General features: G+C 39.3%; 1 protein-coding gene across 1 annotated transcript; it reads left to right on the forward strand.

Moving 5' to 3' along the window:
* Positions 1 to 3452: 3452 nt before the first annotated feature.
* On the forward strand, positions 3453 to 59612 carry LOC126176748 (very long-chain specific acyl-CoA dehydrogenase, mitochondrial). The gene is made up of 11 exons (XM_049923920.1): positions 3453 to 3759; positions 20699 to 20909; positions 21997 to 22215; positions 26691 to 26815; positions 30079 to 30209; positions 33303 to 33478; positions 41814 to 42077; positions 46773 to 46941; positions 51938 to 52125; positions 53833 to 54045; positions 58741 to 59612. Exons 1-11 carry the CDS (start codon positions 3692 to 3694, stop codon positions 58876 to 58878), a joined length of 1902 nt encoding a protein of 633 aa, XP_049779877.1. The 5' UTR covers positions 3453 to 3691; the 3' UTR covers positions 58879 to 59612.
* Positions 59613 to 60948: the final 1336 nt, after the last annotated feature.

Consider the following 60948-nt stretch of genomic DNA (forward strand, 5'->3'; position numbering starts at 1 on the left):
GATGTAAAGAGGAGTGAAAGGAGGACCAGTTACTTTTTGTAGGTATTTTCAACAAATGTATTGTAAATGTCATATCGATATGAGACACTTTACGTGTTGAAAATTATATAGACACGGCATGGAAGACATAATTTGTATTTTATGACCAAGTGTTTACCAGACAAGTGCTAGATACATGTGCAAGTGTATTAGAGTAATTTGCCAGTTAATATATACATACTGGTGCTACGTTCATATGCAAATAAAACTTATATATGACAGTCTGATTAATATACTCAAATTTACGCAGGTTTTCAAACCCTACTGTATATATACGTATTTCTGGATGAGACAATTGTTTATTCGGTGTCACTGTAATGTAATTAATTAGAAGAGGTTCGACAATATGAATCAGTGTAATAAAAAACCTAAAAAAATATCTGTGACTGTCAAGTCTTTTATTACTCTAAAACTCAGGCATTGATCTTGCATATTTTATTTTTTTGTGCATAATGTACTGTTTTACTTTTCTGATGAGATGGCCAGAAAGTGTTATAGTCATTTTACTTGTCTATAAAAAGCAGACGGATAAATAAAGAAAAATTGAAAATAATTATGAACTAGAAGGTGGTGCAAATCTCTTACCATATTTACTGCAACAATTTCATAGTTCCTAATATGTCGTTTTCCTTGACACTTCGGCGCTATCTACAGTGTCATTGTAATGTAACTAATTAGAACAGAGATTTGGTAGTGTGAATAAGTGGATAGAAAATGTAAAAAAAAGTTAGCTGTCACTTCTTTTCCCGTTACCGGAAAAACGTAAAAAGTGGAAATTGTGCTGTGATACTGTGAGGGAAAAGCACAATACCCTTGTTTTTCACATCTTTAAGCCAACTTCAGTTCCTGGCGTAAAACTGTTAAGATGTCTGTAAAACACGTATACAAAGTCTCATGGTACTTCTGAAGGTGATCAATTCTAGTGTCCGATTCCACTCGTCGGCTTTGAGCAATGACGTCATACCTATACTCCGTTCATCATAAGAATAAACCTCATGTAAACATTATGTGTAAACATAAGTGTAATTGTATTGTGATGACGTGTGTAAGTTGTCGTTTAGTGATTGTAGGTTGCGGTAGCCTCAACGGACGAACTAGAAAGAGTCACAACAACCGACAAGGCAAGGGAAAATAAAGGAAGGCTTCGAACGTCTTAAGGTAGCTGTTCGTATTTCAGATGCTGCCACACTACAAAAGGAAAGGTAGCCCGTAATTAGTAGTAACATAAGGGAATAGAAACTGCAAAAAAAGGTGAATTGTATATAAGGTGCATCCACACGATGCCTTTTTTTCTTTTAAGCGTTACACATGCACGTAAATTTACTTCCTGGAAACGGAGGCTGTGCATAAAGCCGATTGCTTCCCGCTTTCGGTCGGAATCTTAACGCATTTTAGCAGACGCGGGCACCTGCGGCCTCTGTGTGTTTCATTGTGTAGTGTGTTTATGTCATACTGTAAAGCGATTTTGGAGACAAGAGACATTATTGCGATTTATGTGTGGTAATTTACTGAAGAATTACAAAGAAAAATCGTATTGATTGCCGTTTGTAAAGATTATCTGAACAAAAATGTGTCAAGTACTAGACAAACAGTCTTCGATAGTATTACTGTAAAGAATGAGATACCGTAAGATACCGAAGAATAAGTCAGAAATTTATGAAAAGTGTATATGAAAATTTCGGACGGGTATTCATGATATGGCGACTTAATAGCACAATTAAGGAGCCTGAATTCTGATCAAAAGAAATGAGCAGAATAGAATAGACTCTCGGCATGTTTTCCATACAAATGGCTTGATACAATATGTGTAGCTCCTCAACAAATTACTAGAAAAAGAAATGAAGGACACTGATGATGCAAAAAACACAAAATTGGTAAACATAATCTTCGTTCTAGTGGATTCTGGCGTCTATGAAGTTCCCGTATTTGTAGAGTGGGAGGATGTTAACCAACACATAATCTTCGGTGCTTAAAATTGGTTATTTTTTTTTTAAATAAAATAAAAATTCAATAGATGCCGGTGCCGTAAGTTGCCTAAAAAATGGCATCTGTTACAGTGGCGTGCTCCACGCAGAGAGCTGTCACTGAGTTGCTTTTGGCAGAAAACCAGAGCATGAGACATATTCATGGGTGCATGCAGAACGTCTTTAGAGACCGTACAGTGAACAAAAGCACAATGAGTCATTGGACGATGCACCTGTCATCATCATAACAAGGTCACGCGAACCTTTCCGATCTCTCGCATGCCGATCGGCCGCACACAGCTGTGACTCCTGCACCATTAAAACGTGCGGACACTCATTCGAGGTGACCGACGGATCACAATCAAACACCTCGCAGCTCTACTGGACGTCTTGTCGGTAATGCTGACACACTCTTCCACCAGTTGGGGTACTCAAAGGTTCCTCGCTTTCCGACTTCCAAGTCTTTGTCCCCATGAAGGATGAACTCAGCGGAAAGGAGTACGTGGATGAAGGGGAGGCTTATTGACGCAGCAAGACACTGATTGGCTCTGACGTCGACCAGCAGAGTGGTGCCATGCAGAATATGGGCCCTGCCAGTAAGGAGGCGTATGATGAAAAATAGGGCATCGTAGCCAAAAAAGTGGGGAATAACATGGTGTATTGGAATCCTGAATAAAACCAAGCTCATTCCAAAAAAAAAAAAAAGTGTTGCATTACTTATTGAACGCCCTTCATAGACTGTCACTGTGAGCTTTCCAAACAAAATGTTGTCGGCAATTTATATTTCTCGTACCTCAGGTACCTAAATAACAGAGGTACCTATACCTATTTAACTACATCAGCTTTTGCGTTTTCTTCTTCTAAAGTCTTTTAATCGCGATAAACAAAGCATAAGTTCCCAAGCAAAGAAAGAGAACGCCCATGCGTTCTTCCCACAAATTTTTATGCGTGCATTTCATTGCCATGTGTCTGCTATTGCGATTTATAAAAATAACCACTGTAGCGTTATCCTTTCATAATACATGTGATATAATTCGTATTGAATTATGTAGACGGTTCTGCATCAAAAATAATTATTCGTAGCTTTGAATATCTCGTCTTTAGCGTATGTTTACATTTTGTGGGACTTTTCCATGTAAAATGGTTTAGTAAAAATAGCATATAGCATACTGCGTTCTACACATCTTACTTTTCATTGTAATAAAAATAGTACATAGAATATTGCATTCTACACATATTACTTTTGATTGTACAATATCGTCTTTTCCTCATTTTCAGGATTTCGTCACTTCGTTTTAGTTTGATTTCTGATAAGTTGCAGAAAAATTATTTTCTTGTCGGTCTGCTTCGTTTAAAGATAGATGCAACATCTTTATTGTAACCTGATATCTCTATTTAAAAAAAGAAAATGTTGGTTATCTCCCATAACTTAACATCTGTCAGATACGCCTCCTGCCAACAAAGTTCCGAACCAGCTGGACTTCGAGCATTTGCTCGCTTACCTTTGTACCTTGCACTGTGCTATTGGCCGTAGAGCTTCAGCTATTACGAAAACGGTGTACGGAAATAATAGCAAGTGCTGAACGCAGTGTGCTGAGTGTACCCTTCGACGTGCGGGTTGATCAGCTTACCGTGATTTTGTGTCGCATCTGATTTGTAGAAGTGCTTATATTTGCAAGTAGGTCAAGATGTTGAGAATTGGCAGGTTCATTTTGTTTCCTCAGAAGACACTTCAGGTTGTAGAGAATAACATTCGGTAGGTATTCGTCAACGCTGTAGGGAAGTATATGCAGTTCACAGTATTTTGTTTTTATTAGTCTTGTGCCTCTGTTTGTCACTGTCTACGTCAAAGGCTGTGATTAAATAGTAGTAAAATACTGTTTCACGACGTTGTGAATACAAGTGTTTCAGACTAACGATGTCCCTGATCAGTTAATGCAAGAAATAAACAGTATACGCTAAAGTATGCAAAATTTGAATAGCTCTTCGCTCGTAATCTTGCGCTATTACTATATCATGTGCACTGGACTATTTGTAGGGCCTTCCATTTCCCTAGCAACTTTCCTGTCTTAACCGTAATTCATTTCAATCGATTAGAATTTATCAGATTGCCCAGTTTTTTCTACTCCAAATAGGTTATAGTTTGTAATAAGAGCAAGGATAGGAGCCTCAAATATCGGAAGTGAAACATCTTTTTAAAATCACCAGAAATATACTGGTTGGGCCTAATTTGCTGTCAGACTGGTCAGTGGTATCTACCCAAAAATAGCTTAGCACTAGTTGAATTTACAAACTTATAGGGGAGGAAAATAAAGTTGTTCACCTGTAATACAGATCACTTAACATACATACTTGTGGGACCTGTATCTGACACCAGATGATTTTGCATATTATATGAAACAATGTAAGATAGTTTCTAATGTGCATTTCTCTTTGTTATAGTACTCGTAGTATTAGTACTGCACCACACATGGATTGAACATGCCAAAGCATAATACCTTGAATGAAAAAGTACCCAAGCTTTTGCACACTTTATGCATATGATAAATGTAATGAAGATTAATTTCTTCAGTATACATAGTACAAATAAAATTAGTCATACTGAATCCAATAAACTAATACTGGCAACACAATGTTCTTTGCCCTTTACTGTACAGATTTTATTGTCAGTAAATGTATACAGATTGATGTGAAATTTTGAAACTTATTAATTTATTTGGGAAGAAAGTTCATGTGGTTGATTTGTTTGTGGAGATATGCCTTCGAATAGCCATACTAATAAGAGCCATAGAGTACAAATATTCTGGTAATGTCATTTACAGCTGATGCTAATTTCAAAACAGTACCGGCATCAATGATAGGTATATCTCTAGGAATGTTTCATGACAAACTGACACAAAAAAGCAACCCTTGGCAAGAAAAACATCTAACAGTTCTGTTGACTGAAGGTTCTGATAGGCAAGAAATAGAATACTTTGCTATTTTTGTGCCAATTGAAGCTACTCATAAGAGATGTTGCTTTTGTCCCATAATGTGATGACAGTGCGCATGTGACACAGTTGTGAATTGGTGAAGTGGTATCCAATTCTTCAGTTGTGTCATTTTTTCTCCGGAGAACTCATTTATGCCCTAGATGAATTATTGTATAGATAATCTTATAAAATTGAATATTTAGTTGAGAAAACTGTTGAAATCACAAGGAAGCAGAGTAGTTGATCAGTACTACCATCTGTCCAAAAATGAAAAATATCAAAGGATATAAAAGGCAACAGCTGGATAACAAAGGGAATTAAAACTGCTTGCAAAGAAAAAGAGCACTGGACTAAATCTGCAAGTCAAATAACATCACAACAGATATGCGCAAACATTATAAAATGAATAGAAACATTTTGTGAAATGTCATTAAACAAGGAAAAAGGCTGCAGTAACATATACATAAATATTCTGTGTCATAAAAAGAGAACAGGCAAAAATAAGAAAATCAAAGACAGTATTGTCATATTAAAGAGAGAAAATATATTAAACAGCTGAAAATTTCATTCAAATGCAGTTTAATGGAAATCAGCAACCAGTGGAAAAAAAGATCAAAGGTAGTACTACATTAGTCAGAAGGAAAGAGTCAAGGCTGTCAAATAACTAAAAACCATATACTTGGCAGGAATGGATGGCACATTCAGCAGAAGCCTACAGCTATCCTTATTAGAAAGTCCTCTCACACACTTATATTTTTGAATTATTTACAAAAGCAGTGCACTCATCCACAGTTCCTAGATTTCTATTACAGATATAAAAAATATACAGGAGTTTACTGCTTGTTGCAAAAATATCATTCAGTGACAAAATAATACTTAATACAGATAATAAAAGCAAAGTATTGTAGGAAGTCGTAAAACAAGAAGCCGGAAAATGTACGCAAAGTATAACACACAAATCAAAGGTGGAGTAGTATCATCAGGAATTGGCAAGTTTTGCAGATGACTATTTCTCTGTTCTCTGGTATTGTGGAGAAGTTGCAGCAAAATATTTCTAAAACACATGTAGCACCTAGAATGATTTGTACATCAAGTGCAATGATATTGTTTCATATGAGAGTGCTTTAGGTCATGAAGACAATACAGGCATTAAAAATAAGAACTCAGCAAGTGTAGAGGAAGATACAGTCTCAGTTCTGAAGGGCTGTGTAGACAGCATACAAGCACCATTATCCAACATAATAAGAATGGCCTTCACTTCAGGTATTTTTCCAGAGTACTTAAAACATGCACAAGTTGTGCCATTACTAAATAAAGCTACTGCAAATGGTATTGAAAACTACAACCCAGTTTCACTAGTACCTGTATTCCCAAAAGTAATTTAATCTGTTATGAAGGATAGATTGTCTGACTGTAAAACTGAACTGGAATATGGGCTATTTCATAATTTTTTGTGAATGAGACCTACAAATTTTGAATTGTTATAGCATTACTGGTATGTAGGCCATAAAATTTCCACAGATGACATCTCTCTTATGTACCTGCAATAGAAAGATATCCACAAAAATTACATTTTATTGTTCACGTCATGCACATTATTTTTGAACATCTCACTTATTTTCTTTCAAGTGCCTAATCTTTTCAATTTATTTTTATAATCACAGTGCCATTCCAATGAAGCAATTGGTTGTCCTTCATTGGTCTAATGTGTACCTGTCTTTATATGGAAAATGGGGGGAAAAGAAGGCAGAGAGAGTTCACACACCTCTTGATCATATTTTTTTTGTAGAACAATAGTCAGATAAGAAACATACAAATATAGATGTTCCTCATAGTAATGTATTGGGTCAAATCCTGTTCTCAATATATATAAATGATTTCTCATATACTATAAGACAGAGAAAAAGTTCTCTTTGCTGATGATAGCCACATCATTGTCATTGATAGAAACAACAGAGCTCCTATTAGAAAAAGCAAATGAAGCTCTCAAAGATGTTTATGATTGGGCAGTGTATAATAAACTAAGGTTGGGTAATAAATTGATGTTGGATGTAAAGCAAAAACACAGTATGTAATTCCTCATAAAGATGGAAGCATAGGTGATAAATTTATTGTGTAACAAGCACAAAGTTTTTAGGGTGGGCACTAACTGTCACCTAACATGCAATGAGCACAGAAATATACTCAGTTTGTAACAGCCAATGTACTGTGGCGACATATTACTCCTGTGTACACTCAGGTATTAGCTATGGGATTCTTTTCTGGGGCTGAGAGAGACAAAACATGGACAAAATCTTTAAACCACGGCTCATTGTAAAGAGTTACATACAAACCTAGGCATCCTTACTGCACCAAGTGAGTACATCTACCAATTGGTGTTTTTATCAGGCGTGAAAACATTAATAAGTAATTCACTAACAGTTCTGTACATAATATGGAACAAGAGCCAGTTTTGACTTAACATTTACCACAGAAAAGCAAACAAAAACCTCAGACCAGCATTTCCTACCAGGAAACAACATTCTATAACAAATTTCCCAAGGAAAGGGGAGAGATTATTAAATACATCTGTTCAAAAAGACAGCTAAAATGTTTTTCATAAGTAGTGCACATTACTCAAATAAAGATTGTGTGGTGGTTAATAACAAAAGGGGATAATTGCAACACACTATCACAGTTCAGTACATGGTCCCAGTTTACTGCTGTTACAAAAATCATGTGTCAAGTTCTAAAGTGCATGATTGTAATGTCATGTTATTCTCCGAAGTTCAACATGTCGCACATCATGGGGGAATGCTGACTCATATCAGGTGGACAGAGGGAAGTGCAGAAGACAAACATGGAGCATAGATGAAGGTTTGCGGCCCTGAAGTTAATTTCCTGAACAGACTGGAGTTAGTGCAAGGAGCATAGCAGCATATGCATGTCCCAGAAGTCATTAGCAGACATTCTTAGTGTATGGCAAAAACAGCAAAATTTTGTTTTATATTATAAATTATCTGTAGTCAATTGTGTAAATGAAAGAACATTCTACAATAGGGATCATCTGAATGAGGCAGTACAGCTGTTAAACAATACTGACCTCTTATGTGGGAGAATGGCTCTCTCTGGCTATCCTGGTTTGGGTTTTCCATGATTTTCCTAAATCACTTCAGGGAAATGCCTGGATGGTTCCACATCAAAGACATCAAGGCCAGCACCTGTCATACCCCAATATAGCATACTTCTGTATTCTATGTACATCTAAATTTTGAGCTATTAATTTTCATTGCATTACAGTGACAAATCTTATATAATTGTGATATGACCCTTGGATGAATAAAAATAAATAAGTAAGCAAGTTAGTAAAGTTCATAAACAAAAATAGAATGTTAATAAAAATACTGTTAATAAATTCCAAACATGACTTCCAGTGCCAGAAATAAAATGAGACAGCTATCTTTGAGTACGTGAGTATTGTTTTGAAAGCAGTTGATTAAAGACAGCAAACAGCTGGTATATATTTAAACTTAACCAAATCTTTCACCATAGTAAACCATACTTTCTAAAGCAGTTTGAATAATAAGGAGCCTATCAAATGAATGGATTCACTCACTTCTTGTTAACTGCAAGTAAAAGGTAAGCTGAAGACATGTAGAAATAAAATCACATACGCTTACAAAATATTTGTCAGAAGAAATGTCATTTATGAGGACCCTCAAGGATCAGTAATGTGACCTCTTCTTTTCCTAAGTTAAATAAACAATATTCTTTCATGTGAAAGAATTACATTTGCTAATGACAATTCAATAATACAGTAGCAGTAAAAGCAGCAGCAAATGGAAGTATCCAACATGTAGTAAACTCTTGTTAAGTCAGCTCAGCAAATGGTCGTCAAGCAATTGTAAATAAACAGGCAAGACAGCTTCTTGGTACCTGAATACAAAGTGACCTAAAATGGAACAGATACATTTAATACACCAAATTCAAGCTGAGTACAACCATGGTCATTTTAGGATCATAATAGGGTACATAAATCAGCATTCACTAACGAGTGCTTCCTGCGCATATTTATATGTGCATTTGAACTATGGCTTCATATTCTGGATGAATTTCCCCAGTAGTTAGGGGCCTTCAGAATACAAAAGAGGGCCACTGGGGTCATATTGGCAGCACAGCTAAAGTGGTCATGTTAACCAGTCTTCTAATAGTGTTTATTAAAAATTTGTAGTTGGCAGTGATAGGAGTAAGGAAAAAAAAAGATTCACTCTCTCTCTCTCTCTCTCTCTCTCTCTCTCTCTCACACACACACACACACACACACACACACACACACACACACACACAACAAAAAATTTAAACAGATAATCTTGACTAATACAAGTTTGTGTCACAAGGTACATGCTATACGGGACTAAAACAAGACACTAGGTTGTTTAAAATATTAAATATATATGCATTTAAAAGATCTACAGTATCAAAACTTGTATCCAGTTGGAGAATAGATAAACTTCAGTATATGTATTACGTACATGTAAACAAGATTACTTTCCTCTGTAGACACTAAGTTTGAATAAAGTTAAATATCATGTAGTATACTGTACTGCATATGATCAGATAGGTTGAATAAATTAGGAGAAGTGTTACAAACTTTGCCTGCAGGAAGTCAGTAATGGCCAGCCATTCAGTTTCCTCATAGTTTGCATTGATAATTTTTGCAAATCAATTGACACATTCCACTTCATAGTGAAAGTTCTAAACTAGTTACATGAAATATACAAAATATGTGTGTATCACAACTTTTGTGTGGTTCATTCTTTTTCTTACCTCATAAAGTCTTCACCAACGAACTCTATGTGTATCTACTTACTCATCATTTGCTCTCTTTCTTTCTTTTTTCCCCACACTATAACTGTTATTTATAAACGTAACTAGACAGCTACTTCCACTCCATGAAATCATAATGCAAGCTTTGCTAAATATGCACAACAAACAACTATTTTTCTATTGATTATTTCATTTAGCGAGTTCCATGAATCCCATCGTGACGGGAATTTCAAGAATGTAAAATGAGTCAAAGTATACATTGTGAAAGAGAAGCAAGTATCAGATATGAGTTCTATTGCATTGTATTAGTTCTTAACAATGTTTAAACTGCTCTGCATAAGGAGTCTATATGCCTTTAATTTTCTTACATTATCTCTTTTGGGAGCTAGTTAGAAACTTCTGTATCAGACTAAAAAATTCCATTCTGAATGTTAGACAAGGAAGAAAAGTCTTATTTTGTTGCTGTGTAAATCACAGTTTATCTTAAATAAATTGTATTCTTAGTTGTAGACAATTTACAGAGGAATGAGTAGAAGAACTCTAGATTTTTTGGCCCCAGATGAGATAACTTGTACGCCTGTGGAAGTGAAAGAATGCAAGAAAGCTGATGCTCCTGTCTTCAACCAGAGACAGTGGCAGATAATCTTAAATGCAAAATGAGATGAGTTGTAGGTGTTTTAATTCCATTTAAGACTGTTACTCTTATAGAAACCAACCAACTTTACACCTAATATCTAACTTACTATATGAACATTACAAAAATATTAGAGAAGGAAAGTTGCTACTCACCTTATAGCGGAGATGCTGAGTCGCAATAGGCACAACAAAAAGATTCACACAATTATAGCTTTCGGCCATTAAGGCCTTTGTCAGCAATAGATACACATACATACATGCACCACACACACACACATGCAAATGCAACTTGCACACATGTCTGCAGTCTCAGACTGGAAAGTGAGAAACGAGGTACTGGTGGATGTATAGCTGTGAGGAATGGTCATGAGTTGTGCTTCGGTAGATAAGTTGGTAGAACACATGCCCATGAAAGGCAAAGGACCCGAGCTTGAGTCTGTCTGGCACATACTTTTAATCTGCCAAGAAGTTTCACATTTAATTTTTTTGGTATAAATTAGTTGTAGGCTTGTTCCATGCAGTCTGGGAGTTGTAACTGATAAAATAATGTAGTTTTATTATGCTTTTGTTATTGGGCAAACCTTTTTTGAACCATGCACTGTAGTCATTTATGTAGATCAGGGGTAGAAGTATGCCCAATACCACACCATGTGACATATTATTTTGTACCCCCTGTTCTGCATTTAATTTTACTTCTGTGGCTAAGTTTCTGTGTGTGCCACTCAGCTCTCTAACATGGAGTCCATCTGTTAAAATGGAATTCCATTAATTGCATATTTGTTTGATTTACCAAGTAGTAACATGATCAAAGATGGTGCCGTGATCGTATGATTATATTATGGTACCTATTAGAAAATTTGTCTCCAATTTTATGGGTAGGCATTTGCTTTCTTAAGCTCCTACAAAATCAGGTACTGCATGTTATATAGCTGATGTATGGGCATTTTAGCTTTTAAAATCTCTGAGAAGACCTAGCATAATTTAATTTGATGTATTGATTTAGGGTTAATATTGAGCATGAAAATTAATCACAGATTTAGAGAAGAATATGAATTGATCATTTGATTGTAAAGATATTTTTACCAAAATTTGCATCTTTCTGACAAGTAAATGTAATTGTCCCAGTGTTTGCATATTCTGCTGTTAGGTGTTCAATAGAGGATACCAAACTACAGTTATAAATCAGTAGTTAAACAACAAAATTGTTGTTTGGAACTATTGTGCTATAGTATTTATGTAACATTCCTAAGACTTTCATGGTGAATCCTGCAGTGTTTTCTCTTATATAGGTTAGTTGTTGTTGACAAGAACTGAAGTAACACACTAATGTCATTACTGTTAGTAAATAAGATCACAGAACAAAGTATTTGTCATCCTTCTTAAAGAACACCCTGGACACCCTTAGTCTCCATCTTCTTCTGTCCTGACCTTTCTCAGTGTTCATATTCCTTGCTTCCATTGCCTCCTCCACATCATTTTGCCAGTTGCATTGTGGGCATTCCCTTTTCTTCCCATTTAATGCTTGGCCCCAGCCTTTGCATCATTTTTTTTCCTTCCATGCTGCATGTCTATCCTCTTGCTATTCTTTTACCCACACCCTTAGGGAACATGTCTGGAGTGTTCTTGGGAATGTTCTGCATTGTCTGTCGCTGATGTAGTAACAGTCTCACCTTTGTTTTTTGCTCCCTTTTCCCTTCTTTGTTTCCCTTCTCCTCTTGTTCCTCCGCTTTGGCGTTTCAAGTTCCTCTTTTTCTTCTTCCTCCCTGTGCACTCCTGAGGCCAGCCCATGCATCTGACGCATAACAGGTGACTGGGTAACGTGTAATTCCCAGCCCCGTGTTGACAGGTAGGATTTGTACGTACCCCTGGTACAGGCCAGGCCCATGGAGGGGTGATTGCCTGAGCTGCAACCTTCCCAAATTGCCGATTGGTCCCTCTGTCAGGTGTTCAGGAGGTGTGGCCTGAGGTGTGAAAAACCACCTAAGGCAGGTGTGCCTCCTTGTGAAGGGGGTCCCCAGTTGGGAGGAATGCACCATCGGAAATGCTGGCAATCGTGGGGGATTTTGTCGGAATGAGTCAATCACCTTCACAATCAACGTCTACGAAATGTAAACGTAAATTCAGAGACTCATCCTGCTGCACCAAGGTTTCTTGCAGTCTCATGTACTGAAAATGGTCAGTCCCTAGCCACGCTAAATCCGTTTATTATTCAGAAAGGTGTTGATGCAATTGCTGGCCCTGTGAAATCCTGCTCTCATTTATGGAATGGCACTTTGCTTTAGGAGACTACTTCTGATTCTCAAGCACAACTACTGCTTGTTGCCTTGCTTCTCCATGGCTACCCTATTCGTGTCGAGGCCCACAGTTGAATTTTTCCCATGGTGCAACTTACACTAGGCAGCTCGATGGTCTAACCATAGCTGAAATCCATTCTTACCTCTCTGATCAGGGTATCATTGCCATCCATCATATAATGAAAAAGGTAGATTCCTTCTTAGTGCCCACCCGTACTCTTTTTCTCACCATTGATAGAGTGGTGCTTCAGTCCAAGATCAAAGCAGGCTATGAAATTATCACAGTCCGGCTGTACATTCCGAACCCGATGCACTGCTACCAGTGTCATCATTTCACCCACACTAGAACGTCTTGTCGACACCCAGCCAAATGTGTAACCTGTGGTAGGGATGTGCACGAGGGCGATTGTCCGCCTCCTTCTCCCCGCTGTATCAACTGCAATGACGGCCATGCCGCTGCCTCTTGGGATTATCCCATGTATCTCGATGAGCAGGCTGTCAAAGAGATCTGGGTAAAAGAAAAAGTGCTTACCCAGTTGCTCACAAGTTATTGGCTAGTCGCAAACCCTGTGTTCTCCTGTCTGGCACCTAAGTTCTGTTCTTTTTACGCCTCGCTCCATGAAGGACATGGTTACACAGACATATGACCTCAAATCCAGCTCTAAGGTTGTGAAATCGCCAAGTGTCAACGTAACATTGCATCCCATGATCCAGCTGTGCAACAAGCCATCAAACTCTCACCTCAAGGGGCAAAGCCACCAGCTACACAACTGGTAGGCTCGAAAGGACAGGAGTAGTACCCCCACGAAGACTTCCTCTGTCCCTTCAGCCAAACACCTGAGTCTTCCTCTAACCGGAAAGGCTTGAAGTAGTCCACCAAAGGCAAACGATCTCCTCCTTCGCAAACTTGAAGATCCTCTTTGACGGTGTTGCCACATGATACTTTCACCTGGCTGGTCTCCATGTCGCCGGTGCACACCACCAACTGTTTTTCAGCAATGGACTCCACAGACCAACCACACAAGCAATCCAATGCTTCTGGGGACCACATGGAGCAGGATCCTCCTACTTCTGTGCCCTGTAGTAGCAACTCTTCACCGGCTGTCACTCGGCAGCTGTCGAGGTGACACCCCTAAATTTCTTCCTCATCATGGCTGTTCTCCAATGGAATGTTAGCAGCCTTCAGTCCCGCAAAGAGGATTTACAGCTGCTTTTAGAATTGCAGTGTCCCCTTGCACTCTGCCTTCAGGAAACGAAATTGCGCCCTATGACCGCTTTGAGCTTTCACATTTCTTATCAATTCATTTTGACCTCCCACCTGAGGTCGACATTCCATCTCATGGAGGTGTCATGCTGCTCGTATGGGATGGCATTCATAGTCAACCCATCTCCCTGACTACCCATCTTCAAGCTGTTGCAGTTCGCCTTTTCTTTCCACACCTGACTTTTCCCTCTGTACCATTTATGTCCCTCCATTATTCGATGTCACAAGGGCAGGCTTCCTTCAGCGTATTGGGCAGATACCTCTCCCATTTTTGCTACTCGGTGACTTTAAAGAGCATCATCCCCTTTGGTGTTATCCCAGGACCTGTCAGAGAGGTGCCCTCTTGGCTAACCTTCTTAACCAACTTAACCTCTTCTGCCTTAACACTGGAGCACCCAGTTTCCTTTGACTCCTTGCACACCTATTCCCATTTGGACCTATCTTTCTACACTGCCCAGATTGCCCATTGTCTTGAGTAGTCCGTTCTTTCTGACACCTACTTGAGCGACCATTTCGCGTGTGATATCCATTTGCTGACTCCTGCCCCACCCATGTGCAAGCCCAAATGGCAGCTTACTATGGCTGACTGGCAGCTTTACTCCTCCCTGGTGACCTTTGAAGAACAATATTTCCCCAGTTGTGATGACCAGGTGGAATATCTGACAAACATTATCCTTAATGCTGCAGAATGTTTCATTCCTCACACTTCCTCTTTACCACATCGTGTCCCAGACCCTTGGTGGACTGAGGCATGCCGCGATGCAATTCACGCACGGAGACGTGCTCTCAGCATTTTCAACCATCATCTTAACGATGGAAAACAACATTCATTATAAACAGATGCATGCAAAGTGTCATTGCGTTCTTTGGGATAGCAAAAGAGCTAGCTGGATTTCATTCACTAGTTCTTTGAACAGTTCTGTCCCTTCCTCTGTTGTGTGGCCCAACCTCAGATGGCTCTCCGGGACCCAGATCCATTCCCCAGTTTCTGGTCTGACAGTAGCAGATGTTCTCACTGTGGACTTTATCGCTATCTACAACACCTTGGGCTGCCAGTTTGTGGAAATTTTGAGCTCTTCTCGCTATCACCCTGCCTTCCTCCATTGGAAACGAGCGGGGGAGACTCGGGCGATACCCTTCTCTTCTCTAAATTGTGAGTGCTACAATGCAGTCTTTATTATGAGGGAGCTAGATCATGCTCTGTTCTATTCCGATCCTCCATCCCAGGGCCGGATACAATCCATATTCAGATGCTGCAGCACCTTTCTCTAGCTGGCAAGCACTTTCTGCGTAATACATACAACCGCATCTGGGCAGAGGACACATTTCCCAGATGCTGGCGTGAAGCCACCGTCATACCCATACCTAAGCCCAGTAAGGACAAAAACCTTCCTTCTAGCTACCGCTCCATCTCTCCTACCAGCTGCATTTGCAAGGTGATGGAATGTATGATTCATGCCCGGCGGGTATGGTGGCTCGAGTCTCGCAATTTACTGATTAATGTACAATGTGGATTTAGAGTGTGGCAATCTGTAGTTGACCATCTCATTACTTTGTCCATCCATATGACGAATGGTTTTCTGCAGAAATCCCAGACTGTGGCCGTGTTTTTCGATTTGGAGAAGGCCTAAGACACCTGCGGGAGAACTGGTATCCTCCGTACTCTTTACACGTGGGCTTCTGTGGCTGCCTGCCCTGTTTCCTTCATGCATTTTTAAAACACTGAGTTTTCAATTTGCTTGTGGGTTCTGCCTTTTGGACACCTTTATTCAGGAAAATGTGCCTTAGGGTTCCATCCTGAGCATTGTCCTTATTGCTATTGCCATTAACCATATAATGGCATGTCTCCTGCTGGGCATCTCTGGCTCCCTTTTTGTTGATGATTTTGCCATCTATTGCAGTTCTCTACAGACCTGTCTCCCTGAGTGGCGTTCTTCAGCAATGTCATGATCGTCTTTACTCCTGGAGCATTGACAATGGCTTTCGCTTTTCCACTGCCAAAACTGTCTGTATGAATTTCTGGTGACACAATTGGTTTATCCCACCATCTTTACATCTTGGGCCTGTTGCCCTTTTTTTCATTGAAACTACGAAATTCCTGGGGCTCATGCTCAATAGGAAACACTCTTGGTCCTCCCATGTGTCTTACCTGGCAGCCCACTGTACATGGTTCCTCAATGACCTACGTGTCCTCAATGGTACTTCCTGGGGTGCCAGTCGAACTACCCTCCTCCATTAGTACCAGTCCCTTGTCCAGTCGAAACTCGACTATGGGTGCTTTGTTTATGTGTCTGCACGTCCACCCCTCTTACGCCGTCTCAATACTATACACCATAGTGGCATCCGCTTGGCCACAGGTGCCTTTTACGCAAGCTCAGTTGATAGTCTGTATGCTGAAGCTGTAGAACTACCAATGTCCTACTGCTGTGACTTCTCCTCAATGCATGCCGTTTACGGGCCGCGTCCCTCTCCTCTGTTACTTCCTGGAGTCTGCTTTTGGCACTTGCTACGGTGGCTTAACTTCACACTACCTCCAGCTTTTCCAGTGGGTGTGAACCCTTCATCACCTTGGCTTCGTGAAGCAGCCCATGTTAACATTGGCTTTCATTCGCTTCCTAAGGACACTACTTCAGCCTCAGTCTATCGCCTTCAGTTTCACGACCTTCGCATGGAACTTCATGATAGTACCTTTGTCTACACTGATAGCTCTCGGACTGACCATGGCATCGGGTGTGTTTTTGTCGTTGGCACCTGTCTTTGATATTGGCTTCCTCACACTGCTCAGTATTTACAGCCAAGCTCTTTGCCCTGTATCAGGCCGTGGAGTACATCTGGTGACACAGCCTTTTCAATTGTCTTGTGCTCAGACTCACACAGCGCCCTTCAAAGTCTATGTGCACAGTACACCGCCCATCCCTTAGTGCAGTGGGTCCAGGAAAACTGTCACTAGCTCACTCTTGATGGAGCCAGTGCAATGTTTTTATGGGTTCCTTTTGATATTGGTCTGCCAGGAAACGAGGCTGCTGATGCTGTTGCCAAGGCTGCAGTCCTCATACCTCAGCCCGCGAGTTCCTATGTTCCCTCTGATGATGATCTCTGTGTTGCTGTCTATCAGGTGGTGGTGTCCCTTTGGCATCGCCATTCGTCCTCCCTTCATGGGAATAAGCTCCAGCTTATTAATCCTCTCCCAGAGGCTTAGACGACCTGCTCTGGGATGTCCTGCTGGGAGGAGGTCATTTTAATAAGGCTGGTATTGGGAACTGCCTTTTTAGCCATCATTTGATAAGTGGTGCTACCCCAACACTTTGTACACATTGCGCCCAAGTTTTAACTGTCCGCCTTTTTCTGATGGAATTCCCATTTTTTAACCATTTACGTTTCCACTTGGATTTGCCGTCTGAGTTATCGGCCATTTTACTTTTTATCCGCCAAGGCAATATGGCGAAGGCCGTTTAATTTTTAGTTTTGCACCTCCATTTCTGTATGGTGTCTGTTTTAGCCCTTTTTCTACATGCCTGTTTTCAGCTGTCTTGTATTATGTCAATTGGGACTGACGTATAGTTGTTTTTTAACTCCTCTCAGTCTTCTGTAGTTTTGAATTGGGCGCGAATGACCCCAGTTGTTATTTGCGCCCAAAAGCAAAACAAAACCAAAACCTTTCCTTCAACTGGGATCGAATCCATTATAGTATCCTCTTTGGCTTCTTATTCACATGGAAGACCACATGAACTATTTTTGTTGGATGTCGTCACAGATATCCATATCCATTTTCGTCCTTTGTCAGACTGTGTAATTTCTTATCCTATCCACCCTAGTATAGCTTGAGTTTCATGTTATGTAATCCATCTCAGTGCCAAGCATTTAATTCTTACTTACTTATTTATTTATTTTTTTCTATATCTGAGGCTTCTACTCTTTTCAGATCTACACTTCAAGCTACATTCTCTTTCTAATTACCGCTCACCCTTTATAAATCTTACTAGTGATTTCATCATTACTTGTGCCCTGTTTATTCTTCGTCTACCTCCAAATTATTAACTTTTTCCATTCCAGTGGCCAGGTACTCTCACTTCTTGTTCATGTTCAGTCCGGCCTTATTGTATTGTTCTTTAAGCTTTCTTATCTCATAACTCAATCATCATCATCATCTGCTAGTACAATACAGTCATGTGCAAAATACACTCTAAATATCTTGGTGTCCTCTACTGTGACTCACATAATCTGGCATTCACTAAGCCAAGTCTGCAGAATTGCTCCTTGATACGGGTTAGTCAGTGACAGCCCGCATCCCTGCCACAGACCCTTATTCGCCTTGAATTCTTCTGTACAGCTGCTGCCAATCCTTACTCTCACTGTGTTATTCATGTAGTATCATGACAACCCTTTGCAATATTTGATGTACTTCTGTCTTTCTCAGCTTTCCCCCCGATTAGTTGGTGAGCACATTATCATGCTCTTTCTCTAGGTGAATCAATGCAACATGGGTTTGCAATCTAACCTTTGCGCATTTTTCACATATTACTTTGATTGTGAAGAGGAATACATTCAAGTATAGTCTTCCGGTGAAAGAGATTACTACCAACCCTCTACAATTTTTTGGTTCAGTACATGACCCTTTCTTATGCACTGGTCATATGTAACATAGTTTTCCATTCAAATAGATCATCTCCATTTAATACTCTTTCAAGCAGCCCCCTGGGCATCTCCAACAAACTATTATTTATGGAGAGAAAAGTGAGTAGAGTTTGACATATCAGAACATAACTTGGAAGCAAAGGCTGTAGAAAAGTCAAGATTTCGTATTTAACAATGATAATCATTATAATGAAGTTATTGTTCTTTTCTTGTTTGCTGTAAGAATGGTGATATTTGGACATATTTCAAACACTACAAAATGGATGGCTTATTTTATGTAGGAAAACACAGAGCCAACAGTCAGTATGTTTCAGGTGGTATGATGTGGAGAGTGGGTTTAAAGACACACAATGAACTGAAGTACATATAGTAGATCAGTAATGGTATGAGTACACAATATGAAAATCATCATAAATAAATCGAGTCTTTATACAAAGCCTATTGCTTAACTACCTCTCAACAGGAAGAAATGAAATTATGGGCTGGCTTTGAAAAGGGTACTAACCCAGGACGTGATCATCAGCAGACTGACCACACAGTATATTGGCACAGAGATTGCTGTAGTCAGTGCCAACCAGTAAGGTGCAAATTGGGTGGGGTAACTGGCAAGCACAAACACAGACTTGAAACACCCCAAAATAATGTGATATGCACTGATGGAAAAAAAAGTTGCAACACCAAGGAGGAGTTGTCACATAAGCAAAAGTTGGCAGGCATGTTTCTACATCTGAAACATGACATCTATTCAAATTTCATACTAGTTGCTTAAGAGCGGTGCTAGTAGTGTGACTATGAGGATGCAAATCATATTTGCTTTAAATGCATGCTGTAAAGGTTGTAACAATTAGTTACCATTGAGACTGTATGTGGTCAGTTGATGTTAGCCAAGACTGCCTTTAAGGCGACAAAGAACACCTCATAAGTTTCAACAAGGCCGTGTAAAAAGGCTACAAGAAGTTGAATGTTCCTTCTGTGATACTGCAGGAAGACTTGGCAGTAGTGTAGCCACTGTACATCATTACTGGCAGCAATGGTCTTGGCAATATGCATTCGCAAGGAGACCAGCTTCTGGACAGTCACATGACATTGCCGAGAGTGAAGACCATTGTGTTTGGCATATGTCTCTGGTGCATCGTAACACATCAGCAGCTGCAATCTCACCATCAGTTGGTGCCATAGTGATGCAACAAACTGTTAAAAATTAGTTACTTTGAGGACAGCTCCAAGCCAGATGTCCTGTAGTGTGCATTCCACTGACCCAAAACTACTGTCATTTGCCACTTCATTAGTGTCAAGTGAGAGCTCATTGGAGGGTAGGGTGGAGTGCTGTGGTTTCTGATGAAAGCTGGTTCTGCTTCAGTGCCAATGACTATGTTGGTTAAGAGGCCAGTTGAGGGCCAGAAACTGAACTGTCTGCATGCTAGACACAGTGGACCTACATCTGGAGTTACTGCCAGGGGTGTGATTTTGTGTGACAGCAGGAGCTCTCTCGTGGTTATCCCATGCAAGTTTACAAGTCAGTCTAGTGATTCAACCTGCTGTGTTGCCATTCATGAGCAGCATTCCAGCGGGTGTTTTCCAGAATGCTCTAGAGTGTGTCAAAATTTTGTCTTGGCCTGTTCAATCTCCAGATCTGTCTCCAATCAAGCCCATCTGACAATGACTCCAGCTTTATCCACAAACATTTACTGTCCCTGTATTGACCAACTGAATGCAACAGGGATGGAACTCCATCCCACAAACTGACATCCAGCACCTATACAACACAGTGCATACACGTTCGCATGCTTGCATTCAACATTCTGGCAGTTATACCGTTTATTAATATACCAGCATTTCGCGTGTGCAGTGGTTATGTCATGCTTACATTAACCATTGATCTTGCAGTGTGAATGACTTAAATATGTTAGTTACAACAGACAAATGTATTCCTGAAATTTCATTGTTTTACATTAATTATTTTTTAGCCTTCAATTTAGACTGAATGAGAAAAAAGGTTGGTCTGTTAATTTTTTAGACTAAAAACAAGTGGTTTTTGTACTATATGAAGTTAACTGCGTTCATTAATTACAATAATTTCTTTTACAGTGCACTTGCAACAGCTGCACAACCAGCCAAGAAGAGTGATGCCTCTAAACCAAAAGAAAGCTCTCAACCCAAGGAAAGTCAGTCATTTACCATGAATTTATTCCGTGGACTCGCAGAAACGGCACAAGTTTTCCCATACCCAGAGGTGTTAAATGCAGAACAGAGGGATTCTTTAAGTATGTTGGTGGATCCAACAGAAAAGTTTTTTCAGGTATGTGCGAATGCTTGCAACTACACTAAGGCCAAGTGTCTCATAACAGTTTGCTGGATACATTGTGTGTGATGGTGGGCGGTCCAATCATATAATTATGGAATACAGCATAACTGTGGAAGTGTAGCATCCCGTCAGTAATTTCACAGGACTTACGTGTATTCAGCTGCACTATCAGTAATGTTGTTGTGAAGTGGTAAGCTAGGAAAGCACTGAACCAAAAAATCACTCTGATAGAGGTAAGAGTTAACTCACGGGTACTGTCAGACTCTTAAGACATGTGAACCAGCAGTTGGATGTTACTTTTTATTTTTGCAGACATCAGTTTCAGCATAGGTTTAGAAGTCAGTGACATATGATACATCAAAGGGAAACCCGATACAAACTGGTAGAAGCTTCATCTGGTACTGCTTCATTTATGGCAGTAGCATGTTTAGATTTTCTCACTCATTTGTCTGACGATATTAGATGTATTCAATCATGAATGATTTCCCTAAGGCAAATTTTGGAATGGTTCCTTTTTAAAAGACACAGCTGATTTCCTTCTACAGTCCAAATTTGTGCTTCATCTGTAATGACATCATCCGCAATTGCATGTTAAATTCTTAAATTTGGTTGGTTGGTGGATATGGGTGGAGGGCCCAAACAGCGAGCTCATTGGGCCCATTGGATTAGGGGAAGGATGGGGAAGAAAGAAGTTGGCCATGACCTTTCAAAGGAACCATCCTGGCATTTGCCTGAAGCAATTTAGGAAAATAATGGGAAACCTAAATCAGGATGGCTGGATGTGGTTTTGAACTGTTGTCCTCCCAAGTGCGAGTCCAGTGTGCTAACCACTGTGGCACCTCTTTTGGTCTTCAGTTTTCTTTTTTGTCTATCATGGGCATGTTGTTGGCTACTGGTGCTTACAGAAGCAGGCCCTTATTCAATGTCTCATTTTTTATTGGAGCATGGAGGGAAAAATTGAATGCTGAATTGTTTTGTTACTCTTTAATATTTTATGTAAGTTATAGTTAACAGCAGATTTTCTTTATTGAAGTGATATTTTATTTTCATCTCATTCATTATTTATATAAATAAATTGCAGGAAGTGAATGACCCTGCCAAGAATGACTCGTTGGAACGTGTTGAAGACAACACTTTAACTGGCCTCTGGGATCTAGGATGTTTTGGGCTTCAAGTTCCTACTGAACTTGGCGGTCTGGGACTTACAAATACTCAATACGCTAGACTAGTCGAAATTGTTGGTGCTCATGATCTCGCTGTTGGCATTACATTGGGTGCGCATCAGTCTATTGGTTTTAAGGTAAGTCTCAAATTTATGGTTTATGTTACCAAAAGCTAACAGAAAACAGGCATCATTTCTTTGCTATTTGTAGAACCATTAACATACTGGAAAATGTATGTACATGCTTCAAATTCTTGTTTTTAAGTAATTAGTAATTATGTGATGAGTGATAATTTGAGGAACGGTGTAAGCATTCTCAGTAATGGGTTTTCTCTGACTGAAATCTCACAAGCTTGAAGTAAACATATTCATACGGACATTGATTCAGTATGCAAATATGCAGGCTCAGCATTGCCTTCATGTCTAGTATTACTTCACCATCATGCTTCATAAACTGTGCAGATGTTAGTTGAAACTCATTTGGCTACCACAAGGACAATACACAAAGCCTTTTAACTTTTGTGAGAAACCTTTTTTACAGGACCTGCTCCAGAACCTCAAGAAATTTTGTCCATATGTTTAAAAAAGAAAGTAAAAAATCAATGTCCAGAGGCTTGTAGATCAAAAAGAAATCAAAATATAAAACAGCAAATCAAAATTAAATTCTTCATGTAAGAAAAAGTATGATGCCACCATTCAACAGCCATAAGTGTACCGCTGTTAAGGTGATGTAGTAATCACTATGAATGATGGAAAAAAGCAGCTTAAATTTCTAAAACTCATTAAGTCCCCAGAGCCTGACGGAGTCCTTTCAAAGTTCTGTACATAATATGTCAGTGAACTAACTCTGCTGTTGAACTTGATGTACTGCTGATCCCTTGAGTTATGTTCCCCATGACTTCAAAAGAGCACAGGCCTCACTCATACACAAAAAAGGAAGTAGAATGGATTCACTGGCCTACCATCCTATGTCACTCACATCTGTTTGGAGCAGAATACTAAAACACATTCTTGGTTCAAACATTATAACCCATCTGGAACAAAATAAGCTTTTCCGTGGAAATCAGCATGGCCTCTGAATATGACACCATGTAAAACTCAACTTGGGCACTTCAAACATGATATCCTCGGTGTTATTGGTTTAGCAAAACTGGTGTTTGTAGAGATTTCAAAAGGTTTTGATTCAGTACAACATGATGTCTTTTAAAGATATTGTATTCTAATGGTGTATCTAATTAGGACTGCAATGGGACAAAAAATTTAAGACATTCAGTCCGTTTCCCTACAAGGAGAGTCCTCCATGAACAGTGAAGTAGTTCCCTTAGTGAATGTAATAGGACAGTTGGTGTTGCTGTTACATGTGGTTGACTAAGTGGTCATTTTTGCAATAGCAGTTAGCACATTAGTTAAGTTATGGTCAACTATAATATTCAATAAAAGTATAAACACACAAGCTAGTGCCAACAAGAGTTGTCATGTGCTTAACTCATAAAGCACAGGATTAAAGTTCATCTGCATCAGAAATGGATATTTTCCATTATGGTATTCACCATTATCCTGGCATCATTTGTCCATATGTTTTGTAGCCCAAATCTCAAAATTTCATTGTTTGAAATGCTAATCTTTCAGCGGTGAGATGGTCTTGTGTTACCAGACATGATTTTGTGAGTTTCTTCTCTGCTCCAGGATGGACTGCAACAATATTATGAAAAGGATATAGTGGAGATGCTGAGTCACAGAGAGGCACAACAAAAAGTTCAAGTTTGTCAGATTTCAGGACCAATTTCTGTTCGAGCAATTGTGCCCTATCCTCAGTTTCTTTAAATGGTTTGTTCAGAGCACAGATCTCACTTACATTCACCCCCAAAGATTGCTGTATTCTGTCCATCACTGCTGCAGTGATAGCATCTGTGATGGTCTGGAAAAGAAGCCAAAGTATGTCCTGTGCTTGAAGAGTGGCATTAACCTCAGCCTTGACGAGTGTGGTGATGTCAGCGATGCCAAGCAATGTGGCTGCAGCTACCAGTGTTGGCCTGACCCCAGCATTCTCAGTGGCATGGCTTTTGGTAGTGCTGTGTGTTATTAGGTTTTTTTCATTTTGAAAACAGAATCATGTAACATATACTCAAAATGAGTTGCTAATGTGACACTACACCCTTGTCACGTGAATCTTGAATATACAGAGCAGTCTAACTGCTTGATAACCCCTCCAAATTTCAGGTAAACTTGTGAGCCAAATTGGCACACATCACTCACTCACTGCCACCTTGCAACTACTTTAAGTGTAAAGTTGAACCCTTCTGCTAGTGCTCTGTTGTCAAGATTGTTGTGAAGTATAGTGACAGTGGAGCAATGTTTCAGGATGGCTACTGGTGTAGAGGTGTTATAATTGCCCTTTCCATTTAGTTAGTTGTTAGTGTGTTGTTTTAGTGAATATAAAAGGCCAAAGAGAGAAAGGGTAATTAAAGTGGATATGAACGACAAAAATCGGCAAAGCCAGTGTTGTATGCCTATCTTTAACATGATGATGCTTGACAGTTTGAAGATAATTAATCACATTTGTGCATCAAAATTAAATCTACAATAAAATGATGCTCATAAATTGGCATCAGATTTTGTTATCATGCAACTGAATTGTTATAACCAGGAATAACACAATAACCTCTTCAGTCCGGTTTATTAAATCACAAATCACTTTTTAGCAATTATGTTAGCCAAGCGTCTACCCAGGCTCACACTCAGAAGTAATGCAGAATTAAAGTTTGGTTATACCAATGTCCGAATGTGCATGGTGGGGTGTATGTCCCATAATTATTTCCAAGTCCAGTGAAGTTCAGTCTCTCCAAGTGAAGTCGCAAGATGTTCCGCCGAGCAGCCAGGTAACCTTCGAGTGGTGCGGCGAGTCATCCACAAGCAGCTGGAACACGGCGTACTGCACTTCCTGATGAGAACTGTCGTTTGCAGTGGCGGCCGGGTTTATATAAGGCTTGCTAGTTAATGGAGCCATCGGCTGGGGTTGCTGTTTTCCAGGGAAAACCAATCACAATGTTTCCTGGTGCAGCCAATTGCTGTGTGCTGATAAACGCGCGCGCGCGAAGGCGGCCAGCGATGGTAGCCGCGAGCCGCCCGGAGAAGTGCGGCCAGCGATGTATTTCTCGGCCACGTTAAGGGAGCGTGCGTGTGAAGATGGCCAGCGATGGAGGCAGAGGGGCGCCCAGAGAAGTGCGGCCGGCGATGTATTTGGTGGCCGCGTACTGGAGCGCGTTGTTCGGTGTTTGTTATAAGTGGTGTATACCACATGAATGAAGATACGTTCATTTTCTGGAAAGTTTTGTGAGCACATAAGCCTGTAATTATGGCAGCTGATCCATTGCATCATCGTAATATGAGTACCAACAATGAATATTTGCCGAAAAACATTGAAAATTATCAGATGAGGACAATGAGTAAATTGAATAATACAAATGAATAAAGTAATTATTCATATTAGTATAATTCAGCTTATTTAAAATAATATCGTGAGACACCACCTTTTTTTCCATCTGTTCACAAAGACAGCTACGAAGGAAGAGAATGCAAGACAGTAATTAGATACTGGCATTTGTCCTAAAAACAAATTAAGTGAAAAAAAATCATAGGACGTATGTCTGAGTTCGGGAATCGGTGATGGTGGTGATGATAAATTGTGGGCATACAGTGTCCTATGGAATTTCTCTCTGCAGTATAGTTTGAACACACTGATATCCACTGATGTTTGCTAAACGTTTTGTAGTGGATGCAGTATGGTCAACTAGTTTCCAAAAAAGTGAAAAGTATGTGTGCACCTAGCCTTCACATCTTGTATGGTGTCACATCTTGTATGGTGGAGAACCTTCCCAGTTACACATATCATTTCTTAACCAGCATTATCAATAGAGAGGAGGTGCAGCGTGACCAGTAAATGTCAACATCCACAAGGAAGTCAGTAGAATTTAGGAAGGTCAATATCCAACCCTAAAAAAGTTCTGGGCACTGCTGGAATACTGATGGGATAACCAGTGGTACCATCGAGTCTATTGAAACTAGTTTTAGAATGGTCCAAGTACATGTTGGCTAAATCAAAAGTCTGAGTATGAATCAAAAACAACCGCAATTAATAACAGTTACACCACTATCAAGAATATCGCAAAATTTGCCGGGGCTTCTCTGCCACATTCGCCTTACAGTCTCAGTTTATTGCTGTTTGGGTCTTTCACAGATGTACAGGAGGAGGATGCAAAATTTTGTAATATTATCTGTGGGCTCATGGTTTTAGGAAGGTGGCATAGTGGAAAATCTCTGAAACAATTGTTAGTGACTATGTGCAAAAATAACAGTAAAATGCTGAAAAAATTTATTTGTCTTACATTCTGTGTATACAACGTAATTCCCTTGGATAATGTTGGTTGTGCCCTTGGAAAAACCATACAGTGCGTTTTCTTCCCTTTGCAACTGCCAACAGAATTCTTGAATCAGTTTTTAATTTTCTTTCTGTTCTGTTCTTTTGTACCGGTATATTGTGAATAATAATTAAGTTGTTGTAGTCATAGTATGACTATAAGCAAGTAACTGATTGTGTTTTTATTTAATTTTAGGGAATCCTGTTGTTTGGAACACCAGAACAAAAGAAAAAGTATCTTCCACGAGTAACAACAGGAAAAGAATATGCTGCATTTTGCTTAACTGAGCCTTCATCAGGGAGTGATGCTGGTTCGATAAGGTGATAAGAATTTTGGAAAAAAGCAGCTACTTAACATAAAGGCCATTGTTCTCTGCCTACACTGTCTCCTACTACTAAGCATTCACTGAAATTTACATACATGAGACCAAATCTGTAGTAATAATAAAACTGTATAACCATCATGTCAGTCTGTTTGAACACACTAATCTCCAAAACTACTAGAGGAATTTTCACAGGGACAACATATAGCCTTTATTTCATCTAAATCAGACCACCGAGAAAAAAAAAAAAAGACATTGTAATTTGTAGGTTCAGGAGTCTGGTCAGTGTAAAAGTTTGGATGTTCACCTTAGTGACAGTATAATACACCAAAGAACCAACAGCTGGGCTGTTAGTTTTTTTTTTACCTCAGTGGCAAAGTATTTTCGGAAGTTTACGTCAGTGACAGAATTAAGTGCTGCAATCTTATCTTTATAAATACAAACTAACATTGAATTTACTTGGCTAGGATATAAGGATGTAATGGTTCCACATAGTGTGCTTGACTTCTCGGGTAGGAAAAATGAATTTGCTGAAAAAAATGATCCCATAAAGCTACTGTTTTTATTGATTATAGACTCCTAAAAAGTTTGCAAAGATCCTTCTTTACCCTCCATTGTGAAGAACGCGTATATCGCAAGTATTCTAATAAATTATAGGAGAAAGAGCTAATAAGGAACACTTTGTCATTTTTCAGTATCTGGAGATTTTTGTTTTTCTAGCTGGTATGTACAAGCTTAAATCTCTTTTTATCCCCAAATAAACTGAAATGAGGTAGTTCTTGCCTTTGCAAAAAATAAATAAATAAATAAAAAATAAAAATGTTTTCAGTGAATTTAAAATGAATGTACAATATTAATCACCCTCCTGCCATTGAAAGTTTGCAATCTGTATTAGTAAAAAAACCTCTGTCCAACATTCAATGTCAGTAGGAAGCTTTTATTTTAAATGTCATACAAGATGTTATTCTCATAAAATAATTATTGTTTATCCTTAGAGGGGAAAGTGAAGCATGTGTAATGTGCAAATCCAAAATGTGGTTCTGTAGATATGAAGATGATAGACAAATAAACATGTAGTGCTTGCAGATTGGTTTTTACTACAAAATACCATAACTAAAACCTCAGTTGTCAGTTCTTAATCTAGTTTAGTTTCTTGCATTTTCCATGGACCATAATTGTGACTTCTCATTATGATGCGGAATGAGTCAGATTTCAATTATAATACACTTCCTCACAAGGGAAGTGCATGATCTTCGACATTCAGAACCTCACAAAAATGTGCGAGAATGTAATCACTCATTTCAAAAATAGTGCTATAAGTCATTTCTGTGCATCTTACCACGTAAATGATCACCAATTTTATATCCAACAGGGGAACTTTGGTAACTCAAACAAATAAAATATTGATGTGATGTCAAAAACACATGCATTCAATGCTGTGACTTATTGCTATATTTCCTTTTGCTTAAAATAATGATGCAATCCAAACAACCACCTTTTACACTGATCTTATATTGTTGAACAGCTATTCAGTCTTTATCATAAGTTAAGTCACACAATCATTATTTCATCATCAGACATCACTTTCAGCACTGACTCCATCATCATCATCATCATCATCATCATCATCATTTGAAAATGTATTTAGTGGGGTGTTTGATGTTGGACTCTCTGAATGCAATGTGATGTTAAGTCTGAGACTATGGCTTTGGTCGATGAGCATATTGTTCTCTTACATTTTGCCTTGTCCATTTCATTGAAATCCCACATTTGCACTCTGAAGACAAAATAGCTGTGCAATACTATCAGGCCAGAAGAAAAAAACTGGTTGTCCAGATGATGTAATTAGTCTACGTAGCAATAAGGCTTGTCATTGAAATGTGTTCCCCTCCCCCCCCCCCCCTCCCCCATTCTATCACATCAGTATGCTGTTCCTTCGTGTTACCAAAGTTCCTCTAGAGTAGATTATCTATCATTCAACTCTCTATTGTTGTAAGATGTGCAATTTTGCTTGTGAATGGCTCATACCACCATGTTTGGGATGAGTGATTTTTATTCTGCGTACATTTTCATGCTGTTGTGAGCATTTGAGATCATGCATTTTCCTTGTGAGTGAAAAATATGGGAAAATGATGACCATTTACACTTATAGTGACGATGTTCAATTAAGCAGAGATGAAAAATCTCCCTTTCTCACCTCTCTATTTTAATAATCTGTCTGTGTGGCAGAGCTGATCCCAATGCTCCCTGTACTCACCTCTGATAGGGGCAAAGGAAATTTGGACAAAAAGTGCTAAGTTGCAAAATGAACTCAACTTTCATAAACAGACTTATCACTTGTAAATTAATGATACTGTGATAGTTTCCCTCCACTTTATGCGAATCATGACTTTCAGTGATTTGCTCCCTTCAAATACTTTGTAGTTTAATAGTTATGTATCAGAATAAAAAGCCCAGCTGGTCCTAAGATTTTTTGTCAGTTACTACTATTTTTACGTGGGCACTGCTTTCTTCTTTGGTATAATAATAAAACTCAAAACCATCATCAAAAGAAACTTCAAAAATTCTCATCAGTGTTTGCTAACAATATAAATTCACGTAAGAACAAGCAATGCAATTCAAATGCTACTGAAGACTAAAAAAAATTAACTTTTTACTGCCACTTCTCATAAACTTCATCTACTTTTGTGTTTAGAAAATGATTCACTGAGATACAAAATAATGAAATTCAACTTTTATAGCTTTTTATTTTTCCCAAAAATTTGATAATCCATAAGAAGAGAAATGTGACACTGTCATTATTTGTTCTTTCAATCACCAACAGGTAGGAAATTTGGGTGTAGTAAACCTGACCAAAGTTGAATTAGTGGTGTGTGTGTGTGTGTGTGTGTGTGTGTGTGTGTGTGTGTGTGTGTGTGTGTGTGTGTGTAATACAAGTGCACTTGGAATGCTAGAAGTGCAATAAAATGTGGCAACAGGCTGTATTGTAAACAGAAAATGACTGGCTAGCATAAATTGCCTGATTAAATTATTTTAAGGTGGTATTTGCTTGTTTGGTGTGATTAATTGGCACAATAAAGTTATTACATATACAAACAGACTAGTATGATATGACAATTTAATCAAGTTGTAGTGTTGTAGAGCTTCGCAGCTGATGACCTTGTTGTTTGGGGCCCCCACCACAATGTGCCGTGGCCAATACAAAGTATTTTTAAAATATCTTGCAGTGAGACATTCTTGATGCAACTGTATATCTTGCAGGAGCCGAGCTGTCTTATCTCCAGATGGAAAGCATTACATACTGAATGGAAGCAAGATATGGATTAGCAATGGTGGGATAGCAGAAATTATGACAGTATTTGCTCAGACTCCAGTCAAAGATGAGAAAACGGGTAAGCTAGACCTTTTGTTATGGAGTTAAAAAGACTGGTTAGAGCTACGGTTGAAGTATTTCCAAACATTTGTAAGATACAGTTTCAACAGAATTTCCTCTTGCTTATTGATTACTTATAGATTTGTTTTGTAATAAATGTATCACATTTGTTGGCTGCTTTATGCAGCAAATGTTTGTGTTGTGGTATATGTACATCACACTGCGTCTTCTGTATAGTTGTGAACTGGTTTGTGACGGAATGGCAGGCATCTGCTAACCTGAATTTAAAATATGTAGCAGAGTGACTTCCTGTCACGTCAGCAGCTTGTTGAAAATTGGGAGATAGGGCAGCCACTGCCTGTGCACTCCATCATTGTCATTTTCAAAGAAGTTAGTGAAGGCCAAAGAAAGGTGGTCTCCACTCACACCAAGACTGCCATTTCAAGAACAGCAGATGGCTCTTAATTAGTCGTGCATGATGCCTGCAATAGAAAGAGGGTTTTGATTCTTGCCTTACGTGAGGTATCATATGAAATCATGTGAATATGTAAATACCATAATTAGTGAATTTGTCATTTGCCAGTTTTCTTCTTTAAAAAGTAACGTGATGTGCCTGGTTGGTTGCAGACATTTACTCTTCATGTTTTCCACAATGTGGGTTGAAGTAATTCACTTCTGAGTCAATAATGTGTATGAAGAGAGACACAGGTTGAGAAACAAAAGTGACAGGGCAATCTGTGAAACATAGTTTGCCTTGTTCATTTGCTTTGTTTTGGCTAGCTTGGGAGATCCTAAAAGTAGCTGCACTACCACTGGTTTAGTTATGAGCTTAACATGAGCCTGCACTTTACATGTCCCATACAGACACAGTATGCCAGAAGTAAATAGAAAGTAAATTTTTAGTTCTTGATGGTATATATGGATATCACCTGGAAAAATCATACAGTATAATCCTGCTTTTATGTTCCCGGAATGAAGTTTCCCAGCATTTACTACGTTTTTATCGCTTTTGTCAAATTTCCTATGTCCACAATGTTAATTCGCACTTGATTTTGCATTAACATCGTTATAGTTTTCCCATGATTTATGCTTTATAAAAAATGTTCGTGGAGAAAAAACTGATGTAAAAAGACACTGGCATGATGTTGGCTGTGAAGTAGTGTTTACAGATATTATGTGGTTAAGTTTCTGGACACCAGGGTGCTCAGTTCAGCAGATTCGAACCAGTAAACATGTAAAAGTTGTAACTATTCATCCTGTATCTCCTGCCATTGCCAAGCTCTGCTCGGTGCCCTACTGCGCATGCACAGTTTTGTGATTGTTGTGATCGTCGTGACACCTTTGGTTGAACCACATTTAGTGTTTTTTGTTGTTTGGTCACTTATAGTGCTAGTTGACACCTTCACTCACTTCACTTTGCTCAATTATTTTTAGTTTAAGCACAACGCCAATTACATATTTTTTTCATGCCAAGCAAAATATGTTTCGAGAATTTACTCTCATTGTGAGGTGCAGTATCTACATATGTATTTTTTTGTGATGTTACACAATCAATGTGAGTGATAGTTTAGCATGTGTGTGGTTTTCTACATAACTGAGGAGACACAGTACCTTATCACCTCAAAAGGATGACTGCAGGGTAAGGGATGCAGAACAACACATATGCAGACACCACACAAAATACTTGCGTAAATATTTGCACTTGACAGAGACAAAAAATTCTTGAAATGCGTTGTGTAAGCATGAAAAAATATGTAACTGGTGCAGTATTTCATTGTTTAAATAATGAATGACAGCTGTGGGATATCCAAAAACATCGATTGATGTGTGAAATTGAGTCAAATGTTCCTACTTCCTACACAGTTATTGGTTCCAGTTACAGCAGCAGTTTTTATTAGTTAATAAACCTTCATCAGATAATAAACAAGACCCTGACAAGTATTCTGATGCCTACTATGTACATATATCATACATAAAGTGTGAAAATGTAAGAGAGTATCACATAAGCAACTTTTACAGCTTAAAACATTATTTCCCACATTGTACATTTTCTAGCATTTTACAACATTTTTGAAGTCCCATAAAAAGTGGGGTTTCACTGTATTTTCAGTGTGCTAAAATAATTTGGTTCAGCTACCATAAGAATATTCGCCAACTTCGGGGATTCTAGAAATTGCTTAACACGTCCTATTGTCATTCGTTGATGTCCTGTGAGGTAATATTTTGGGTCACTCTTCACTTCGAGAAAAAGAAAGAGATGTAATTAGAACTGAATTTGGGGTTCACACTTGTATGTTTTGTAAGCAAACATTAAAACAGTTAGGAATGCTATCAACATTTTATTTTTCTTCTTCATTATCTGTTGTCTTTACTCAGTCATTTGCTCTGGTTTAAAAATAAGTGGAAGCCCCCCCCCCCCCCCCCCCCCCACCAATAAAAAAAAAACAATGGAAAGAAAACATAAATTGGGAGTGTGATGGGCAAATGATGAAAGTGCACAGGTATAACATACGTGTAATCTTCCTCTAGAAATAAAATGCCCAACAGCAGAATTGTGATGAAATGCAGATAGAATTCTTCGTAATGTTCACATTATCATTTGCTTCTTTGATGTGCACAGACGATAATAAGAGGTTGTTACTCCCAATTCTGCTTCCTTTAGTAAATATTTTAGTAGCTGATTTATGAATGAATGATCATGCTTGTTTTTTTTTTTTTTTTTTACAGCATGATCATACAATTTACCAGCTCATATCCTCAAAAGTAACTCTTATTTTTTTAATCCATCCATTTATTGCAGATTTTTAACTAAAACTATCAGGTACCATTATTATATGATGATTTCTTCAGAAATATTGGTGGCAAGACATTGTACTTTGTATAAAGCATTTAGTGTAGTACATCTTAAACACTCAAATGGTGATAAATCATATTTTTTAGCTTTTAATGTCTTCTTTTGATGTGCATTCAATTCAGAATGATACACCGTATTTTGCAATTTTTAGTGTATTTGTGGTAGACACACAAACACACACACACACACACACACACACACACACACACACACACACAGCGCGCATTATAAAACTGATTGTCTTTGTTTTTAATTTAGGAGAGGTGAAAGACAAGGTAACTGCCTTCATAGTTGAACGTTCATTTGGTGGAGTTTCTTCTGGCCCACCAGAAAAGAAGATGGGAATCAAAGCCTCAAATACAACTGAAGTTTATTACGAAGATGTAAAAATTCCCGTTGAAAATGTCCTTGGTGGGGTGGGTCAAGGTTTCAAGGTATGTGTAATATTGCTGTCTCATTCAAAATATGGAAGTAATTGTAATTATAATGCAAAAACATTACAGTTCGAAATGTATTGTATGAATTGCTATTATTAAATGAATAATTTTTTAAACCACAGCCCATTCTGCATTCATTTATTTCTTCAGCATTCATTTAGAGGTTACAGACAAAGAATTTGACCTTCATCCAGCTTCTGTTTAATCTGTTGCTTTTGCTCACGGTACTTCTATTCGTTCTTTTGATGGCCAGTGTTTCATTATCATTTATGATTTCAACCAATGAATCTAGTTGGTAATGCTTAATAATTCATCTACATCTACTTGGATACTCTGCAAATCACATTTAAGTGCCTGGCAGAGGGTTCATTGAACCACCTTCACAATTCTCTATTATTCCAATCTCGTATAGTGCATGGAAAGAATGAACACCTATATCTTCTCGTACGAGCTCTGATTTCCCTTATTTTATCTTGGTGATCATTTCTCCCTAGGTAGGTCAGTGTCAACAAAATATTTTCTGATTTGGAGGAGAAAGTTGGTGACTGGAATTTCGTGAGAAGATTCCATCGCAACGAAAAACGCCTTTCTTTTAATGTTGTCCAGCCCAAATCCTGTATGACTTCAGTGACTCTCTCTCCCATATTTTGTGCTAATACAAAACGTGCTGCCTCTCTTTGTACTTTTTCGATATACTCCGTCAGTCGTATCTGGTAAGGATCCCACACTGTGCAGCAGTATTCTAAAAGAGGACGAAAAAGAGTAGTGTAGGCAGTATCCTTAGTAGATCTGTTACATTTTCTATGTGTTCCTTCCAATTTAAGTTGCTCGTATTTGTAATTCCTAGGTATTTAGTTGAATTTATGGCCTGTAGATTTTACTGATTTATCATATAACTGAAGTTTAACGAATTCCTTTTAGTACTCACGTGGATGACCTCACACTTTTCATTATTTAGGGTCAACTGCCAATTTTTGCACTATTCAGATAGCTTTCCTAAATCATTTTGCAATTTGTTTTGATCTTCTGATGACTGTATTAGTTGATAAACAGCAGCGTCATCTGCAAACAAACTAAGACTGCTACTCATATTGCCTCCCAAATCGTTTATATAGCTAAGGAACAGCAAAGGGCCTATAACACTACTTTGGGGTTTCCTCTGTCTAGCCCAGTTTTGATGCAGTGGAGTTTGTTTATTTTGTTTAGTAATATGTAATTCTCCATACGAAGGCAGTCAACCAAATAAAATTATAACATTATTTGTGCACACAAAGAAGTTTTTTTACACTGCTGTACAATTATTTAATTTATACACTAGGATATTTCACTCCATTGTGAACAGTTGGTTTTATGTGCAATTTAGTACTGCACTTGCTGCTAGGACAGGATTGTTGCTACTGTCATCATTTCTGTTGGTTCCAAGTTATAAAGGCACTTACGGAGAAGTCATGAATTAAATTGGTTTGTAAAAGTACCTGTGGCCAACATCCTATAGTAATTTGGTAGGAAATTATGAAAAACATAATCTTTGACATAAGGGCTTTTTCCTGTTATTGTTAATCTTCTGTTAACCTAATAGAAATCTCGTATGTCTCACATCTCTGGTTGTTCCTACACTCGTGGAAATTGAAATAAGAACACCGTGAATTCATTGTCCCAGGAAGGGGAAACTTTATTGACACATTCCTGGGGTCAGATACATCACATGATCACACTGACAGAACCACAGGCACATAGACACAGGCAACAGAGCATGCACAATGTCGGCACTAGTACAGTGTATATCCACCTTTCGCAGCAATGCAGGCTGCTATTCTCCCATGGAGACGATCGTAGAGATGCTGGATGTAGTGCTGTGGAACGGCTTGCCATGCCATTTCCACCTGGCGCCTCAGTTGGACCAGCGTTCGTGCTGGACGTGCAGACCGCGTGAGACGACGCTTCATCCAGTCCCAAACATGCTCAATGGGGGACAGATCCAGAGATCTTGCTGGCCAGGGTAGTTGACTTACACCTTCTAGAGCACGTTGGGTGGCACGGGATACATGCGGACGTGCATTGTCCTGTTGGAACAGCAAGTTCCCTTGCCGGTCTAGGAATAGTAGAACGATGGGTTCGATGACGGTTTGGATGTACCGTGCACTATTCAGTGTCCCCTCGACGATCACCAGTGGTGTACGGCCAGTGTAGGAGATCGCTCCCCACACCATGATGCCGGGTGTTGGCCCTGTGTGCCTCGGTCGTATGCAGTCCTGATTGTGGCGCTCACCTGCATGGCGCCAAACACGCATACGACCATCATTGGCACCAAGGCAGAAGCGACTCTCATCGCTGAAGACGACACGTCTCCATTCGTCCCTCCATTCACGCCTGTCGCGACACCACTGGATGCGGGCTGCACGATGTTGGGGCGTGAGCGGAAGACGGCCTAACGGTGTGCGGGACCGTAGCCCAGCTTCATGGAGTCGGTTGCGAATGGTCCTCGCCGATACCCCAGGAGCAACAGTGTCCCTAATTTGCTGGGAAGTGACGGTGCGGTCCCCTACGGCACTGTGTAGGATCCTACGGTCTTGGCGTGCATCCGTGCGTCGCTGCGGTCCGGTCCCAGGTCGACGGGCACGTGCACCTTCCGCCGACCACTGGCGACAACATCGACGTACTGTGGAGACCTCACGCCCCACGTGTTGAGCAATTCGGCGGTACGTCCACCCGGCCTCCCGCATGCCCACTATACGCCCTCGCTCAAAGTCCGTCAACTGCACATACGGTTCACGTCCACGCTGTCGCGGCATGCTACCAGTGTTAAAGACTGCGATGGAGCTCCGTATGCCACGGCAAACTGGCTGACACTGACGGCGGCAGTGCACAAATGCTGCGCAGCTAGCGCCATTCGACGGCCAACACCGCGGTTCCTGGTGTGTCCGCTGTGCCGTGCGTGTGATCATTGCTTGTACAGCCCTCTCGCAGTGTCCGGAGCAAGTATGGTGGGTCTGACACACCGGTGTCAATGTGTTCTTTTTTCCATTTCCAGGAGTGTATTTTAGACCTTAATGTTTTTTGGCAGCAACACATATATATGGCATAAATTGTGAGAATACTGAAAACAACAAACAGGCTTTTCAGTAGTTTTCCTTGTTTCACATTTGCTACAATCCTCAAGGCTCTCTTCTCCAGTATGAAAACCCATTTTCATATTAATTTGACAGGTCGCACCTCACATCTTTATTCCATAAGACAAAGCATAAAGCATAAGGCTAAACCAAAAACAAGAGTCCTTAACGATTTAAAATTAAGGTATGGCTATAATGTTCTTAATGTATATAGATTGGCTATCACTTTTTTGCAGAAATGATCAACTTACTGCTTCCATGAAAGCTGGTCATCTATGTATAGGTCCAAAAATTTACAGCTGGAAAAGATCTTTGACAAAATGTAATTGTTCACAATATTTTATTTCTTTTGAACACCTGTTTTGAAGTGAATAATACTTTTTTTCTGTGTTAACTTTTAAGTTCTCTGCTTCAGCTCTAGTTTTCTTTTTTTTCTTTTAATAAAGTTTTGAATCTCTTCAGTTATGTTGGACTTACTGCCTGCCAAACAGATTTGTCTTCAGAATACGTAGTAATAAAGTGTTTATTATCTAGAGAACTTGGAAAATCAAATACATAACATGTGAACTGGGACTATCCTAAAATTGAGCCTTGAAGAGGACCAATATTACTACTTCCTGCTCTTGATTTTCCCACCTCTAGCACTTCTTCACTACAAGTACACAAAGAGCCAAAGAAAGTGGTAGACCTACCTAATATCGTGTAGGGCCCCCGCAGGCATGCAGAAGTGCTGCAATACATCATGACATGGACATGAATAATGCGTGAAGAAGTGCTGGAGGGAATTCACACCATGAATTCTGCAGGGCTGTCCATAAATCTGTAAGAGTACGAGGGGATGGAGATCTCTTCTGAACAGCTCTTTGCAGGCCGTTGTGCAGCCGCCGACAAGTCGCGGACTGCCGAGACGCCCCGACTAGGCCACACCAACTCCGAACTTAGAATTTCTGGGGTGCCACAACTTGCCCGTTACCTGACAGTGATCACCATAGGAGTTACCCTCTGAATTGCCATGGGCCACAGTGATGTCATTTGAACTTTAAATGCCATTATGAAACACGAAACACTGAAGATTTGCCTCACAGTGGTAGCCTGTGGTCAACACCACCAGCTGATGACTGCTACCTACAAATTACGGCTTGTATGTGCCACTAGAAAAATGCAATAGAAATAAGTGCTACATTTTTTTGGAGAAACTGGGAGGGTTGTGTCAACCCAGAATTGTGATCAATGTAGCCTCTAGGCACCCATAATGAAAAATAGGAGGGGAAAAAAGCAGAACTGCACTCTGGTGCACAAAGATGGTGGGCAAGGGAACACTAGGACTGGAACCTGACTCAAAATCAGCTTCTCTTCACTGACAGTTGCGTGATTGGTCTGATTCCGAATAATTATTGTGGAAGAGTGTGGAGGTAGCCAGGTAGGCACCATTGCACATCACAGGCATCCAGATCCATAGGTTCAGCAGGAATGTAGGTCAATCACAGTTTGGATTGTATCAGTTGCAGATACCAGACACCACTTGTCACTGTTGAGGATAAGTAGAGGGCTGTTAAATATTGGAACAAAATCCCCCAGCCTTAAATTCAGCACTTTGACAATGAGTTCATCTTTCAAGACAATAATCCACAAGTGCACTTCCCTCCAGACAGCCAGAATCAACTGAATGAAATGGCCTGCAATATCAGCTAACATGAACCGTAAGGAGCTTGCTTGGTACTGGGTGACCTTGAGGAGAGGCCCCTGTCAAAGACTAGGATGGGCTGGAGTTGCCCTGTCTTAACCACCTTGTGGACTGAACATTAAGAGGATCCAGGCATGCTATAATATGAGGTGAGGCAACAACGGATTCAGAATTTTAAAATGTGTACTTTTGATCAGGCTGCCTTTATTTTGATTACTGTTTTGTTTCTATTTCACAATATCTTTATACTTTTGGAAGGCTTATTCTTTCAGTCCCTGCTGCACATGAATATAAATGTATGGTGTAAAATGTTTCTTGAGCAGTTTATTCACAGTACTTTGGGCAGTTTTAGTTACTGCAGTGCACATTCTCAGTTTTCCAAAATGGCATGACAGAAAATGTATCCATACCTTAACATTAGTTCTTGCTAACTGAAATACAGTTTTTGCTCACCATATGCTACTTCAAATGAATTTCAAGAATGGCTAAGAAAAAAAATATATATATATATAATAGAGGGAAACATTCCACGTGGGAAAAATATATCTAAAAACAAAGATTTTGAGACTTACCAAACAAAAGTGCTGGCAGGTCGGTAGACACACAAACATACACACAAAATTCTAGCTTTCGCAACCAACGGCTGCTTCGTCAGGAAAGAGGGAAGGAGAGGGAAAGACGAAAGGATGTGGGTTTTAAGGGAGAGGGTAAGGAGTCATTCCAATCCCGCGAGCGGAAGTGCAGAGGCAAAGATGTTTGCCTCTGCACTTCCGCCTCGACTGACATCTGTGCCCAAACTCTTTGTGTCTGTATATGTGTGGATTGATATGTATGTGTGTGTGTGTGTGTGTGTGTGTGTGTGTGTATGTGTGTGTGTGTGTGTGGCGCGCTTGCGTGGGTGTATACCCGTCCTTTTTTTCCCCCTAAGGTAAGTCTTTCCGCTCCCGGGATTGGAATGACTCCTTACCCTCTCCCTTAAAACCCAAATCCTTTCGTCTTGCCCTCTCCTTCCCTCTTTCCTGACAAAGCAACCGGGGGTTGCGAAAGCTCGAAATTTTGTGTGTGTTTTTGTGTTTTTTTTTATTGTGCCTATCTACCAGCGCTTTCCCGTTTGGTAAGTCATGGAATCTCTGTTTTTAATATATATATATATATATATATATATATATATATATATATATATATATATGTGTATGTGTGTGTGGATGGATATGCGTGTGTGTGTGCGCGAGTGTATACCCGTCCTTATTTTCCCCTAAGGTAAGTCTTTCCGCTCCCAGGATTGGAATGACTCCTTACCCTCTCCCTTAAAACCCACATCCTTTCGTCTTTCCCTCTCCTTCCCTCTTTCCTGACGAAGCAACCATTGGTTGCGAAAGCTAGAATTTTGTGTGTACGTTTGTGTTTGTTTGTGTGTGTATCGACGTGCCAGCACTTTTGTTTGGTAAGTCACATCATCTTCGTTTATATATATATATATATATATATATATATATATATATATAAACAAAGATGATGTGACTTACGAAATGAAAGGGCTGGCAGGTCGACAGACACACAAACGAACACAAACATACACACAAAATTCAGGCTTTCGCAACAAACTGTTGCCTCATCAGGAAAGAGGGAAGGAGAGGGAAAGATGAAAGGATGTGGGTTTTAAGGGAGAGGGTAAGGAGTCATTCCAGTCCCGGGAGCGGAAAGACTTATCTTAGGGGGAAAAAGGACGGGTATACACTCGCACACACAGACATATCCATCCACACATATACAGACACAAGCAGACATATTTAAAGTCTTTAAATATGTCTGCTTGTGTCTGTATATGTGTGGATGGATATGTCTGTGTGTGCGAGTGTATACCCGTCCTTTTTCCCCCTAAGATAAGTCTTTCCGCTCCCGGGACTGGAATGACTCCTTACCCTCTCCCTTAAAACCCACATCCTTTCATCTTTCCCTCTCCTTCCCTCTTTCCTGATGAGGCAACAGTTTGTTGCGAAAGCTTGAATTTTGTGTGTATGTTTGTGTTCGTTTGTGTGTCTGTCGACCTGCCAGCCCTTTCATTTGGTAAGTCACATCATCTTTGTTTTTAGGTATATTTTTCCTTCGTGGAATGTTCCCTTCTATTATAACAGTATATATATATATATATATATATATATATATATATATATATATATATATATATATATACTTAAAAACTAGAGAATTGCCTCAGTGGAGTAAGGGACATGTTAGGAACATTGAAGTTAGGAATACTGAACAACAGAATTCGAGGAAAATGTATTAACTATGAGAATGAAACAGTGAAACCCACATCCTTTTGTCTTTCCCTCCTTTCCTCTTTCCTGCTGAAGCAACAGTGGGTTGTGAAAGCTTGAATTTTGTGTGTGTGTGTGTGTGTGTGTGTGTGTTTGTTTTTGTTTCTATCAACGTACCAACGCTTTCGTTTGGTAAGTTACAGAATCTTTGTTTTTAGATATATTTTTCCCACGTGGAATGTTTATGTTTCCATACCAAACAAAAGCGCTGGCAGGTCGATAGACACACAAACAAACACAAACATACATAAAATTCAAGCTTTCACAACCAACGGTTGCGTCATCAGAAAAGAGGGAAGGAGAGGGAAAGACGAAAGGATTTGGGTTTTAAGGGAGATGGTAAGGAGTCATTCCAATCCCGGGAGCGGAAAGACTTACCTTAGGGGGGAAAAAAGGACAGGTATATATATATATATATATATATATATATATATATATATATATAGTGTGTGTGTACTTTCATTTGGTAAGTCACATCATCTTTGTTTTTAGGTATATTTTTCCTACGTGGAATGTTTCCTTCTATTATAACTATATATAACACACACACACACACACACACACACACACACTTCAAGCTTTCACAACCCACGGTTGCTTCATCAGGAAAGAGGGAAGGAGGGAAAGACAAAAGGATGTGGGTTTCACTGTTTCATTCTCATAGTTAATACATTTTCCTCGAATTCTGTTGTTCAGTATTCCTAACTTCAATGTTCCTAACATGTCCCTTACTCCACTGAGGCAATTCTCTAGTTTTTAAGTAGTCACCATCTACTTCCATGGGTTGTTTATAGTTAGGTAGCAGCAGTTTTAAATATTTGGGGTTTATTAACACAGAGGTAACAACTCGGTGAGTATTTGAGGACAGTATAATGTAATGATTTCCTTGTAGCACAGCAAAAGCAGCATCTGAAATTCCTTCACTCACCATTGTGGGTCTTTTGGTGTATCTACTTCCATAAAAACAGCTTATTGTGGCACATATATATATTTTTTAAATGGTCGTTCGTGTACACATCATGGCCAAGAAATGGTAATTGTCATTATATTTGAAGTAGAAAGAGGCTTTCAGAAATCCTAACATAATGAAAATTAAATTAATAGATGCAGATGCTGGGTTGCATTTGTCAAGTTAGATTCTACTAATCTTAGGTAGGAAGACAGTGATATTAATAAAATGTTCTGTACTTACACGAGACTTTTTATGTGATTCACAGGTTGCTATGAATATTTTAAACAATGGTCGCTTTGGGATGGCTGCAGCACTTGCTGGCACAATGCGAGCAGTATCAAAGAAAGCAGTAGAGCATGCCACAACAAGGGTACAATTTGGTCGAAAAATTGACACTTTTGGAAGTATTCAAGAAAAGATTGCTCGAATGGCAATGCTTCAGTATGTTACAGAGTCTCTAGCATATATGATTAGTGGAAACATGGACCGTGGATCTGTTGATTTCCAACTTGAAGCTGCCATTTCAAAGGTAAATGAATAAAAGTAAACATACATGACAGTGCTGTTTTTGTAAGATGTGTTATTGCCTGAGAGTGGCTTAGAAATGATATGTTGAAAATAACACTTAACTAGTGTTTGGGATCTAGAATTTTTTGGGCCTTCAGTTTCTTACTGAACTAGGTGATCTGAGACATTCAAATACCAGTATTATATTGCACAAAAATGTTGCTTAAAGTCTCAAATTTATGGTTTTTGCTGCTGAATGCTAACATCTCATATAAGCGAATAGTGATTATGTAATGAGTAGTAGTGGTTGGATGTTACAAACATATTCTCAGTAATTGCTTCCCACTGATAGTGAAGTTTCACAAGTTCAGTTGAGGTAAAATTATCTGTAATGCCATTCATTCGTTACACGAATGTGCAACCCATCTCATCACTGCCATCATGTCTAGCATTACTTGACAAATTTGCTTCACAAATAGATCTCCTTTGTCATACTGGCCATTATTGGAACTTTGTATTAGATGTGGAATACTTTCCCTGTGTAGAACTAACCTATATACAAGGACTGCCATTTTTTGGAGCCATGCCCTGGAATGAAGGCCACACTACTCAGAACTAAACATTCTTTTCCTCCCAACTTGTACACCATCTCATTTACAAACTGCACCTCGTATTACATTGCTTCCTTACTTTAAGGTTGTTATTCTTTTGACTGCTTCACGGAAAGGCTTATTTCATGTGTCTCCCCACCAGGATTTATTCCATCCTTTCAAAAGTGAAACTATCTTACAGAAGATTTGAATTAGGGCTGTGTAATGGCTCAACATATAAGTGAACAAAGTGAAACAGCTATAATTATTAGCTATCTTTAAAATGCACTAAATAAATTGTGCTTATTAAGGCTAAATTTAATACTGTAAGTTAATATTATAAAATTAATGGGAAACCTTCTACTGTGAGAAGTTCCTCCTTCCTAATTTTCACTCAGCAGCTGCTAGCTGCTATGTGCTACTGCTACATTAGTGTCTATGTAACATCCATATATATATATATATATTTAAAAAGAAAGATGATGAGACTTACCAAACAGAAGCGCTGGCAGGTCGATAGACACACAAACAAACACAAACATACACACAAAATTCTAGCTTTCGCAACCAACGGTTGCCTCGTCAGGAAAGAGGGAAGGAGAGGGAAAGACAAAAGGATATGGGTTTTAAGGGAGAGGGTAAGGAGTCATTCCAATCCCGGGAGCGGAAAGACTTACCTTAGGGGGAAAAAAGGACAGGTATACACTCGCGCGCACACACACACATATCCATCCGCATATACACAGACACAAGCAGACATTTGTAAAGGCAAAGAGTTTGGGCAGAGATGTCAGTCGGGACGGAAGTACAGAGGCAAAGATGATGTTGAAAGACAGGTGAGGTATGAGCGGCGGCAGATTGAAATTAGAAATTAGCGGAGATTGAGGCCTGGCGGATAGCAAGAAGAGAGGATATGCTGAAGGGCAAGTTCCCATCTCCGGAGTTCTGACAGGTTGGTGTTAGTGGGAAGTATCCAATTAACCCGGACGGTGTAACACTGTGCCAAGATGTGCTGGCCGTGCACCAAGGCATGTTTAGCCACAGGGTGATCCTCATTATCAACAAACACTGTCTGCCTGTGTCCATTCATGCGAATGGACAGTTTGTTGCTGGTCATTCCCACATAGAACGCTTCACAGTGTAGGCAGGTCAGTTGGTAAATCACGTGGGTGCTTTCACACGTGGCTCTGTCTTTGATCGTGTACACCTTCTGGGTTACAGTACTGGAATAGGTGGTGGTGGGAGGGTGCATGGGACAAGGTTTACACCGGGGGCGGTTACAGGGGTAGGAGCCAGAGGGTAGGGAGGTGGTTTGGGGATTTCATAGGGATGAACTAAGAGGTTACGAAGGTTAGGTGGACGGCGGAAAGACACTCTTGGTGGAGTGGGGAGGATTTCATGAAGGATGGATCTCATTTCAGGGCAGGATTTGAGGAAGTCGTATCCCTGCTGGAGAGCCACATTCAGAATCTGATCCAGTCCCGGAAAGTATCCTGTCACAAGTGGGGCACTTTTGGGGTTCTTCTGTGGAAGGTTCCGGGTTTGAGGAGATGAGGAAGTGACTCTGGCTATTTGCTTCTGTACCAGGTCGGGAGGGTAGTTGCGGGATGCGAAAGCTGTTTTCAGGTTGTTGGTGTAATGGTTCAGGGATTCCAGACTGGAGCAGATTCGTTTGCCACGAAGACCTAGGCTGTAGGGAAGGGACCGTTTGATGTGGAATGGGTGGCAGCTGTCATAATGGAGGTACTGTTGCTTGTTTTGTTGTCATCAGTTTTCAGTTGAAGTCTGTAAAATTACAATGATACATTGTGTGACCAGTACTTACCTCTAGGAGATGAAATCTCAGTATTCCCAATAGACACAATAAAAACAGACAAAATCTGTCAGTTGCAAAAAGTAAGAATACATGTTTGGGTCTATTGGCATTACTAAAATTTCACCTCCTGGAGGTACTGCCCATGCGTACTGTCTGTCTCCTAGTAATTTTAGTGTCCTCACTTTTTGCTGTGTGCATTGCTAAATATCAGGCAGCTACTTTAATCAAGAAAGTAAAGAGATTTTTTAATTTGTTAGGTATCCAAAGCTTTTGCTTTGTCTTCATTCCAGAATACATAACCCTACTCTGAACCCTACGCATGCTGGCACAGATAATATGGATGGGTGTGCCAACAGCACATTTCATTTTGTCAGAAAATAATATTGGAGTCATTGATTAGAAAGAGTGCAATTCTGTAAAGTTGGTAAAAGATAGTGTGGTTGTGGGTTAGTATATGAGGGAAAATATTGCATATCTCATCCTTGGAGATTTGAGTAGACACTATACTTACTGGATCTGTCACCATGTTATTTAGACTTCATACCAACAGCACATAGTGGTTTAGGAATAAGACATATCAGGTCACTGTATTTTAACATGTGATGGGTTGAACCAAATGCCATTCATTTGAATTTGGAAAAAAAAATTCCCAACAAGGGCGAGTTAGGCTTCCTCTTGGAGGATTCTGTACAAACTTAAGTATGTAATTGAGTATATGGATAGTTCATGCATAGGTTTCGATGAGTGAGTATCAAAATATGTGACATAAATGACCGTATCTTTTGATTGCACTGACTTAGATGATTAACTTGTTTACACCACCAACATACTACTGACCTTAGTATTTGAAATAAATTTCAACTTGATATCTCTACCCATTCCTGAGAAAAGGGGGTCTTAACAGATGGACAGACAGATGAAAAAAAAATAAGAGTTCCTTTTGTACCAGTTCATGTGTGGAAACCCAAAAATAAAAATTTCGCTGTACTCTTTAATATTAGATATCAACATACCACTTCTACTGATTTGAAAATATATATTGAACTATGTACCATGTATGTACATTGTTCTTTCATATTTTTTCACAGATGCTGAATACTAGTGATGCCTCAGTTTTCAAAGATTCATGCTAAAATAGCAGTGCATGGTGGAGGAGGTATTTGTTTGTGTCCCCCCTGTGACCGCGCGCGCGCCCACACACACACACACACACACACACACACACACACACACACACACACCATTATTTTGGTGGTGATGAGCAAGGATGCATAGGCCTGCTTTTCCATACCAGCCCCAAGCAAACAAGTGGCTAAGCAAAATGAATTTTCACTCGGCAGAGGAAAGGGTGTTGATTTGATATTTCCTTTGGAAGGTTGAAGAGGTACTTGCAGAAGCAAAACTGGTGGGCAGTTCGTGAGTCATGAGTTGTGCCAGGATAACTTAGTAAGTGGAGCATTTTCCTGCAAAAGGCAAAGGTTTCACTCCATCTGGAACACAAGTTAAATATTCCAGTAAGGGTCAAGTAGCAGAGCAGTTTGGTTCACTGCACACAGTTAAATTATAGGTTTCAAAATGTAAAAATTAGTTTTCAAGTGCAAAAAAGAAGATCAGTAATCGCATTTAATGAAACACCCAAATGTAAAGTTCATTGGTGTCCCAAGAGATGCAAAAGAAAACTGGAAACAATGCAGAGAAATCTAATTAAGAATTTTGGTTTTCACTTGAGTGCACTCATCCAGTACTGCACAAAATTTCAGCGATATGGATGTAAAATTTCTTAACAGCGTTCACTTGACCTCGTAATTTAATTACCAGTTCCTTTGGTGCAGGTTATGTATATAAAGATGTATGAGGGGATTTGATATGTTTATTTCTCACTTAGTTGCCTTAATGGATTTTGGGAAAAGGCCAGTTTTATAAATCATGAACTGAAACTTGAGAAGACTCAACACATAACTGAAACTAAGGCAACCTTACATTTGTATGATACTAGAAATAAATGTTTGAAAAGTTTTACGAAAAGGATAGATTGCTGTTCACCATATAGAGGAGATAAGTCAGACAGACACAACAAAGACTCCTATTAAATGTGATCTTTTGCCTTATTAGGGCATAGAAACACACGCACGCACAGGTGCGTGACCACCGTCTCTGGCCCCCGTGTGTGTGTGTGTGTGTGTGTGTGTGTGTGTGTTATCCTTTTCTTAATACAGTCATTATTCCATCCTGGATTTTCCATAGCTTAATTTCAACAGTTTCCAGTTTCTTACATGTAATGTTGCTGAGTTTTGTCTTGTTGCTTTTGCAGGTATTTGCTTCTGAGGCTGCATGGACCGTGACAGATGAATCAATCCAAATACTTGGTGGTATGGGTTTTATGAAGGACTGTGGACTGGAAAGGGTTTTGAGAGATCTCAGGATATTTCGCATTTTTGAGGGCACAAATGACATATTAAGGTTGTTTGTGGCATTGACTGGTAAGTAAAATTATAATTCAACAACATATTATGAAACAATCTTTCTTACAGCCCTTCATTCTCTCTTACTTTTAAAACTGGCTTGAAAATTATGGCTCAAAGAATTCTACAGAGATTTCAAAATGAGGGCAATTGGTGAATATTGTGACAGGTGATGTAAGCTGGATCTATCATTATGAGGTTGAAATGAAACACCAGAGTATGGAATGGCAACATTTGTATTTACCATTGAAAAAGAAAACAAGAACAATGTGGCCTGCTTGGAAAGTTACAGGCAGAGTCTTGCAGGATGCAGAGAGTTATATACTGGTTGATTTTTCTTGAACCTGGACAGGCCATAAATGCTGTCTGCTACATTTAGACACTTCTGAAGCACAATAACACACAGCCTCATTTTGAATTGAAATTGAGTCAGTAGGGTGCGAATGTCTTCTGCATCCTTCCTACAGTCCGTACTTTTTGTGCCCTCAGACTACCATCTTTCCATTTCTGACTGCTGCAGACCATAATGGTTTGTTAATGTCTTCTGGAATGAACTTCTACTACAAGCAAATTATCAGACTTATGGTATGGCAGGAAAAAGATGTATCTCTTCTTTCCCAGTAAAATTCAGAACCTTCTCATTAGTTGTCCGAAAACTCTGCTAATCTTCCACTGTAGAACTACATTTCAAAACCTATTCTGTTCTAGTCTGAACTGTTCCTCATCCACATTTCACTGTTGTGTAACACTACATTCTTGACAAATACCTACTGAAAAAAAATATTCCTAATATTTAAATTAATATCCTCTTCTTGCTGTTGCCAGTCAGTGTTTTATATTCTCTTTACATTGGCCATTGTATTTCAATGACCAAATAGCAAAACTTTTCTACTACGTTTAGTGTCCCCAACCTAATCTATCAAGGTGGTAGCACAACAGGGAGCATACTTGACTCATTCAGGATGACGACAGTTCCAATTTGCAACCTGATTTAGGTTTTCCATTATGTCCCTAAATTATTTAAACCCATCCTTCACTAATCGGAACTAGCCCTCCATCTCTAATCTTCGTTCTGTCCTAATCTGATTCTCTCACGTCACCAGATTTAATTCAACATTCCATAACACTTCTTTTACTTTAGTTGTTGTTCATCTTACAATCTCTTTTGCAAAACACTATCCATTCCTTTCAGCTGTTCTTCCAAGTCATTTGCTGTCTCTGACAGAATTACATAGCAATCAACAAACCTCAGAATTTTTATGTCTTCTCCCAGAACTTTAATTTTCTTTCCAAATTTCTCCTTGTTTCCTTCACTCTGTCACAGTGACCTTCATAATTTCTTTCCGTCCTTTTAATAACTCTCTCTCTTGAGCTATGTTGTGAGTGGTCCACCGAGCTATTTGACACACACACACACACACACACACACACACACACACACACATACATCTCCTCATCTTCTGGTACAAAATGAGAGATAATTGTGTTAAAATTCTTTTGAGCTTCCAGTCATGTCAGGTGGTTTAAAATCTTCTGCCATTGTCATGTGGTGACTCTTTTGGTTGCTGCTACATCACTTGTGCTTACTCCAGCACCATATAAGGTAATGTTTTGAGTGCTCGCCTGCCACACTTGCTTCAACCTTCCAATGGCCACGTCCCAAGCTGTACTTAGTTGCAGGTTGCTGTCTTTATTGAGGGTGTTGTCAAACATTGTATCTCAATTGCTTCTTTTATTACACTGTCTTAGAAACTATTAGTCTGTGTAATAACTGATGTCTCTTCAACTGCAGTATGATTTCCATTTCCTAGAGCATATTCTGCTACTGCTGATTTCTAATGGTACCGAAAACAAAAGCATCCCTTGTGTTCTACACAGCACTGTCCAATAGTATGCACAGTCTGACCGACATAAAACTGTCCACACCCACACTGTATTTTATATATTCCTGGCATTCTGAGGCCTGCATCGTCTTTCACAGGCCTAATGACCTGTCAAATTTCAGTTGCAGCCTGAAGAAGAAATTGATTTGATGCCCCTATAGGAGTCAGTTAATCTTTCCTGTTACTGAGCCACAGAATGGCAAAGACATATGCTTTTTAGAATCCTCCTCAGGGTCCTTCTGCTTCAGATTTTTGGAAAGAAATCTGATAGTTGCTGTAGCTGTTTTCCTTGAAAACTTTCCCTAATGGCTCAGTTCCTTGGTTTTCATCTTTCACTCATTTTACCAAGGTCCTCTGAACAGAATGTTTCTGCAACAGAAGATGATGGCTGTTAGTGTGCAGATCGGTCTGTGTGTGTGGGTTTCCAGTAAATGCTGTGGCTGAGGCATACATTTGCTTTATGGCAGACAAGGATGTCATGTAATGGCAAGGTACCATCTGTCTCTACCTCCATTGTGAATTTTATGTTGTCATGGATATTGTTGATGCAGTCCAAGAATTCTCTCAGTTTTTCACATCCATAAGACCAGACAACAAACGTGATGTCGGTGTAATGATAAAAGCAGCTACACTTTGCAGAAGCCATGTCCAGGGCAATATCTTCAAAGAACTTCATAAACAAGTTGACTACAAAAGGAGCTAATGGACCCCCCATCATAATGCCGTCCATCTGATAAAAATATTCTACATCGTACAAAAATAATTATATCAGTGTGTGCTTAAATAAATTCACAACGAGGTCATCAAACAACTGGGAGAGCAGATCTAAATAATAATTGATGGGAACACACATGAATGACACAACATCAAAGCTGACCATAATATCTCCTTCTCCAAGACACAGGCATTTAATTTGACTGAGGAAGTTGATCACATTGTTGATGTGGCGCACACAGTGACCAACATGCAGAGTAAAGAGGCTGGCCAGTTGTTTCACGAGTCTATAAAGTGGCAATCCAATGGTGATCATGAAGGGAATAGAGTTGTGTCCTTCTTGTAAACTGTTAGAAGGCCACTCAATGTAGGTGGTAGAGGTGCCATAGGAAGGAGATTTTATGACATTCTCTTGAGAAGCTCTGATGTCTTCCTCATTATTCTGGGTATTTGTTCCTTTGATAATTTTTTGATGTGTCCTCCTCCAGCATCAACTAAACCTCTGCCTCAGTCAGCTCATTCCATAAGGACCACTGCACTGCCTTTGTCAGCTGGCAGGAGTATGAAGAGAAGATCATTTCAGACTTCTTTAAGATCATTACATTCAGCTCTTTTCATGTTGGAGGTTGGCAGCTTGGATTTTAAGAGAATGTAGCTTGTTTATCAATGAATTTCTTTAGCAGATTCATTGGGCTTCTTGTGAACTGCTTGTGCCACACCACTTATTACGTCAATGAAAGGGATACTACGTGATGATGGTGCAAAATTAAGACCCTTCGTAAGAGCCGAAATCGCACGTGCATCGATGTTTCTCATAGTCATGTTGATAACAGCGTGTTCTGTTGTTTTCTACTCTGCCCCATACTGTTGCTGTGAAAGCCAGTTGAATTTCCCATTCTACCTCTCCTTGGCTGTTCCCTGTGATGACATTTATTGTGCTACTGTGACTGCATCAATCCATTCCCAATACAAAACTGAGAGTAACTCTGTCAGCTGCAGATGGACGGCTATTAGCTCGTAGGCATTTGTATTCAACTGCTTTCTGGTGTGACGCACCCTCTCTAGATGAAGCTAGCGTGACAAAATATTCTCTTGGCTGCAGCAGTATTGATATGGTGGCTCACAAAGGCAAAACATGGAATCATCATCTCTTCTTGGTGCTATTGTGGATTTATTTAAGCACACTGTGACGTCCCTTTTTTTTTTGTATGGTGGAGAATATTTTAATCAGACAGACTGTGTCATGATGGGGAGCCCATTAGCTCCAACTATAGACAACACATTTATGGAGTACTTTTGAGGACAAGAACCTGGACACAGTTCCTGTACAGCCTAGTTGCTTTTATCGTTACGTGTGGTCTCATGGATGTGAAAAGATGGGAGTATTCTTGCCACACACAACAATATCTGTGATAACAAGTTCATGAGGTAGATGCAGATGGTGCCTTGCCATTCCTTGACTTCCTCGTCTGCCATGAAGCAGACGGGTGTTTCAGTCACGATGTTTACCAGAAACTCACCCACACAGACTGATACCTGCACACTAAAATCTATCATCATCCACTCCAGAAATGTTCTTTTCTGAGGCCCTTGGTGGATCAAATGGTAGCTGTCTCAATTGGTGATTTTCAAGGAAAACAGCTACAACCACCGCCAGACTAAAAAATGGTTTCAGAACACCAGGAGTATATAAAATAACAAGCGGGTACGAACAGTTTGCAGTCACTCAGACTGCATACTATCGAACAGTGCTGTGCAGAACAAAAGGTGCTTTTGCCTTCAGTACCATGAGAAATCAGTAGTAGCAAAGCATGCTCTAGAAAACAGACATCGTATTGCATCAGAAGAGACATTGTAATAAAACAAGTGATAGAATAAAAGTTTGTGACAACATGCCAATAAAGATGGCAGCCTGCAACTTGGGTCTTGGTCATTGGAAGGTTGCAGCAGGCACACAACAAAAACATTACCTTATATGGTAATGGAGGGTGCACCAGTGACGTCACAGAATGCAGCAGCAACCAGCTGGTAGCTCGAGAGAATTTTATCAGTACATATTTTAGCAAAACCATGCATTCAAGAAATAATTATTTCAAAAGCTTGCTATCAAATGGCTTTCTTTCATTCTGATCAAAAGTTTGAGCCATTGAAATGGTGAGTTCCTCAATATCAATGTCAATCAATAACATTTGTGTTGTTTTACAGGCTAAATGACACTTTGTGAATAATTTTGATTGGTAAATGTGAATATTAAGTTCATAAAGTTCCAGTTTCTGGGAATTGTCTTTGGAGATACCTGTCACTCATTTGCCAGTGTATGTGGCCCTTGTAGTATATTAGTCTGAAGTAATTACTTGCAAATAAGATTTTTATGGTTAATGCAGAAGCCACATCGATATAACCATTTTGTTTTACAGGTATTCAGTATGCTGGAGCTCATCTGCGAGAATTGCAGAAGGCTTTTAAGAACCCTGCAGCAAACCTTGGACTTATATTTGGTGAGGCAACCAAACGAGCTATTCGATCTGTTGGCTTGGCCAGCCCTCCATCATTGTCTCATGTTGTGCATCCCAATCTTTCATCTTCTGCCACACTCGCCTCTAAGGTATGAAACAACCATTTCATAACAGCAATATGTTCGTATTTCTCAACACAGTCAAGAGAATGAGCTAAGAGTGTGGACATTTTTCTTGTGTGTGCCGCAGCAAAAATGTACTGCCACAGTATTGGGCATATTCTAAATTGTGCATCACAGACCATCTTTACAAAAGTGAAGACTAGAAAAGGGGCTTGCATTGTTACAAAGCTGCTTTTACCCAAGAAGTTTGGCTACTGTGTTACCTGTCACTATGGAAACTATCATGTTGTACCAAATTCCTCATTTCCAGTTGCCTCCATTTTCATACTTGCAGCCATAGTATTGTGCTGAAAAGACAGAGGCCAATTACTAGAGAGAGAACAGATGCTTCAGAATAATTACTTTAACTGTAAAAACAGCACTGAGATAATCACTCTGGCTAGAACAGCTTCAGTCTTTATTTAGTCTTGTTGACTTGAAAGAGTTCTCTATGTTAAAGATGAGTGGGAGCATTTGAAAATATACAATGGGCTGCAAGCAAAATGATTTTTGGAACTGTGGTTGGTGTCACCAAGAACAGTGATGAGTACTTTTTTCTTTCCCCATTGGCAACCTTGGATAATTTATTGTCTGACAGGTGGCCAATTTCCAGAAGCAAACTAAATGGGAAGGAACACTAAAAATTTTTATCTCTGCTTAAAGAAAATTGTCATAGCTCATCTCAGTAAAATCCAGCGAGTGCTGCCAAGTGTCTAGCATCTCATATATCACGAAAAACTCACCTGTTGATCCATATTAATAATTAAAAAAGACCTAATAGAAAACAAGATTGTTCAGAACCTCCCATGCTGTAGAGTACCTCAATAGCACAAACAGAACTACTGACAGTAATGCCTTTGCTTGGTCCAACATAGACTGATCACATTCTAGCTAACCACTATAAGTACCTAGGATGGTTACAGGAGCTTAAAAAGTGGACCATAACCTGTATTTGTACAGATACTTAAAGATGCAGATAATGTGGCCTGATGACTGTTCTTCCTTATGTGTTATACACACAAGATTTAGCTGACTCATGAAAATAAAACACCATAATAGATGGCAACCATTTAAGGCCTGATAAACCAAAAGTGACATACAGCCCCGGTTGCCTTAGCAAGATTTCAGAAGTTGTCTGTGGTTAATGAATGCCACTGCTCCAACATCTTGACCAAGCCTTACAGAAATGCGATTACAAGATGCAGAAACTTTACTGTTGCTTATTTACGCTTCATATTCAGTTGCAAATCGCAGGGTAAAAAGTTGTAAGGTTTTCTGCAGTCATTTAAGATACAGATGCATGTTAAATTATGCCATAGCTGTCTAATACATTTTCCCCACTTTTCTCAAGATATTCAAATTTTGGAATAGCTGCTGCTATAAGCATATTTTGGAGTATGTTAGTGTTAATGTTATATGTAGAAGACATGTTTTAAACATATGTATACTATTATAAAACAAACTGTTGGTGCACTTGAATTAAAAGGTCTTCTATCAGTATAGCAACACACACCCAAACTATACAATGTCAACATTAATTCTACATTTAACAAGTTTTGCTGTTCTACAAATGTGCATTACATCACGCATGAGGAGTCACTTCTTCAAGACTATATTTTATCAGTTTATGTAATGCAATGACTTTTGCTTTTTAATTGACAGTAGAAGACAGGGCTCATTTAATTATATTTTCAGGCCATTGCTGCATACGGGAGTTCTGTGGAATCTGCACTAATCAAATATGGACGAGGAATTGTTGAAGAACAATTTATTTTGAATAGACTGGCAAATGCTGCAATTGATATTTACACGATGGTGGTAGTTCTGTCCAGAGCAACAAAGTCTTTGAATAGTAACCTGAAATCTGCAGCATATGAACAAATGATTGTTGAAATTTGGTGTCGAGAGGTATGTTGAATAGTTATTTAATAAGGTGTTTAAATGAAGATACACATATTCCAATTTCAGGTTTAACAGGAAGAAGTATGTAGATTATAGGGATACTGTGAGTGATATCCTTGCCAGTGAACTACTGAGTAGAAGGCACTAACTGGCAAACCTTGGCTTCTATAATTTCCTGCAGTTTCTCACCATTTCTCCGGCAGACAATGCAGTGTCATGATGACCATACAAGTTAGTAGCAAGCACATGATAACTGTAGTTGGGCCTCAAATGAGCATGTAGTGAAAGCTGTGAATCACAAATATACGAAGCTGGATTAAAAAGTGTTTAATAGTGCACTGAAGGAAATATTCCATTGGAATAGGAATGTTGAAGTACCTGTGGGTTTTTTGGAGGGCTTGAATTTTAAAATTAGTCCATATTAACAAGGTGAATGAGTGTGTACACTTTTCCATTGTTTGAAAGTATGTCATCTTTTATCCCAGAGGAGCCTCAACACATTTTATCGTAGAGTTTTGTGATAAAGTACAGTTAACGTCAAGTAGTCAGGCTGCAGTAGATCTCTCCCACCATAGTCCAATTGCCAACCATTAAAAACCGTGGCCAGAAAGCTTAAAATAATGGGAGGACAGCTTACAAGATTATAGTTTTATTTGATGCCAACATCTCTGTTGTGAATGACAAGGTGATTTGCAGGAGGATGAGGGATGTAATTGGCAGCTATGTTCAAGGAATGATTTTGGAAAATGTAGGAATTATCTGAAGCAACTTAGGAAAAGCATAATACAATAAAATAAAAATTGAATGACTAGATGGAGGTCTGAACTTTGTAATATTATTTGATTTTCTTAAAGAAGTCCTATGTCAACAAATAATGGGAAGGGGAGGCTGCAGTGTGAAGTTTTATTCAAGTAATTATAATTTCATGTTGCAAGGGAAGCATACGCAGACTGTTGACTTAGATCACATAATAAAGGAGGTTGAATCATAATAGGAGAATATTTCGTATTATGTTTACATGGAAAAAAAGTGCTCAAAGTGGTGATGACTGACGAACACTTCTCTCTGAACTGGACCGTCTGTACTGCAATAGTGTGATTTTATATTCATACGACACCTATTAGTGGACATTAATTTGCTCTGCTGGGGGCACTTTTTATGATGTGTCTGAATGTCTGTGGAGAAATGGCAAGAGCTGAAACCAGGGTAGGTAGTTGGACATTCGGGTGTGGAGCAAAGTCTTATGTTCTGACTCATCCCAAAGTTGTTCCACTAGGTTTAGGTCAGGACTTTGACCAGCCTAGTCCATTTCAGAAATGTTATTGTCCACATACCATTGCCTCAGAGATGCTGCTTTATAAAAGGGTGCACTGTTATGTTCATACAGTCAGTCATTGTCTCCGAACTGTTCGTATACTGTTAAGTAGTGTATACAATGCTGTAAAATCTGGTCATATCCTTCTACATTTAGCGTTTCCTTAAGTACAGTAAGGAGAAACACACCATATCATACCACCAGCTCCTCCATGCTTCACTGTTGACACTACACATAATGGCAGGTAATGTTATTTAGCCATAGGCCGAGCCCAAAGTTTTCCAGTGGCATTGCACTTTACACCACTTCAAGCATCACTTAGCATTGACTACAGAAATGTTTGGCACACAAGGAGCTGCACAACATTGCACCCCTGTAAATCCCTATGCACATTCACTGTTCTAGCTGGACTGCTGGTAGCACTTTGAAACTCAAGACTGACTTCGTGTGATGATTTCATGCAATTTTTTACAACCACCCTTTGAAATGCTCGGTGGCCCCTGTACATGAGGTTTGCCTGATCTGGGTTTAGCTGTGGTTGTTCCTCCATGTCTTAACTTTCATCAACAGTCGACTTGGACAGCCTTAAAAGCAAAGCAGTCACCTATCCGAAGATTGTTTTGAACACCACAGTACTGTATTAGGCTTGGTCCTGTTGGAGGTGGTACACAGTTGCCTTCTTCCAACATTTGAACTGAATTATCCAGCCATTTAAAGGGGGAACTACAGTTTAACATGGAATCCAAACCGTCATGCAGTTCAGAATTTTTCACATCAACAGACATTGTCATATGTGGAAGAAGTGATAAGTGACAGATAAAAATTGGGGATTGACCGGGTATCGAGCCCAAGATCTTTGGATATGCATTCTGGCATTTTACCAATGAGCCACCGAGCTCTGTAAGGGGTGAAATGTCCATGACGTATTTGTTACTGCTTCTCTACTTACAACAAAAAGCTCCTTACTCCTTTTATACTGGCAGGTATGGCTCTCCGACATCTAGAGGTCTTTTCCACACTACATAGTGGGTGCGTCTATCCTTTCAGTGAAATGTGAAACTACACGGTCCAGTCACATTTAGTGATCACCACCTGTGTTTGATGTCAATGTGCAATAACCACTCACAACTCACAGATGGCAGCACCATCAGTGGAAGGTATATAAAGTGTCAGGAAGATAAGGAAAACAGTGCAGACATTTTTGTAATGCGGACATCTAAAAGGACATGATCACTGGCTTTTGGGCCAAGGATGGAAGGATTTTCGAAACAGCTAAGTTTGTAAACTATACACGTGCTACCATGGCTAAATTATACTGTGCATGGCAAAATGGTGTTATCCAAAACTGACACTGAATCATCTGTGGTGCACTATGGGCCATGAAAGACAGGGGTGATGTGCAAAGTGAATAGATGAGCAACTGATGCCCAAGTGAACGAAGGGGCTACCAACAGCATCTCCTCAGTGAATGATGCTGCGTGTGGAGCTCCGCAGCAGCTGTCTGGTTGATGCACCCATGCTGTCTGCTATTCATCAGTAATGAAAGCTGGAATTTTCATGTCACCACCACAACTGGACGTCCACTGAGTGGTGAGAGGTGGCTTTTTTAGATTAATCAGGTTTTATGCTCCATCAGACAGATGGTTGTTGGAATATACAGCCATGCAACAATTTTTGAAACATTTCAGGCCAGAGGAAGAAGATTTTAAGAGCTGGGTAAAATCAAACAATGGAAAATCTAGGATGAAATGTAACAACTTTATGAATAGGATAGTTGCTACTCGCGAAGATGCTGAGTCACAGATAGGCACAACAACAATACCTGTCTTCAGCTGTCAGAGACTATGGTCAGGTGTGTGTGTGTGTGTGTGTGTGTGTGTGTGTGTGTGTGTGTGTGTGTGTGTGTGCGCGCGCGCGCGCACTATGGGCCATGAAAGTCAGGGGTGACCGTCTTTTAATTCCACCTATATGCGACTCCTTTTCATAATATGCTCTGGGTAATGTTTTTGTAGAATTCCCTAGGTGATCTCATCATTCTGGAAGGCACAATGGATCAACATAATGTATACATTATACTTGGCAACCATGTCCATCCCAATGTGCAGTTTTTTTTGTTTGCCCCGAATGGCATCTGTCAGCAGGACAATGCTACATGTTGTACAGCTCGCAGTGTACATGTGTGGTTTGAAAAGGACCGGGATGAATTTACTGTACTCTTCTGGCCACCGAACTCCCCAGATTTAAACCCACTCGAGAATCTGCAGGACTATTTCAATAGGGCTGTTTGCACCATCGAGCCTCAACCGAGAAACCTAGTGCAGCTGGCCATGGCATTTGAGTCAGTAAGGCTCCACATCCCTGTCGATACCTTCCAGAACCTCACTGACACTCTTCCTGTAGAATGAGCTTTTTGTTTCTGAAGCAACTGAGATTGGAGCAACTCCATACATAAGCTAGTGCTGCCTGCCGCAACAAGTAACTTCACTTTTCACAGTGCATTATTAAGTTTTGGATCCTATAGATTCATCTCAAAGTGCTTTTTGTGCATCATCACACATAAGTCATCTTGCACTACTACTGATCATAATAAAATTAACACATTGACTGCCCTATGCATAGTGGTTGCTGTTACACTGCCAGCGCAGCAAGCACATAACTTATGTATGATATTCTGCTGTGATCTAGTGGCCACCAACATGTGATAGTTTCACCACTGAAGTGGATCATTAAGAGTGTGACAGAAGAGCTTCCCATGGGAAAAGATCTCTTGCACAACCATGTATAAGATACCTTGACAATATTCAAAGTGATTTGGAAAATTATTTGTAAGGACAGTGCAAAACAAAGTGGCTTGATATTTTTTTCTTTAGCAGAGTGCCTATATGGTTTCTAAAGTTTAATAATCATAATAGGACGGACTTATATTCGGCTGTAAGCTAACCTAAACATTTTAGAAAAAGTTAGTTTTATATATGTAGAAGTGTATTCCAAAATACTCACAAAATGGTAAACCTGGAAGTGCAGTGAATTCATCACTGTTGTTTGGAAAGTGTGCAGAAGCACTTAATTACACTGCAACACCATGAAGAGGCATGCAAAAAACATCAAATTTGCATAAAGTGTACTACGTGTTTTGATAAGTAAATTATAAACATTTCAGTTTAACCACCCAAAGTTGGCAACGGTAACGCCATCTATAAGGAAAGATTATATAACAGGTTTCTTATTCAGAAATCAGATTTGTTAGTGGAGGCAATCTTGTTGTACTTTGTGTAAGAAGGAGAAATGTATACCAGTGTGTAATTTAAGATCATCTTGAAATATTAATTCCATGTTATTTACATGTTCTGGAAAATAATTGCTGCTTTTGTCTTTCTTCTCTACAGGCCTCAAAACGTGTCGAGCAGAACCTTCAGGCAACTGCAAGTGAAGATGTTCTTGACACATTTAAAAAGATGAGTGAACTTTCCAAAAATATATGTACAAATGGTGGCCTGGTTCAACTAAACCCTCTAAACTTGTAACATGAGTTACTGAAGATTGCTATGAGATATATGTTTCGAAGCACTAGTTCTCCGTGGAACTCCTAATGGAAACTTTTCAGAAAATGTTTCAACAGTATTGCACTTTTACATATTTTATTTCTGTATGAAGATCTGATTTCTTTAATTTTATTACATTATGGTTCTGATTTTTGTTATCTGTACCACACTGAAGGATGATTTTTTTTTCTCGCATAAAATATGTGTTTGGAACTCGACTGAAACTTGTGGTTAAGCTGGATGTCAGTATTCATCATAAGGATGCATACCATTGCCTTACAAATTAAGCTCTCTGTACTCTAAAACCTTTGCTGCAAAACTGACAATTCTCCCTAAAAAAAAAAAAACTCACCACTCTATAAGCTGGTGCCAATCAGTACTGGACAATAGCAAGTCCATGACAAATACATTTTTTCCCTTAAGCTTGCATCCTGCATCTAAAGCAACTTTTTTACTAAATTAAAATCAAAGAAATGGAGCAGCTTTTAAAAATGAAAAATAAAAGCAGGCTGTGTGTATCCAATGCGTGTTTCTCACGTTAAATTGTGAAATAGAACAAATATACAATGTATTTAACACTTTGATACCATCTGTCATACAGATTTACTTAAAATAATTATTTTGATATTGCAAAAAATGTTTGAACTTCACTGCTAGGTAATAAGTATGATTTGTATATACAGTTTTTATGTCTAAATAAAGTCTATTTTTTTGTATCATTGACTAATTCAAGAAACTGGTATGGAGCAAAATGACACATGGTTTCCTGTCTACCTTTTATGCATTGACTTGAGGTCCATAACCAAGTTGTAGAGACTGAGCTTAAGTAAGTACTGTGATATCATGATGGTTTAAGATCTCTTACACCACTCAGTCTGGTCTCTTTAATCCCACGAACCAACCAACCATCTTACACCACTGTTAACACTTCTATTCCACAACAGAGTGCAGGCTATAATTGATGCAGTACTCTTCTTTCCTCTGACTTGACTTTGCCTTATAACAGAAAATCTCCATGTAACACAAGTTTTCAAGAATTAATAATCATAATCTTTTCAGATGAAGAAGCAGGTGATCTTTGCCAAACTAATACCTTAACAATTGCAACAAGGACGTAAAACGAAGTGTAACTCATTTTCTGAGATTAATTTATATCCCTTTGACGCTACAAGATTTAAAGTAAATGTGATAGTAGAAGATAAGTAATGGAAGGAGTGAAAGTAATAACTCTCCATATTATCAAGTGGTACATAAGAAATGCTACTGTTGCAAAAACTGTCTTATTGCACAGCTAACTACAGTGGCCGTCGTCATGAAAGTATGCATCTCAAGGTCATTACAGTATTGACAATTAGTGAGCTTTCAAATCTTAGTACAAATTCTGAATTTAGTCTAGTACTTTCCACAACAAAACCCTTGCCAGCAGCTAAAAAAAAAAGTTACAAGAAATTTTGAAGAAAATTATTTGGACTTAAAAATTTATGAACATTCTCAAAGTTTGTAGGAGCATGTGACACATGCAAGATCTGATCAAGTAATCGCAATTTTTGTTTTACTTAAAGAATCTTTAAGTGGTTTTGCACAATTCTGGTCTTTTCTTCGGATTGCTTCATGCAAAAAGCACAAAACTCCCAGATAGTATTCCTTATTGACCATATAATCATTAGGCAGGAACTCGTACATTATGCCATTGTAATCGAAGCAAACAGTGAGAACCTTCATGTGTGATCGCACTTACCGAATTTTTTTCGTCTTGGTTCTTCAAGCAGTTACCATTGGGACAAGTGGGAAGCAGTTACCATTGGGACAAGTGGGCCTTGGTTTTGACGTCATGCTCTTTTTACCCATCTTTCATCATATGATATACCGTAACCTTCTTTAGAAGTTCTGGGTCATTGTTGACTTAATTCAGCAATTCCTGAGCGATGTGCATGCGATATGTTTTCCATAAAAAGTCAATTTCGGACTAAACTTTGCTGCTAGACATTAAATGTCCAAAACATTGCTTGGCATGAGCCAAAGGGTATGCCAAATCATCAGCAATCTCTCTGA

This window comes from Schistocerca cancellata, chromosome 1 (genome assembly GCF_023864275.1).
Source record: "Schistocerca cancellata isolate TAMUIC-IGC-003103 chromosome 1, iqSchCanc2.1, whole genome shotgun sequence".
Lineage (NCBI taxonomy): Eukaryota > Metazoa > Arthropoda > Insecta > Orthoptera > Acrididae > Schistocerca > Schistocerca cancellata.

What these genes read in the sequence shown, in the direction of transcription:
- LOC126176748 (XM_049923920.1), top strand. Translation starts at nt 3,692, where the DNA reads ATGTTGAGAATTGGCAGGTTCATTTTGTTTCCTCAGAAGACACTTCAG. An exon ending in GTTGTAGAGAATAACATTCG is followed by an intron (nt 3,760 to 20,698) that starts GTAGGTATTCGT and finishes TTTCTTTTACAG; the next exon opens with TGCACTTGCAACAGCTGCAC. An exon ending in AGTGATGCTGGTTCGATAAG is followed by an intron (nt 26,816 to 30,078) that starts GTGATAAGAATT and finishes TATATCTTGCAG; the next exon opens with GAGCCGAGCTGTCTTATCTC.